The 72,089-nt window shown below is 33.5% G+C and overlaps 3 protein-coding genes and 2 long non-coding RNA genes across 19 annotated transcripts; 3 read left to right on the top strand and 2 right to left on the bottom strand.

The window, feature by feature from the left end:
• Nucleotides 1-33,622: 33,622 nt before the first annotated feature.
• LOC140182598 (uncharacterized) lies at nt 33,623-36,447 on the bottom strand. The gene is made up of 6 exons (XR_011878520.1): nt 35,786-36,447; nt 35,556-35,697; nt 34,546-35,333; nt 34,244-34,438; nt 34,011-34,113; nt 33,623-33,800 (listed from the first exon to the last, which is right to left on the bottom strand). It is a non-coding gene; the product is annotated as an uncharacterized lncRNA (long non-coding RNA).
• A 3,501-nt stretch (nt 36,448-39,948) lies between these two features.
• LOC112783603 (uncharacterized) lies at nt 39,949-42,345 on the top strand. Of its 10 annotated transcripts, none has more exons than XR_011879333.1 (6): nt 39,949-40,354; nt 40,609-40,683; nt 40,799-40,864; nt 41,097-41,129; nt 41,281-41,410; nt 42,108-42,338. XR_011879333.1 is itself a non-coding variant. In XM_025826627.2 (5 exons), exons 1-5 carry the CDS (start codon nt 40,094-40,096, stop codon nt 41,284-41,286), a joined length of 441 nt encoding a protein of 146 aa, XP_025682412.1. In that variant the 5' UTR covers nt 39,949-40,093; the 3' UTR covers nt 41,287-41,487. The 10 variants fall into 10 exon arrangements, 1 of the variants encoding a protein (XP_025682412.1); XR_011879338.1 differs by having other exon boundaries at nt 41,009-41,129; XR_011879336.1 differs by having other exon boundaries at nt 41,281-41,336; nt 42,108-42,301.
• On the top strand, nt 42,168-44,222 carry LOC140183330 (probable ureide permease A3). Of its 6 annotated transcripts, none has more exons than XM_072231671.1 (5): nt 42,168-42,393; nt 42,604-42,741; nt 42,919-43,093; nt 43,611-43,630; nt 43,815-44,222. In XM_072231671.1, the coding sequence occupies exons 2-5, from the start codon at nt 42,630-42,632 to the stop codon at nt 43,868-43,870; spliced, it is 363 nt and encodes a 120-aa protein (XP_072087772.1). In that variant the 5' UTR covers nt 42,168-42,393; nt 42,604-42,629; the 3' UTR covers nt 43,871-44,222. The 6 variants fall into 6 exon arrangements, with proteins under 6 accessions (XP_072087772.1, XP_072087771.1, XP_072087769.1 ...); XM_072231670.1 differs by having other exon boundaries at nt 43,812-44,222; XM_072231668.1 differs by having other exon boundaries at nt 43,809-44,222.
• Nucleotides 44,223-50,799: 6,577 nt separating this feature from the next.
• Nucleotides 50,800-56,994, bottom strand: LOC112783835 (uncharacterized). The gene is made up of 5 exons (XM_025826906.2): nt 56,237-56,994; nt 54,712-54,862; nt 54,406-54,511; nt 53,577-53,691; nt 50,800-51,282 (listed from the first exon to the last, which is right to left on the bottom strand). Exons 2-5 carry the CDS (start codon nt 54,822-54,824, stop codon nt 51,035-51,037), a joined length of 582 nt encoding a protein of 193 aa, XP_025682691.1. The 5' UTR covers nt 54,825-54,862; nt 56,237-56,994; the 3' UTR covers nt 50,800-51,034.
• Nucleotides 56,995-64,826: 7,832 nt separating this feature from the next.
• On the top strand, nt 64,827-67,959 carry LOC112786072 (uncharacterized). The gene is made up of 2 exons (XR_011879019.1): nt 64,827-65,110; nt 65,275-67,959. It is a non-coding gene; the product is annotated as an uncharacterized lncRNA (long non-coding RNA).
• The last annotated feature ends 4,130 nt before the right edge of the window (nt 67,960-72,089 follow it).

The raw sequence follows: 72,089 nt of genomic DNA, 5'->3' as shown, positions 1-72,089 counted from the left end.
ACATCCAGGTTCAATAAAAAAAATATAACATAAAATCTAACAGTACGAAATAAAAATTGAAAAAGAAACGACCATACCATGGTGGTTTGTCTCCCACCTAGCACTTTTAGTTAAAGTCCTTAAGTTGGACATTGGATGAGCTTCCTGTTATGGTGGCTTATGCTTAAATTCATCCAGAAATTTCCATCAATGTTTGGAATGCCAACAGCCTCCGGGGTCCCAAACTAGGCATGTAAAGCTTTTGAGCAACTTCAAACAGGTTCTCAGGCTCCCAGGGTGACGAATGTCAGAATAGATTCCAGGATCCCAAACTTTGCTGTTAAATCCGCCTTTGTCTTGACCTATATTTTTCCATCTGGGCGGTTTAGAAATAGTATTCTCACCAGGATGACCAAACGCTTTCCGAGACCCATTCAATTGAACTTGATACCAAGCCTTGCACTTTGAATCGAAGCGCGAAATCTTATCGAACCTTGTACACCAGCTCTGAGTACGAGCCATTTCCCTCTTACTCTTAAAGCCGCAGAGAGTTCTAAGCTGGCCATCTGTTTCAAGCAAACCATATTCGAGTGGAAAAGTAAAGATAAAGTTTAAGGATTGTACCCACTTGAAGCTTGTATTAGGTGGTAATGGCCTTGGGATAGGTGTTTCCAGTGGTTCTGTAAGTTTTACTCCCTTGTAATCTTCTGTGAATTCCTCCACTTCTTTGCAAAATTCTTCAGCTGCAACTGTGTCCTGATCAAAGTCTTCTATGTCTTCCTCATCACTTAAGTCATACGTTGGAGGTTGAGAGAAATCTACCTCGATGTCGTCATCGTATTCACTTGGGTAAGGTTCTTCAGGCTCAAGGAATTCAGTTGCGGATGTGAGTTCGTGACTAGGAGAGCTTGATTCAAGATCGTCACTGCCCATGGAATCAACTTCTTGGTCTGTTCCGTCCAATTTTTCACAAGGTATATGCATTCGAGGTTGTGCTCCGTCCTCTTTGGCACCAATTTTGGACTTCTCAGCAGAATCCGTTACAGTTCTTGATTCCCATGGAGGTTCAGTATCTCCTAAATCTTCAACCACTTCTTCCTCTACAACTATCATGGCTTCCTCTACTTGTTCCAATACAAAGCCATGCTCCTCATTGTCCACCGAAGTTTCTAGTATTTCCTTCATGCTACGCTCTTCTTTTGATTCTCCACATGCAGCCATGGGAGTACCTTGAGTTCTCAGATGTCGGGAAGCTATTAAATTTACTACCTCAGTTACGGCAGTAGTGAGTTCCAGTACACTCCTTTGTATCTTCGCTTGCCCTTGAAGAAGAGCACAAAGTCTGTTGTCCATAGGAGGTAGGGGTGGGTATGAGGGTTCATTGGTTGGGAAGGGGGTTCAGAACAAGAGTGTGGTGGTTCTCGGGAACAATTGGATTGGGATTGTGGTGGATAAGGGTCATACGGTGGTGAATAGTGAAAAGGAACTTGTGAGCGTGGTGGTTCAAATCTATGTTGAGAGGATGGTCTATAAGCACAGGGTGGGGCTTGTTGGTGATTACAAGGGGGTCCACCATATCTATCAGCTTGGTATGCATTGTAGAGCGGTCCTTGCCCATGATATCTTGGAGGGTGTTGTTGCCTAAAGGGTTGATCAGATCCTCTAGCCATCCAACTTCGATTGCTCTGACCTTGATGCATGTTCCTGCTATAACTTCCGTTCCCTTCAACAATATTATAACTAAACTCAAAGCGAGAGGGATGAGAATTCATAGTAGCTAATAAAAATAAAAAGGGAAAAACAAAAACAAATAAACAGATAAAAGAAAAATATTTACAATAACCAATAATAAGGCACACGTTTGCAGTTCCCCGGCAACGGCGCCATTTTGAAGAACTGAAGATTGACGGTTTAGAAATCAGAATAAATTCTCGTTGCAAGTATAGTTTCTAAACCAAGCAATCAACCTTTCTTACAAAAGTTTTGGTTGTCACAAGTAACAAACCCCTTTAAAATTGATAACCGAAGTATTTAAACCTCGGGTCGTCTTCTCAAGGAACTGCAGGGAGGTATGTTCTTATTATTGGTTATGAGTTTTGTAAATTGGGGGTTTTGAAAGTAAGGAACAAGTAATTTAGATGACAAATAAATTAAATAAATAACTGTAAAATAAACTCTTGGCAAGGTATGAAAATTCGGAAGTCCTATCCTAGTTATCCTTATCAATGGTGATGAGAATTATATTTTTGCTCTCCAATAAGTCAACCTCTAACTATGAAGGTAAGTCAAGGGGATAAATCAATTTAACACCTAAAGTCCTAGTCAACTCCTAAGGGGAGACTAGAGTTATAGGAATTTAAATCAATCAGCAAAGATAACAATTATCAATCACAATGAGTTTGACAACTCAAGAGTTACCAATTAATCAACCAAAGCGAAAAGGGAAAAATCTAAATTATTTATATAAATAAGGGAAAGCAATCATAATTCTGAAATACCTCAAATTATATTAAATAGAAAATCAATCTAAATATAAAGAGTTCATAAGCCAATCTGGCAACAGAAGTAATTGAATGAGAGCATTAAAGTATCTGAAAGTAAAAGAGAAATATAAAGTAAAAGAAATATTGAACCTAATGAAGAGTTGAAATTCTAAATTGAAATAATAAGAAATCCTAATCCTAAAACCTAAGAGAGAGGAGAGAACCTCTCTCTAAAAACTACATCTAATTCATCAAAAGTGAATAATTGAAGACATCATCATGAATAGATGCATTCCCCCACTTTATAACCTCTAATCTGTGCCTTCTGGACTTGGATCTGGGCCAAAAAGGGTTTCAGAAATCGCTGGGAGTGTTTTCTGTAATTTCTGGTGCGTGGCGTCTGTCACACGTCGCGTGGGTTACGCGGTCGCGTCATCTGGGAGTTTTCTTTATCACGCATTCGCATCAGTCACGCGTACGCGTCATGTGCATTCTGCTCAAGGCACGCATCTACGTCAGTCACGCGTTCGCGTCACTACCTTTTCGCGCTAGGCATGCGGCCGCGTCGTCCATGCGTTCACGTCGCTGCCAGTTTCTTCAAAAACTCCATTTTGTGCTTTCCTTCTATTTTTTGTATGTTTCCTTTCCATCCTTTAAGTCATTCCTGCCTTAGAAGATCTGAAACTTCTCAACACACAGATCACGGCATCGAATGGTAATAAAAGGTAATTAAAATAAATAATTTCAAAGCATAGGAAACATGTATTTCACATATATCACATAATAGGGAAGGGAAAGTGAAACCATGAAATTTACATGAATAAGTGGGTGAAGGGTTGAATAAATCTCTTGAATTGAGCACAATATATATCATAAAATATGAGTTTATCAAGGAGATATGGGAATCAACCTCAGAATGACTTGACATGTAGGAGGTATGGAAGCTATCACCTGAACACTCCCTGTAGAGCTAGATTGGGACTGTGTTACTATTGTGGAGGAGCTGGCCATATGGCTTGGAACTATCCCAAGAAGGCAAATGGAATGCTGGTAGAGCCCAACAACAGGGTCGTGTCTACGCTGTGACGGTGGGGGAGGCTGATGGATCAGAAACTTTGGTTAGAGGTAAATGATAGATTCATGATCAAAGTGTCAACCGCATTGTACAATTGTTAAGTTGTCAATTTAAGGATGAAGGTGCCGAAGTTAGTATTTGAAGTTGGACGTACTAGTAGAGTAATGGTGTCTTAGGATGCAGTTGGATAGATGGTGAGTTGTTAAGTGCTGAGAGAGGAAAAGTATGAATTAGACTCGAATTTGACTAGATTTGACGTTGATTGGCATTTGATTTTAGTTGTCATAAATGAGATTTAGTGAATATTGATAAACCCCAATTTTGTGGTTTATCTTGTGTAGAATTTGGGGGATTTTATCAATATTTTTCACACTTATTCATATAAATTGCATGGTTTTGTGTTTCCTTCCTTATTTTGCTTCATGGTTTAAAACATGCTTCTTTAACCCTAAAAAAGCCAAATTTTAATCATCTTCTATTACCATTCGATGGTGTGACGTGTTTATTAAGTGGATTCAAGATCTATAGGGCAAGAATGGCTTAGAAGATGGAAAGGAAGCATGCACAACTGGAAGGGACATGAAGAATGAAGCTTTGGAAAATTAGTGGAGACACGCACGCGTGGCTGACGCGTGGCCGTGTGTAGCTGAGACTGGCGCGCATAAGCTGACACACTCGCGTGGTGATGTGAAACCCCACCGATGCGTACGCATGACTGACACATACGCGTGGCCCGACGAGTTCATATGACGCGCACACGTGGCCGACGCACACGCGTGACGCCCAGCACATGACATCATTAATGAAATCGTGGCTGGCGATTTTTGAGAGGTTCTAGGCCCAAATCCAACTTGATTCTGCATGGAAAAGACCCAAGGAACTAAAGGGGAAAGGAGGACTCACTCATTCACACCATACATATAATTTTAGCTAGTTTTTTGTTCTTGTTTTCTAGAGAGAGAAACTCTTACTTCTCTCTAGATTTAGTTTGTTTTGATCTTCCTTTGTTGAATTTTTGAATTGGGTCTTGTTACTCTTAGTCTTAATTGCTTAATTTTAGTTCTCTAGTTATAATTTCGTTTAAATCTTGTGTTGGAATTGTGTTTTCTTGTTATTTCTCCTTTTCTTCTCATTTTATGAACTTTGTGGATTTTGAATTTCTATTAGTGCATTGATATTTTCTATGATTGATAGTATTATTTGAGTTGTTCTCTATTGATAATTGTTAGTGGGTACTTGTAATTTACAATTAATTTTGCAATTTAAATATGTCTTTAGTTAGTGCCTACCATGTGCTTGATGAAATGTTTCCTTTGATTATGGAGTAGTTTTTTATACTCTTGGCCTAGGCTAAGGGAATTAGGTGAACTTGAGTCATTGAGTCTAATTGAATTGGTGATTTGAGAATCCTTAGTGGTCAAATTGATACCCATTGACGCTAATCTACTACTAAGCAATTAGTAGATTGATTAGGACTTATGAGTTGAAATTGACCAAGCCATTTGACATACTTCACTTGTAGAAGTAGACTTAATGGGCTTGGTTCCTCATAATTGTCAAGATATGGTTATTAGACAAGGATGGTGATCCCAATTCCTATGCCTAGCCAAGAGTTTCCTTTTATTATTCATATTTGAAACCCAAAAATCCCAATTACTTGATTCTTGTTATAGTTAGTTTAGTTGTTTACTTAGTTCTAGAGTAGAAATAGATTTATATGTTCTCTTGCCAGATTAAAATTGCTTATACTTTGCTTTAATTGCTTTGATTTAGTTTCTTGCACTTTAAGATTTCTTGCATGTTAGATTTAGTTGTTTAAATTCTTGTTTATGACTCCCAACCCCAGAATTCTAACCAATATTGATGCACATGTTTGCCCATTCTCTTGAGGACGACCCGAGACCAATACTCTCGGTTACTTTTTATTGGGGTTGACTTTGTAACAACCATATCAAAATTTGATCAAGAGGGTTACACGTCGGTCTAGGATTATTGATAAACCACTATTTTATGGTTTATCTTGTGTTTAATTGAGTGGTTTCATCAAGTCTTCACCCACTTATTTATACTAATTGCATGATTTTACATTTTCCTTCCTAGTTTTATTCTATGGTTGAAAACTTGCTTCCTAGAGATATTTAGTTAGTATATTTTAATTCCTTTATACCATTCTATGCCGTGATCCGTGTGTTAAGTGTTTCAGGCTTTATAGGGCAGGAATGGCTTAGAGAATGGAGAGGAAGCTTGCAAAAATAGAAGGAACACAAGAAACTAAGGAGATGACCAGCGAACACCGACGCGCGCACATGGCTCACGCGAGCACGCAGAATGGAGAAAATTGTAGCGACGTGTGCGCATGCCTGACGCGTACACGTGGATTGGAGTCTGCACAAATGACGCGAACGCGTGAACGACGCGTACGCATGACAAGGAAAATCGCTGAATGACGCGCATGCAAGGACGACGCGTACGCGTGACCTGCGCGATCTGCAAAAATAACAGAAAATACTTGGGGAAATTTCGAGCCGCGTTTTGACCCATTTTTTTGGCCCAAAAACACAAAATAAAGCCAGGGAACATGCAGAGACTCAACAGACCTTTTTACCCAATTTTAGACACATTGATACATTCTCATTAGCATAGTTTTTAGGTTTTTAGATTTGAATCTAGAGTGAATTACTCTTCCTCTAGGTTCTCTTTACATTCATATTTTAATTAGTTTTATGCTTTTGGATATTGAAGAGTCATTACCTCCGTTGAAGATACTATTCTAGTTTATTTCCTTACTTACTCTTTTATTTATTCCATATTCTTAATTCTTGTTTAAAGTAGTAAGTGGATTATTTTCATGAATTGTTAATGCAAAGGATTACTTTTACTTTTAATTAATTTTGAATCCCTATTTTATTTAAATTATCATGTCTTCTTCTTATATTTTTATGAGCGTTATATTCATGTCAATGGAGTAGACTCCATACTTGACATGGGGGTTGATTAAAAGGAGACACTTGAGTTGGAAGGCTTAAGTGCTGATTAAACTGGAAGTTGTTGGCTAGTTCTGTATTTACTAACGCTAGACCTTCCCAAGGGAGAGGACTAGGATTTGCGAATAAGAGTTAGCTCAATCACTTGACTTTCCTTTATTTAGTAAGGGTTAACTAAGTGAAAACAACAACCTTTTTAATACTACACTTAAGAGACCCCAACAAGGATAGAACTTCCAATTAATCATTCCCCCAGTCAACGCTTTTTATCTAGAATATTAATAATCATTCTTAGTTTTTATTACTTTAATTTACAATTATTTAGTTACTCGTTATCCAAACTCAAACTCTCTTGGAAATTCCTAATTAATAAAATAGCATCCTTTCTCGCAACTCGTTGGGAGACGACCTGGGACTCATACTCCCAGTATTTTTCTATTCTAAATTTTTGTGACACCTTTCTAAATTGGTGAGGCAGATTTTAGCTGGTTAAGAGCTATACTCGCAACGTTGTTCTATTATATTATAATCTCTTAATTGGCCTAACTTCTGCCACGCACCAACTATACTATGACAATGCTTTTCTATTGATGAAATTCTAGACCGACAATAATTCTCTCCATCAAATTTTTAGCGCCGATGCCAGGAAATGGTTGCAATGTGTGCTTTGATATTGGTTATGTGAATATGTAAATATTGTAGATAGTTTACTTGCTTTCATTAGTTTGTTTTTAGTATAGATTTCCTTTTAATGCATGAGCTATGACTTCTAAGTTGAATGACTCAGTCTCAACTGAATCCTAGCTTATCAGAGTTTGATCCCGAAATTGAAAGAATCTTACTACATACTCGGCAAGTTAGACGGCGGTTGGATTACACGGCTAGTGCTTCGGCCTCTCTTGAGGAACCCTCCGAAACACTAGATGGAACCGAGAGTGATCTAGAGTCCACATTCAATGAAGGAACTTCCTATTTCTCTGTTGACACTACTGATACATCCTTGCATACTACAGGTGAAAACCGCATGGCAAAGCCACGTAGGATTACCTTGCACGAGCAAGGAGCACCGGAACTCATTCTTCAACCGTTGCAAGCTAGGTACCCGAATCTTGATCCTAATTTTTAGCTGAAGAATAGTCTGATTAACTTGCTTCCTAAGTATGATGGACTACCGGGCCAAGACCCCATTAGGCATTTGAGAGACTTTCAAGTAGCTTGTTCTACGGCTCTAAGTCATGGTGCTGATGAAATTGCTATCATGGTTTTTGCTTTTCCCTTCTCTCTTGAGGGACAAGCAAAAGAATGGTTCTACTCCCAACCTGATGAAGTGATGGCTGAATGGGACCTATTGAGAAGAGAGTTCTTAGATAAATTCTTTCCTCCGGAGAAGACCGACTACATCTTGACGGAAATTTTCGGTATAATACAAAGAGACCAAGAGACACTCTATGAATATTGGACTCGATTTAAGAGGTTGTTGAAATCTTGTCCACATCATGGGTTAGACACTCATTTGCTCATTAGTTATTTCACTGGAGGTCTTTATGCATCGGATAAGAGATTGCTCATCGCCTCTAGTGGTGGTTCCCTTTATAAGAACAAGACGGCAGCGGAAGCATGGAGTTTGATCAATGATATCGCCGAAGCTATCCAACATGTGAGAGTAAGGAACAATCCTCCCAAGAGTGTGGTGGAAGCACCTTCTTCCAACTTCGCTTTGACTAAAGTGCTTGGATAAATGAGCACTCTCCTCAAGGAGATTCACCAAGGACAAAAGGCATCTCAATCAATCCAAGCCATCTAAGCCCCACCTCAAATCCTCCAACTTGAAGGACCTCCTAGAGTGTGTGGTTTATGCTCTAGTACCACACATTACACCGACCAATGCCATTAAGTCCAAGAGGATTACACTCTTGCGGTAGCCAACAACTACAACAACCATCTACCCTATCAATCTCAAGGTCAAAACAATTACTCCCATGGTAATAGCTCTAATCAAGGGTGGAGGGTCAATGCTCAAGGAAACAACCACAATCAAAGATGGAACCAAGACAACTCATCTTCTCAATACCACAACAATACCTACCAAGCCAACCAAAATCACCATAACCAACAATACCAACACTCACAACAAAACCAAGCCAACAACCATAGATACCAAATGCCTCACCAAAGACAACAAATTAATCAACCTTTTTCTTCTCCTACAAACCAAGGTGATGACTCTCACCATGTATTCTACCAAGAACAAAAGAGGCTTAGGGCTATGATAGAGAAAAATAAAGAGAACACTAGGAATCTCAATGCACAAGTTGGCACTATGAGTGCTCAAATGTCCTCCATAGCCGATATTCTCTCAAGGTTGGCCCTACCTCCTACCAACAATACCAACACCAACCAATTCTCTAGCTCATCTAGCCTTCCTTCTCAGCCTATCCCAAACCCAAGGGATAGCATCAATGCAATTATCTTGAGGAGTGGTACAACGCTTGAGGAAGTTGAGCCTAAGACTATCAAGTTGGTGGAGGATGTTCCTAATGCAGAAGTTGGTGAAACAATAGAGATAGATGAAGATGAAAAGGAGGAAGAAGTTGCAAAGGAAGAAGAAGAACAATTGAGGTCCAAGGAACCAAAGAGGAAGAGCAACTTAGAGGAACAAATTCCTATACATTTTCCTATGATAGCCAAGAAGGCCAAGAAGCAAGCATGAGGAGCTTGATCCCAACATAGTGCAAATCTTCAAAAATGTGGAGATAACTATTCCACTCTTTGATGCTATACATCAAGTCCCGAAATATGCTAAGTTCCTTAAGGATGTGTGCACTCACAAAGAGAAGGTTGGAGGACTAGGGATGAATCTATTAGGTATTTCTGTTTCTTCTGTGATGGATGATTTTCCTAAAAAATATAGTGATCCCAGTCCTTGCTTGGTATCTTGTATGATTAGTGAGATTCAACTTAAGGATTGCATGTGCGACCTAGGGTTGTGTGTGAGCATTATGCCACTCTCGATTTATGAGAAGTTGAACTTGCACCATTGAGGCGATCCAGAGCTAGGTTTGTGCTTGCGGACAAGAGTATAATTTTAGTTGTGGGTATTGCTGAGAATGTATTGGTGAGAATTCAGGACTTAATCTTTCCGGTGAATTTCCATATCCTAGAGACACCTCCCATTGATTCGGATAGGCCATCCTCCATCTTACTTGGGAGGCCATTCTTAAAGACATCCCGGTTTAAATTAGATACATTTTCAGGGGATTACTCATTTGAAGCCAAAGGGGGGGTGGTAAAGTTCAAATTGGAGGAAACCATAAAGCAACCTCTAGAGGTTCACTCAATTTTTGGTTGTGACATTGTTGAAGATGATGTAGTTGAAGAACACTTTAGGAGTGATGATGAGATAAATGTCAATAGAAACTTGGGGATAAGAGGAGTTAGCAAGGAAAAGGGAAAGGATCCACAACTTCCGCATTCTCAAGGAAACAAGGCGCCCAATCATGGTTCAATTGACAAGTGGAAGCATCTCCCCTTGAAGAACACTCTTACCAAGGCTAACAAGAAGGACAAGATGGATGTCCTTGAGGATGTTTCAAAGAGGTGATCGCAAGCATATGACCGTCCAACTTAAGGAAGTTAAAGAAAAGTGCTAGGTGGGAGACACCCCACCATGGTATGATCCTCCTTGTATATAGTTTCATGCATGCAGTTTTAAAGTCTTTGTTTGATTTTGTGATTGCTTGATTCTGTGAGTTTGTCTAAGTGTGCTTGATTTTGTTTGATTTTGTTGAGCTTGTTAAATTCTTCATGAGGATTACATTGATCTTGGTTTGGTTAAATTGGCAATTTTGTAGAAAAATGCTTGATTTTGAATATTGCCTGAAATTCTAAGTGTTTTTGAAGTATCTAGCTTGAATGAATACCAAGATTGTGCTATACTTGTCTTCCCTCATGTTTTTGTTTTTAAAAAAAGGCGTTCCACGCGTAAGCGTGGACGACGCGTACGCGTCGATTTCATTGCCGAAATCCCTGGTACAAAAACCAGAGAGTTGCAATGGAATTGTGCGGGAGGAGTGCCAGAAGTACAATTTCATCCTCCCCCCTACGCCATTCTTGCATGTGTTAGTCATTGTTGTGATCGATGCTTAAGTTTATTCTTCTCATGCTTTGCATTTGCATGCTTCTTTCACTCTTGCATCTAATGCCAGTGAGGTACCTCCATGATCATTTTGTCGTCTTACATGCATGTAGTAGCTACCATGTTTTTAAGACGTTTCACTCATTTGTGGCATTAATCTTCACTTGCATTATAATTCCGGTTTTTGTCTCCCTGAGCTTAATATTTTTCTCTTTTCTTCCTTTTTAGGATGGCCACTGAAAAGGAAAGGAAAAGACCTCCAAAAAGCCATCTACAAGGAGAGCAAATCAAAGAGCGACCACTAAGGCACCAACTTCCTCAAGGGATAAACCACTTTCTAAGTAGTTGAAGAACTCTAGCCGCATTGATGAGGCAGAAAAGGAAGTTCCTGCAAGATTCACAACCCACCTACGACGGAAACCGACACTCTGAGGTCCACTTCGGATCATGGCAAAGAAGTAATCAAGAGGTGAACATGGAGACGTCCTTGTTTCACCATCCTATGGTCATTGCGAGTGACACTCCTGGACCCATTCTGTTCATCATTGACAGCATGGAGGACCGTGCAAATTTCTAAGTGTGGGGAGGTCGTTTACTGACTTCCCTATGTCACAACCCTTCTTTTCAACACCCAAATCTTAATTTTCTTTTGTCAATTAGGATAATTTACATTGCATGCATAGTTTTCACATTTAAACAGTTTTTGCATGGTAGTTGTCTGTAAATATATAGAGTATGCTTGTTAAGTGATTGGGTATGCATGAACTTGATGAATTACTTTTTCCATTCAATCACTTCTTATTAGGACTACTTGGTTAAAGTGATGATTTTCTCTCCAAGAGACTGTTTTAGGACACCCTACCAATTTGAAAAAAAATTTTGTGTTGAACTTGCTTGAAGGAATCAATTTTGGAAAAGGTCTTTGAGCTAAGAATACACAAGCATGTGAGTTTTGAGCTTAATTGTGTGGTTACATCATAATAACCACTTATTTCCATTGTTGTGTGCATTGTTCTCTTTCTATGATTGTAATCCTTGATTTGTTTGATTCTCTATGTCCATTATTTTGTGTATAAATGCATTTATATGATTGTGGCCGTTATTTTAATAGCTCACTTACCCAAATAGCCTTACCTTTTATCTACCATTGTTAGCCAATTTTGAGCCTACGCTAAACCCCCTTTTGTTCTTTAATTTAGCACATCACTACCCCTAAGTGAAAAATAATAAATGTCCTCTAATTTGGATCTTTGATTAGCTTAGGCTAGTGAGAGTATGTGTCATTTAAGTGGGAGGAAAGCTTGGGAATATTGGTAGAGGTAAAAGTGTATTTTTGTATTTTTATTGAAAATATTGGGAATTGGATACATACTCATGCATTGAATGTTTAAACCATATGCATTGGCATCGTTGTATATAATTCATCAAAAGAAAAAAGAGAAAAAAAATATATGTAGAAAAAAATAGAAAAATAAAAGAAAGAAAATATATAGAAAAAAGGAAGCAATAAAAAGGGGACAAAATGCCCCAAGGCGAAGCCAATAATAACAAATGCATATGGGTTGTGAATTGGAAAAGAATGCATGAGTGTGTGAAAAAGTGAATAAATGGGTAGTTAGGTTGTGTATTAGAATTGTATAGGTTGTTATATGTGTTTGGTGAGAGCTTAGGTTAATCAAAGATGCAAATTTCAAGCTCACTTGGCCATATATGCATCCTTACCCTTACCCTAGCCCCATTACAACCTAAAGATAAGCCCTCATAATAAATGTATGCATGCACCGAATAACTGTTGATTGTTAGATGAAAAACAAATCTTGGAAAGCATGATTAGAAGAGAATTGAGCGAATCAACCCCATACACTTGAGCGACTAGAGTGGATACACTTCCGGTGAGGGTTCGATGCTCAACTCATTGTTCCCGGCTTTCACAAGCTTTCTTTTTGCAAGTTGTTTACACGTCATTTTGATATTTGAATTGGTAGAGTTCATGAATCATCTTATCACCTTGGCCCTATGTGTTCATATATGTTCTTGGAAGTTGATTCACTTTTGATCAAGTAGATAGAAGCATTTGCATTAGTTGCATCCATGTAGGTAAATTGCATTTCATAAATCTCATTCTCCTATGTTCTTTGGTCTTTTATTTTTAGCATGAGGACATGCTTGGTTTAAGTGTGGGAAGGTTTGATAAACCTCAATTTTGTGGTTTATCTTGTGTAGAATTTGGGGGGTGTTATAGATATTTTTCACATTTATTCATATAAATTGCATGATTTTGTGTTTCCTTCCTTATTTTGCTTCATGGTTTAAAACATGCTTCTTTAACCCTAAAAAAGCCAAATTTTAATCCTCTTCTATTACCATTCGATGTCGTGATGTGTTTGTTAAGTGGATTCAAGATCTATAGGGAAAGAATGGCCTAGAGATGGAAAGGAAGCATGCACAAGTGGAAGGGACATGAAGAATCAAGCTTTGGAAAATTGGTAGAGACACGCATGCGTGGCTGACGCGTGGCCGTGTGTAGCTGAGACTGGCGCACATAAGCTGACACACTCGCATGGTGATGCAAAACCCCACTGACGCGTACGCATGACTGATGCGTACGCATGGCCTGAGGAGTTCATACGACTTGCACGCATGGCCGACGCGCACGCGTGACGCCCAGCACGTGACATCATTAATGAAATCGTGGCTAGCGATTTCTGAGAGGCTCCAAGCCCAAATCCAACTTGATTCTGCATGGAAAAGACCCAAGGAACTAAGGGGGAAAGGCGGACTCACTCATTCACACCATACACATAATTTTAGCTAGTTTTTTGTTCTTCTTTTCTAGAGAGAAAAACTCTTACTTCTCTCTAGATTTAGTTTGTTTTGATCTTCCTTTGTTGAATTTCTGAATTGGGTCTTGTTACTCTTAGTCTTAATTACTTAATTTTAGTTCTCTACTTATAATTTCGTTTAGATCTTGTGCTGGAATTGTGTTTTCTTGTTATTTCTCCTTTTTTTTTTCATTTTATGAACTTTGTAGACTTTGAACTTCTATTAGTGCATTGATGTTTTCTATGATTGATAGTGTTATTTAAGTTGTTCTCTATTGATAATTGTTAGTGGGTACTTGTAATATACAATTAATTTTGCAATTTAAATATGTCTTTAGTTAGTGCCTACCTCTTAACATAATAATCACTCCCATCATATCTTCATCAATTTCATTCATCCTCATCTCTCAATATTATAATCATTAACCATTCCTCATCACATTATCCCTTATCATTCATCACTTCACAATTTGCTCATCTCTTATCCATTCACTAACTCATCTCCTCAATTCTCATTTCTAACTCCTCTATCCTTAATTACACAGACTCTAGACTCTGATCAGGATTTATAAAGGTTTAAAAGGCAAAAAAATGGTTGAGAACAATAAAATTCAAGTTTTGGAAATTTGGGTGGCCATGCGTATGCATGCCTCATGCGTACGCATGAGTGCAAAATTAGGTAAACTCGCGTACGAAAAGTACCCTCGCATGAGCTTTTTTATGCCAAAGTCGCGTACGCAGCCGTGTCTACGCACGCGTGGGTGTTGGACATAGGCCATTCTCACGTACGCACAACAGTGCTTGCGTACGCATGACATATCAGAATGGCAAAGAGCTTATATGTTTTAAAAACCAGTTTTTCAGCCCAAATTTCAAACTTTCATATCTTTTTCCGTAAAATTTCTTTTTCAACCATTCTTGAACCGTTGAAAACATTGATAAATAAATTTTCATAAAATTCTAATTTTTGAAATATTTCAAACTTCTAGGACCAAGTTACGACCCGCCGAAGTTGGGCAAAAATTAGTTTTAACCATAAACACACATTTACCAACTTTTCTATTTGTTCACAAACCAAAACAATTTAAACACATCAAAAGTACCCTAAACCAACTCAATTTACATATTCAAAATGAACCAATTTCAACCTACTTTATTTACTTATTTCAACTCAAATTTCATCCATTTCACATCTAAATCCTCAATTCCTAATATCCTATCAATCATTCCAACTTTCCACACAATCATTATCAAAAGTCCATTCAATCTCAAGCATTATCACTCAATTCCACCATCACTTACCGTTCTTACCACTTTCCGGCCCCCGGCCCAAATTCACGGCCTCCGACCCAAATTCACCAATTTGATACATAATTCATAAACATATAATCATTATCCAAATAATCAATTTTTCATAACACACCAACTATGAAAAATCATACAATCCTTATCCAACATCAATATCATCCATAGCAATATCAATTTTTATTGATACGTCCACTACATATATAATTTCAATCAATCATACCATTCAAGCTTAATCCTTGGGGCACCTAACCTAGGAATTCACATCACACCACATGGTACTTAAATGAAACTTTAACCGTACCTTTTGTGACGACGGTTTACACCCAACTCTTGAATTTTCCATTCCATGGCTCATCCCAAAGTTTCACAAGCAAATTTAAGTCCTCAAAATATGCCAAATTCACCCAACAACACTAACATAACCAATTTCACATATACATTAATCTAAGGATTATAAAATCTCATAAATCACAAGGGTTTGAAGATTTTTTACATTAAACCATTTAAATGGTTGATAAAACTCACCAATAGCTCATGCTATAGCACTTCTAAACAACCAAAATCACAAAATTTTCTCAAAACCCAAACCTAAACATGAATTCAAAGGAAAAAGTGAAACTGGACAGAGAAGAATAAGATACTCACTACAATACCTAAATAGAATCGAAGAGGGTGAGAAGAATGATGCGTGGCCGCAAATGGCTCATCAATTAGAGCACCAAAGAGGATGTTATGATGGATTGAAGTATTGGAAGTTAGAGTTTCTATCTCACTCTCTCTTCTCCATTGCATCTGCACATGCACAAATGAAGGGGTTGTGTGTGATGATGGCTTAAGTGTAGAGTTGGCTTGACCCAAATTGGGTCCGATTCAATTGGTTTAGTCCGTTGGCCTAACTTTAGGCCAAAACCTTTAAGATTAGTGTTTTAATTTGTGTTTTAGAGATTTTTACTTTCTAAATCATAATATTTTAACTTTGTAACCTTCCTCACTCATAATTAATTTTCTCAACTGCACTACTGTCGGTCAAATTTCTACTGCGCAATTTTACGCAGAAACTATGTTTTTCGACTCAGAAAAATTCACTTTGTCAAAATATCCTATTTAAATTATCAAATTTCAATTGCTAAATTTTCTAATCATTTTCACCCATATTTAATAATTACTTAATTAATTACAGTTTGACAAAATTTTACATCCTACCCACCTTATTTGAAATTTTGTCCTCAAAATTTTGTCCACAAAAAGAAAACAAAACTTAGGCTAAATCACCATTAAAAGTTTCCTCAAATTTAACTAAACTCACACCATTCATTCTAATATTTAACATCAATTTAAACACTTAATCACCTCCCTTATTCTCTTGCATAACTCATAAAATTAACCGAATTTCAAGTTTATGCCGTACTCCCTTGTCTTACTTTTAACTTCCTCTAGATCTTTCTTCAATAGCTTCCATTTATAAAACCTTCCATAACTCTCAATCAAAATCATAACTTAAAATCTTTAAAAATCTTCAATACAACATCAACGTTTCAATTTAATGTTTTCCAAATCTATCTTCAAAACCAATAATCTATCCATTACAATCTAAGCAGAAATCTAATTACACCTATAATCCTCTCCACAATCTACTCAGAATCACTCTAATCTTATAGCTACAATAAAACTTAATTTCTTGAAAATCATTATTTACTTTAACCCACGCAACCCTTCGAGTATTCAAGCCTAAAATATTTCTAATCACCTTATACTATTCATATTCGCAACTACCTTGTGTCAATGCTTTCACAAACTTTCGCTGCCTGACTCTGATTATTAGCCAGTAAGAATCTAATCATTCATCCTTAAGTACTAAACTATAACTTAACATAATTAGATATTTCATGGAGAGAATTATTATCAGTCTAGAATCTCATTAATAGAAAAGCATTGTCATAGTATAGTCCTAGACCGATGTGTAACCCTCTTGATCATATTTTGATATAGTTGTCACAAAGTCAACCCCAATAAAAAGTAACCGAGAGTATTAGTCTCGGGTCCTCCTCAAGAGAATGGGCAAACATGTGCATCAATATTGGATAGAATTCCGGGGTTGGGAGTCATAAACAAGAATTTAAACTACTAAATCTAACATGCAAGAAATCTTAAAGTGCAAGAAACTAAATCAAAGCAATTAAAGCAAGGTATAAGAAATTTTAATCTAGCAAGAGAACATATAAATCAAAATAACTATAAAATTAAAACCAAAGTAACTGCAAAACCAAGGATACTAGTAGTTGGATTGCCTCCCAACAAGCGCTTCTTTAACGTCACCAGCTTGATGGTTGATTGTTGCTTTTTCTTCCTCTTCTTCCAGTTAGTTAAGAGAAATTACTTTAGTGGACATGAGGAGAGAAATGATACCCACTAAAAAGTAATTCTCATACAACTCTCTGATTCATTAGGACCAAGAAAAGCATATTCAAATGTTGGGGGAGAAGACTTCAATTCAAATTCGGGCAGTGCATTTAGATTTTTCTTCTCGGGAGCTTGCATGCATAGAATTGAAGGGACTTGTATGACTTCCTTCTGAATTATTAGAATGTGCAAGCATGGAGTGTTCATGGCTTCCTCCTTTGTTTGTGCATCTTCCTCCTTTATTTTTGCATCTTCCTCTTCTTTCATGTGTGAGGGTGAAGAGTTCTCTAATTCACTGAAGTATGAACTCTTTTGATTGATTTCCTCACTTTCTTCCATAGGATCTTGCATTGTATTTCTTGGGAAGGAATTTTCTTGTATCTTGTCCAGGTGCTTGATAATAAACTCCGCACATTTCTCTATATTTTTTACACTCATCCTCATATCATGTATGCATTCTTTCATAAGAAGCTCAAGAGCTGATGGTTCTTGATATGAATAAGGAGATGGTGGCTCTTAATATGAATAAAAAGAAGATGATTCTTTATATGAATAAGGAGATGGTGGCTCTTGATATGAATAAAAAGAGGAGGATGGTTCTTAGTATGTATATGGAGATGGTGATTCTTGATATGAATAGAGAGGTGGTGGTTCTTGGTATGAATATGGAGATGGTGGTTCTTGATAGATAGAACATGGAGCACTGAAGTTTCTTTGGTCTTGACTTTTCCAACCAAAATTCGGGTAGTTCCCCGATCCATAATAATATGAATCACTCCTTGGTTGTGAGTAGTAACCCATGTGATCTCTCTCTATTATTTTTCCTTAGCACAAAACACCAAACAGAATTAAACGCACCATGTGGTAAACAGGCAAGCAAAGAAGAAAGAACATAAAGAAAAATAAAAATAATAAAAAGAAAATAAAATATAAAAGAAAACAAAAATAAAAGAAAAATAAAATAAAGAAAATAAACTGAATAATTAAGAAAATAAAACAACTAATAAGCAAAAAGGAATATAAATTTCAAACTCAATAAGTAAAATAACTAGGAAGAATAAACAACTAAGGATACACTAAACTTAATTTCAGAAATTAAGAGGAAAAAAATTTAAATAAAATAAATCAAAATAATTTTTTTTAAAATTTAAAGAAAAAAGTTAAATGAAATTCAAGCAAAAATGCCTAATTTAAGAAATCAAACAACCAGTAGTTGTCAATCACAGTCAATCCTCGGCAATGGCGCCAAAACTTGGTGCGGAATTTATAACCCACAAACTAACTGGCAAGTACACCGGGTCGTACCAAGCAGTACCTCAAGTGAATGAAGGTCGATCCCACGAGGATTGATGGAGCAAGCAACAATGGTTGAGTGATTTACTTAGTTAGACAAGCAAAAAATAGTGTTTTGAGAATCAATTGCATTAAACAGTAAATTCAGAGAATTAAATAAACAAGCAGTAACAAGTTGTGAAATATATGGAGAAAACAGTTAAGGTTTCAAAGATATTTATTTTTCGAATTAACTTTTCTTACCAACTATTTTAATCATGCAAGATTCAACTCATGGCAAACTATAAGTGACTAAACCCTAATTCCTTAGACCTTTTTAGTCTCCTCTAACCTTCATCAATCGCCAATTCCTTGGTCACTTGATTCCAATTAAAGGGTTAAATTCAATTCTAGTTTATATGCCACAGAAATCTTAATTATCCAAATATAAGAGGATTATATGTCACGTATCCCGTTAAGTCCAGATAATTAGAAATTTAGGAGAAATTGTTTCAAGCTGTTGTTTAGGTAAAGAGCTTTTCCAAGTTTTACAAGAACTCAAATAGAATAAGGGTCATACTTCCGTTCCACCCAGATTCATAAGATAAAGAACAAAAACAATTCTTGAAATTGAAATCAATACATGAACTAAAATAGAAAAGTAATAGTATTAATCCATAGAATAAACAGAGCTCCTAACCTTAACAGCGGAGGTTTAGTTGCTCATGATTTAGAGAGAAAACAAGGATTCTGTAAAACTGTAAAGTGCGGAATGAGGTATTTGAGAAGAGAGGAGCCCGAAGGGCTGATTCTTTTCCCTTTTATATCTAATCCTAATTAATGAAAAGTATATTTTCTAAAACTAAATAATATCTTTTCCTATTTATAAATAGAATAAAAGTTTCAATCAAAATATAAAATAAATCTTTGAATGCTTCTTGCTACGTGGGGACCATGGCAATTACTAAGGTTGGCGCCTAACTTCACAATTGTGAAGTAGGCGTGAAGGGGGCAGCAAGCAATTGGGCGTGTTGATTGTGCCTTGGCACCTAACTTAGGAAAAGCCAAGTTAGGCGCCACTTATACAACATGCTTTTGGCGTGTGAAGTCTCCTTTGGCGCCTAACTTGGAAAATCCCAAGTTAGGCGCCACCAAGGCCAAATTGATAGAGAAGAAGTGTACACTATTATATATTGTTGGAAAGCTCTAAAAGTTAGCTTTCCAATGCCACTGAAATTATGTCAATTGGACCTCTGTAGCTCGAGTTATTTTTGTTGGAGTGCAGGGAGGTCAGGATTGACAACATCATTCACTTTCTTCTCTTTTTCTACAGAAACTCCATCAAATCCATCCAAATGCTACTTAAAATAAACAGAATTATACACAACTCAAAGTAGCATCCATAGTGGCTAAAATATATTTAAATCTTGATTGAACTCAATAATTTGAATGCAAATTCACTAGGAAAAGATAGAAAAGATGCTCACGCATCAATTATCCACAAGAATTCTTTATTGGAGATCCGTCACAAGGTGTTACCACTAGATCCTCAAATAGAAGAAAGATGGACAAAACAATCTTGCACTGACTTCTCAAATCGAACCATAAAATGTGGAGGAAGCTTTGAAAGATCCATTTTCGGTCAAGGCAATAGAAGAGGAGCTAATTCGATTTGAGAAAATGAGGTGTGGACATTAGTACCTCACTCCAATGGAAAGAAAGTGATGGGAACAAAGTAGATTTTTCGAAACAAATAAGGAGAAGATGGAAGCATAGCAAGAAACAAAGCAAAACTCGTGGCTCAAGGGTAAGATCAAGAAGAAGGAATCAACTTTGACGAGTTATTTCCACCGGTTGCAAGGATGGAGACCATAAGATTATTGCTTGCTTATGCCACACACCAAGGGTTTAAACTTTTTCAAATTGATGTTAAATGTGCGTTCTTAAATGGTATCATTGATAGAGAAGTATACGTGGCTCAACCTCTCAATTTTGAAAATAAAAATTTCCCAAACCATGTTTTTAAATTATCTAAAACACTTTATGATTTGAGATAAGCTCCTAGAGCTTGGTATGAAAGACTTAGTTCTTTCTTATTGAAAAATGGTTTTAAAAGAGGTATCATAGATACAACTCTATTTATCAAAGAGTCTAATGATCATTTTATTCTTGTTCAAGTCTATGTGGATGACATTATCTTTGGGTCAGCAAATGAATCCTTGTGTGCTGATTTTAGCAAATTAATTACTAGTGAGTTTGATATGAGTATGATGGGAGAAGTCACATTCTTCTTTGGACTCCAAATCAAACAAACTCCTAGTGGCACCTTTGTGCACCAAGAAAAGTATGTCAAAAAATTAGTTAAGAAATTTGGTTTGGAAAATGCTAAGCCAATTAGCACACCAATGCATCCAAATTCTAGACTTGAAAAGGATGAAAATGAAAAATATGTTGATGAAACTAAGAGGAAAGATCAGTTTACTCATGTACATAGTTCAAAGTGTTGGAGTTTGTTCTAAATTCCAAACCCATCCTAAAGAATCTCATCTTTTAGCTACTAAAAAGATTATTAGATATATTTATGGCACCTTTGATTTTGGTTTATGGTATCCTAAATCTGATGATTTTTGTGTCATAAGTTATTGTGATATAGATTTTGCCAAAGATCAAGTAGACCGAAAAAGCAAAATCGGAATCTGCTGTTTCTTCAGGAAAGTCACTCAATTTGTGGTCTAGGAAGAAACAAGCCACTGTAGCTTTTCTATAGCCGAGGCTAAATATATCGCCGCATCATCATGTTGTTCACAATTGTTATGGCTGAAAACCCAACTTGCTGATTATAAATTAAAAATCAATAACATTCCCTTACTGTGCGATAACATGGGTGCAATAAATATTTCAAAAAATCATATTCTGTACTCTAGAACTAAGCACATTGAAGTAAGATTTTACTCTATTAGGGAACATGTTCATAAGGGAAATATTGATATTCAATTTGTAAGGTTAGATGATCAACTTGCTAATATCTTTACTAAATCACTAGCTCATGACAGGTTTTGTAAAACCCACAAAATTTGTAAATAATTAGCTAATAAGTTAATTATTAATCAGGAAAATTAGAAAATGAGATTTTATAGTTTAATGTGATAGAGCTAATTAAAACGAGAATTTTGACACTAATGTTAAAGAATTTGGCCAAAGATTGGGCCAAACGGGCCAAACAAGGCTTATATTGGGCCCAAGGCCCAACCCAACTTAACGAAAGAAAAAAGCTTCAGCTCTCTCTTTCCCTCTCTCATTAGGAAACATGCTGGGAAAGCTAAGGAAGGGGGGATAAACACCAAACCCTCACTCATAATTCAATCCTCCATAACTTTTGATCTGGAGCACCGATCGCCGTACCGATTGTGGCCACGCGACCAGCGCGCCGAGCTCTACATAGTCCAGTCATTGATTAGGTATGAAAACCAATTTTCAGTTTCAATTTCCTCCTTCCTAAATTTCAAAATTTATGAACAAAGATGTTGAAAATTGCTTAATTTCGGTGTTTAGGTTCGAATTAGCTTGCGAGTTTTGTTGGGTTTAGCTCACTTGAACTGTGGACAAGGTAAGCTTTGTAAGAATTGAACTTAATTAACCTCCTAATTAGATAATTATATGGCCCAAAATAGAATCTGAAAATTTAGAGTGAGAATTTGAGGATGTAAATATAATTTTTGGACTCAGTAGGTTTTTCTGAGTTAGAAAATGTGTTTTCTGCGAAAAACTGCGAAAAATCGCAAACTGGTTCAAGTCTGCCCGGTGCTGCATGAGAAAAAGCTAAAACAGTCAAAAACCTTAGAAAAATATTAGAAGTCAAAAACCGGACGTTAATTGTAAAGGTTTAACCCAAAGTTGGGCCAAACGGGTTAAAAACTCTAATGGGTTGGACCGGGCCCAAGTTGGGCTCAAGCCCAACATATATAAGGGTTCATTTAATGAACCCATTTTAGCAACAACACTCAAAACACAACAACACCAGTTGAAAGAGAAAGGGAAAAAGAGGAAGAAGAAAATACTATTCATCACCCTCTTCACGAGCTCATATCTTGAGCTATAGAGCTCCGATCGCTGCATCATTTGCCGCTACGCGTTCCTTATGAAGAGCTCTACAAAACCGACCTAAGAAACTGGTAAGGAAAGCTTGAATCCCTCTCAGTTCTTCTCTTCAAAATTTTGAGTTTTAGGGCTTTTGATTAAGTGAGGTTTTGTGATTTTTGGGTGTTTAGGTACACTCTAATCCTTGCTTAGCATTGGATTTGACATCCTAAACTGTGAGTTAAGGTGATTTGCTCTTGAACCTTTGTGAAATTTCAATTATGTTGAGCCCTAGTTTGATTAGTGATGAATTGTGTATATATAGCTTGATTCTTGTAAGTTTGGAGCTTGTTGGTGTTTGTTGGAGTGGAATTGGAGGCTTGCTTGTGGTTAAAAGCGTGAGTTGAGCTCAATTTGGGGTTTTGGTTCATATAGGGAATCGGCCAAGGTATGGTTTCGATTTTCTCTATATAGTATATAATATTCATGGACACTTAGGCTAGTGACCCATACGAAAAGTTTGGATTTATGTTGTTGTTGATGATGGTTGATTGGTAATGTATGTTGAATTAATATTGCTATGTTGAGAAATAATGATGTTGAGGTATGATGCTTGATGACTTTGAATGATTGTATATTGTTGGATATTGATAAAAAGCATGAATGAGGTTGATGATCAGAATTGATAGTGGTAAAATGATTATTGGTGAATCTGTTGGTGGAGGATTGACTTTGGTATCATATATTTGAGGTTTGATGGTTGAGAATGGTATAATATGTTATATAGGGTAGATTTTGATGGAAAATAGAGTTTGGAAAGGTTTTATTTGGTTTTGGTTGGTTTGAGTTGTGAAAATGAGGAATTTGGTAAATTATGAACCTTTGGTAAAAGTTGGTTTTTGGTGAAATTTGTCTGATCATAACTTATGTATCAGTTTTCAAAATTGGTTTAAATTTATTTGAAATTAAAGCTTATTGAAAACTCTTCAAATTGATATAAAGTTTGTAAAATTTGGATTTTTGTAGAGGAAGTTATGAACATTTAAAGATTGGTGTCAAAATCTGAAATTCTGCAAAGTTGCAGAATTTTGTGATTTCTGGTATGTGCGCACGCACAGCCTTGTGCGCACGCACAACCCTGCAAAATTTTAAACCTGTGCGCACACACAGCCCTGTGCGTACGCACAGGCAAGGAAAGGCTTTCTGTTTACAACGCTAGCATAGCTTTTGCGCGCACATACCCAATGAGGATTTACAACCTGTGCGCACGCACAAGTTGGGAAGGGCAGTCTGTTGAGGGCACTAGCACACCTTGTGCGAGCGAACGGACCTTGAAAAATTTGGTACCTGTCCGTACGCACACCTCTATGCGTACGCACACTTTTAAAAATCTTCCTGGGCGTGCGCGCGCACACCCCTGCGCATACGCACATGCCCTGTGTGTACGCACACGCCCTGTTTCTCAAATTTAAATTTTGTTTTCAAATATTTCACCTTCCCAACAAGATTGTAAGCTTCTATGACACCATTTTAAGACTTTTGGACATAATTTTGGGTATGATAACATGGGAAAGAACTTTAGAGATTTAGTTGATATCATTTTGAAAAATTAGAGAACGGAGGCTTAGGTTTCTGGTGTACTGAGGATGGGCTTGATGGCGTGTGAAGGTAGATTAGTATATGAAATGAGAACTGATGAACTGTTGAGTTCGGAACGGAAATGAGAATTAACAGTAGTTGATATGAGTCGAGGACTCGGCATGGAAATGTTGATTTGACAGTGGTTGCGATGAGTTGATGACTCGAATGTGCAATGATGAATCAGTGATGAATTGAAAAGGTTTTCTGAAAAACCACTGAACTACTATTTTATATTGAGATTATGAGACACTATGCGCCCGGCATGGACGGTGGTTAATCCCGCCTGTCGAGGTAGTGGCAGCGGCGTAAGGACGGTGGTTAATCCCGCTTACGTTGAGATATGAGATCTGTGGCAAGAGTATTCCGCTCGCATCCCTTCGGATCAATAGAGTGTGCAGGCACAAAATTCTGGACGGTGATCCAAGCACCATATCTCGGGGGTTCCCAATGATGATTCCAAAGGGGGACATCTCCATGGAGGTGTGTCGGGTTGGCAGTTGAACCGACAATGTGATATCACAGCCAGTAGGACAGGCATTCATCATATGCATCTTCTATCTGTTTGTTTGCTTTGTCGACTTGTAGTTGTATGCCTATTTGTATAACATGCCTAATTGCTACTTGAATTACTTGCCTTACATGCCAATACTTGTGTTTTACTTGCATTGTATATACTTGTGCTTTCTACTGGGATTGAGGAGGTTCAGAAGGCGGTGGCGATGGGATCACATGGAGGATAGGTTGGTGAAGGCTGTGGGACAGCGGTATTTGGTTAAAATAGAAATTTCCTAATATAGAGTACCCTATTTATTTATGTTAAGATTTATATAAGTATGCTCTATTATTTTAGTATGCCTAAGACTGAATCTTGTAATGGATATGAAGTCTAGGATTGCCTTTGGCGTCTCGGGGTCTTATATCCTACATCACTGGACACTGTTACCATACTGAGAACCTCCGATTCTCATACCATATTTCTGTTGTGTTTTTCAGATGCAGGTCGCAACCCACCTCGGTGAGTTGCTGGGATGGTGACAGAAGCGGAGGATCCTGTTACTCTTGGAGTCTTTTTGATTTATTTTGTTTTACATCTCTTACTTTTGTATTTTGCTTTTGCCTAGAGGCTTGTGTTGAGAGAGAAAAACATATATAAGCCACTTTAAACTTCAGATTCTGTTTTTCTGTATATATGTCTAGCTGGCTTAAACTCCGCGAGCCGTGGCTAGATTCTCATGATATTATACTATTATCTTTTGTTATATTATATCTATATCTTGTTCCTTACATTAGAAGCTTCATTAGTACGTTTTGCAATTTTCAAATCCTGCTTTTGAGCTATATCCTTCATCAGGCTTCTAGATTATATTATTTCTTCTATATATTATATGTATGAGCTTAGAACTGTCGTAACCTTTTATTAACCTTTGCTTTACGACGCGAGGTAAGGCTTAGGCTAATTAGGGTGTTACAAGCTCCCTCAATCTCTTTGTGCAATGTTGAGTTAGTGAACTCTATGTTAATTACAGTGGTAATTATGTTGTTAGATTGAAAATTAGTTGTAAGTTGGAGTCAATTTGAGGTCTTGGAAGCTTGGAGTGGAATTTTATGCTGAGAAATCTGTTGGTGAAGTGTTGAAGCCTTGAAAGCTTGAGAAACAGTGAATTTGAGGTGTTTCGGGGTTATCAGGGAATCGATCAAAGTATGATTTTGGTTTCTCATAACTAAAATATAATGTGACATGAAAACTTAGGCTAGATAACCATAGGATAGGTTAGAATATATGATTATGTTAAATGTTTAGTATAATTAATGAAAAATGTTGAACTAGAATGAGAATGGATTGGTGGTTGATTTTTGTGGTTAATGATTGATGAAATGATTAGTTGAATGAATAATGATGACATCTGATGAGTGAATATGAGATTGAATTAATTGTGATGTGTATTAATGTATGTGAAGGTTGAACCATGTATTGATACGTATATTGTGTTGAATTGTTGTGAGATAGTTGGGTTGATGAATAATGGCATGAGAAAATTGATAGTGGTGGGTAAAGCAAGTTTGTGATGTTTGATGATGATGATGATGATGATGATGATAATGATGATGGTGTGTGTGTGTGTGTGTGTGTGTGTGTGTGTAGAAGTGGATGACTATGTATGATGTTGTTTGGACATGGAGTATTGTGTGAAGTGATTATCATTGTGAATTGGTGTGTTGTGGAATAAAGTGAGGAGTGTTGACGAATTTTGGGACTTGGTTTGATGTGGTTTTGTAAGTTTTAAAAGGGTTGGAATTGAATTGTTATGAAAATTGAGGTTTAGAAACCATTGTGAACTTTTGGGAAAAGTTTATTTTTGGCCAAACTTTGATGAGCCATAACTTGGCTTCCAGGTCCTCAATTTCCCTCAAACTTATTTTATATGAAAATTGGATTCGTGAGGTTTATGTTGTTTGAAGAATGGATGAAAAATGTTTTAAAACAAAAAAGTTATGCGCGACGGAAGTTCAGAGTGAAAAACTGAAATTCTGCAGTATTCAGCATTTTTTCTATTCTGCATGTCTAGTGTACGCGACCACTGCACGTGACACGACCAACCCTTTTGGGTTGGGCATCTCACATACGTGAGCAGGGTGCTTGCGTACAAGACCAACAAAAATTGCACGTCCATGCGTACGCGAGGCCCACGCGTATGCGTGACCCCCTTTTTTCAGCAAAATAAATTTTATGTTTTAAAACCTGATTTTGAACCTCTAAACCTCTATTTTTACTCTTTTAGCCCTTAAGCCTTAGTTGTATGCGTAGTGATGAGTTGAAGTTAGGAACGGGTGGTAGCTTGGAAGAGAAGAAAGCTTGAGAACATGATGAATCATGGTTGAGAAGTGTGAAAGTATTATGTAATTGATGAATATTTGGTCAGAATGATATGATGATTGATGACTGAAATGAGATGGAATAAATGAATGTATATTTGAGATACCTTGGCAGTAGCAAGGGGTTGTGGTTCGTCCCGCTTGCTCCAGGTCAATGCTTGAGATTTGATAATAATGATGATTGTTTTAGACTGAATGAATATATGTTTGAAATACCTGGGTAGTAGCAAGGATGGTGGTTCATCCCGCTTGCTCTAGGTCAGTGATTTGTGACACCTGGGTAGTAGCAGCAGTAGTAGAGTATTCCACTTGCTCCAGGTTGAGCTTTTAAACACCCGCCTGGGTAGTAGCGGTAGTAGTGGTTCTTCCACTCGCTCTGAGTTAAGCGGGTAGTAGTAAGAAGGTTATAGCTCAAACCCACTTGCTCCGCATGGGTGTTTCCATCCATGGTTAGCTACCAAGAAGTATCGGATTGGCTATATAACTAACAGATGATATCATCAGCCATAGGACAGGTATGCATCATATGCATTTGTGTGTCTTGTTTGATTTTTCATTAATTAGGTTTGCCTATGTGATTATTATGCCTAGTTGCTAAATATGCTACCTGCTGTAATTATATTCTACTTTCCATGGTTAGCTACCAAGAAGTATCGGATTGGCTATATAACTAACAGATGATATCATCAGCCATAGGACAGGTATGCATCATATGCATTTGTGTGTCTTGTTTGATTTTTCATTAATTAGGTTTGCCTATGTGATTATTATGCCTAGTTGCTAAATATGCTACCTGCTGTAATTATATTCTACTTGTGTTTGCTTTGTCTATGTTTTGCTTGTCTGTGTGGTTCTACCGGAGTTGGAGGTTTTCGAGGAAAGTAGACGACGGAGGGTTTTAGTTAGAGTTTAGTTAAGATTTAGAACCTTAGATGACCTACCCTACTTATAGTTTACAATTTATTATCTTTAAGTTTTATAATCTGAGTGTCAAAGTTCTAGGATCGCCTTTGGCTTTCCCAAGACATTATATGTTAGAGATGTGGGCACTGTTACCATGCTAAGAACCCACAGTTCTCATTCAATAAAATATTGTTATTTTCAGATGCAGGTCGAAAGCCACCTCGAGAAGCGTCTAGAGTTCTTCACAGCAAAATGGAATTTTGGGACTTGATATTTTGGTTTTATTTTGCTATATCTATATGTATAAACTCTCCTTATGTATTTATGTTTTACTTTTGTACCTCATAGAGTTGTATGGAGAACTAGGGTTCCTTTTTGTGTATCTTTGGGTTATGGGTTTTATATATATGTATGTAAATATTCTCCGGCCAACCTTAGCATCATAGGCTAAGTTAGGAGCTTGTTATTTTGTACCCTTGACTTTCTTTTCTCATTTTCTATATAAATATGTGTTTATGTACCTTAGCTTTCTTCGTACTTAAGTAAACATTATTTCTGAGCATTACGCTTTTAATTTTATGATTTTGCTTTAACTATCCTTCAAGGCTCCTTGTCTATTATATTTTTTTTCAATTATTATACATACATACATACACATATATATATACATACATACATATATATATATATATATATATATATTATTTTAGAGATCGTAATACCTTGCCACCTCTGCTTTACAACTCGAGCGTAAGGTTCTGTGTGGTAGGGTGTTAGAGGTTCTGCAAGTTGAGAACTGCCCTGGGCAATATCTTTGTTGACTCTTTTAACTAATTTGATGATGAAATTTTTTGAGTGTTTTTGTCTCTCAGGTCGACAAGAGACAAAATTGGACAAATGATGAACCCCTCCAGATTTTCTTGATCAATGCTGAGTGTTGCCTTTTGATCAAAATGGGTCAAGTTCAACTCTTTTTGGTGGTCTCTTGTGTTTCCTTAAAACCCACCTTTGGGCCCAAAAGAGAGTTCTATTCTATGAGTTAGCCTTGTAAAACCCGAAAAAATATTAATTAGATAATTAATTGACTGATTAACTAAGAGTGAGTTAAAAGCGTTTTAAACCAACGGGACTAGGTTAAAAATATAAAATTTATAATTTAGAAATTTACAGATAAAAATCGAACTTAGAAAATTAATTGGAACGCGAAAACATAAATAACTGCAAAAAAAATGCGTAACGGCGTTATAATTAATTGTACAGGCTTAAGTCAGTCTGACGTTATAATATAAGAGAGTCACGAAGAAGATAAGAGAGGAAGGGAACCAAGCCCTAACACTATTCACACTCAACCTTCAAATCCAACTTTCTCGCAAAACGGAGCTTTGATCGACGACTCGTTTTCATCCACGAGTTATCTCATTATCATCTTCGATTCTATATAACTTTTGCAGTGGTTAGTCCCGGTAACCTTACCCTATTTTTGTTTCTCATCTTATTTTTGTATTTTGATATATATGGGGTTAAAGTTTGTGATTTTCAAACTTTAGGGGAAGCTCAATCTCAACTTCTAGTAGGGTTTTGACCTAAGATTATGTGGTACAAGTTAGGAGAACTCTTTCTCCCTATTGCCCCCAATTTTGTGTGAAAACCTAGTGTAAACAATTGAGATTTTGATGTAAGATTGAATAAGAGTATTTGGCTTGGTGGATGTTGAAATGGAGCTTGGAATTCGAAGCTTGAATTTGGAACGGAATGTATTGCTTGGCTTGAATTGGTGCGGGTTGATTTCTTAGCTTGATTGGTGAGGATTTGGTAGAAGCTTGGATTGACTGGAAGGAAAGGATCAAGAGGTTGGGAACCACCATCAATTAAGATACGGGTTTTAGTTTTGGGTAAATATTATATAACGTTATGTGAAAACCTAGGCTAGATGACATCGAGTTCTTAGTTGTCAAAGAGAAAGTTCAAGAAAAACATTTTCATAGAACATATAAGAACAGAGTATATGCTAGCAGACCCATTAACCAAAGAATTGATCCATAAAGTCTTTCATGAGCACACTGCTCGGGTGGGTGTTAATACATGTGATGCCTTGGTTTAGTGGGAGTTTATTTTATGTTATATGTCCTATGACAGATATTGAATTATCTTTCTGCAGAATTAAGTTGATGGTTTATTTCATGTTATGTGAAATATTTATTTTACAATATTTGTTTTGTGTTTGATCTTAATAAAGTTTTAAAGTTAGACCAGCTGGAAATAGACATGCATGAGATCACTTGGCATGTAATTTGCATATTTCTCATCCAAATTTGATCTATGTCGTTAAGTATATTAGGATGGTGATTATCGTGGTTCAGTCACGATATTAATGTGATAAAAACTGCGATAATTTCATATCTAACATATGAGACGACCAGATTGTTAAAGTAATAAGGGAAATAGCATTAAAATGTGCACATAAAGTTCATAAGATATGATTATCTCAAGAAAGAATATATGTATAGCCCAAGTGGGAGATTGTTAAAAAATTATTTAATTTTCTAATTTGTTTGTGGGCAATACATATATTCATTATAATCACAAATTATGCTATTTCAAATCAAATGACATATATAACGGTGATCTTATTTATTAATATAAATGCTAAATTGAATAAGTCATAATTACTTTTGATTTGGAATTAAATGAGAATAAAACCAGGTATTATCTTTATGGGCTTTAGATACTACTTTTATTTGGGTTTTAGGATTTAATGGGTGCCATGCTCAAATATAAATAGTGACTTCAGAGTTTCGATCCCTGATGAGCGGATATTTTATACCCTTTTTGGCATCATTTTCATATAGTTTTTAGCATGTTTTGTTCAATTTTTATTAAGTTTTCATAGGTTTTAGTGTTAAAAATTCACATTTTTGGATTCTACTTTAAGTTTTTGTATTTTTATACAATTTCAGGTATTTTCTGGCTGAAATTGAGGAGCTGGAGCAAAAGTCTGATTCAGAGACAGAGAAAACACTGCAGATGTTGTCCGGATCTGACCTCTTTGCACTCGAAAGAGCTTTTCTGGAGCTACCGAAGTCCAAATGGAGAATTCTTAACGGCTATGAAAAGCTGACTTCTAGAGCTTTCTAGCAATGTATAATAGTTCATACTTTGCTTAAGAATAGAAGGCCCAAAACTGGCGTCTAACGCCAGCCTCCTACCCATTCCAGGCGTCCAGCGCCCAAAGAAGGAGACCAGCGCCCAAACGCCCAAAGAGGACCCCCTAGCCAGCGTTCAACACCCTAGAGGCCTCATAGCACGTGGATCTCATCAAAGCTTAGCCCAACCACTCACCAAGTGGGCCCCAGAAGTGGATTTCAGCACTAAAAGACTGTTTTACCCTTTCTTATGTAATCCTTAGTCATTAGTTTAGTATTTAAGGGATATTTTACATAATCATACAAACTTATACACCATATTTTTCGTGTATTATTATGTTTTATATCAATTTGAGTTTCTAAACCTCCTAGGTTGAGGGGAGGAGCCCTGCTGAGTTTTATGAATTAATAAAAGTATTACTGTTTCTCTTTAATCCGTGTTTGATTCAATTCTAAAATGTATATTCATTTTTTAACTTGATGAATGGGATGATCCGTGACAATCAGCTCCGTTCTTCATACTAAGACTGCGTTCCTGACAACCACATGTGTTCTTCTTGGTTTCGTGTGAATACGTGACTGGAAAGCATCGAACCGCCAGCTTGATTATACATCTCTTAGACGGTTAATCCACGAATTCATTGGGGACTTCTCGAGACACTAGTTCAGCCAAAGTATGGGGAGATTAGGGTCTTTGTGGTAGAGACTAGAACCCAAAGGCGCAGCATTCTCTGATCTGGAAGATCCGACTTTGTCTGTGGCGTTTTGAGTAGGATCATTAAAGAGAATGAACTGCAAGAGCTTCACCCTCAATCAGAATGGATCCGCATTAACCCTGGGGTTCAGATCTGGAGGAGATTGGTGACCACGACCGTACGGCGTTGATCACATACAGCCTGCCATAGAAGAAATCATTCACAGTTAAAGAAGACAGTAATACCAGAGTTAATCCAAAAGGACAAAGCATCTCCAAGCCTTAACCACCTTCTTATCATAGTTTACACGACTTCTGAGTTCTGATTACCCTTTCATTTCTTTTATGCTTTTAACCAAATTCAAACCAATAACCATAGTTGTCAGAACCGAACCGGTGATCGAACCGGTGAGGTTACTGGGTCACTGAGTCACTGGTTCAACCGGTGGGTCACTGGTCGAACCGGTTAACTCGGTATAATTAAATAATTATATAAAATTTAATTATTTTTTATCATTTGTATTTTTATTTTTATTTTTATAAAAATAATTATCATTTTTAAATTTTAATGCTTTATTAATTAGTTTATATTCATTTTTTATTATATTATTATAGGTGAAAAGTCACGTAAAATTATTTTTTTGTGAAGTTGATATTTAAAAATCGTTAAATGATTTGACTAGTTTAACTAAATATCATCTAACGATTTTTAACTATCAACTTCATATGAAGACAAAAAATAAAATAATATATCAAAACAATAATATTAATAGATATCATATAATCATGAAAAGAAAAAATAAATTGTGATTAATTAAATTTTTTTGTTTATCTTTTTAATTTGTATATATTTAATAAAATTTATAGTTAAATAAAATGTAATTGATTTAAAAATGAGAGACTTTGAAATTAAAATAAATTGAATATAAGTGAAAAGTAAAAATGCTATATGTATTATAATTTGTATACAAATTAATGAGAATCACTTCAAAAATCATCACAAGCTGACACTTGGCAGTGCTGGAGGGTATAGAGCATGGTGGAGTTGCAGATTGCTGGTCTATTGTACATTCACCTTTAATATTGACCGATTGGCTCGAACCGATCCGGTTTTTACCGGTTCATGCCGGGTTAGACCGGTTCGTACCGGTTCTCTGCCTAAAACGGTCGCAAGCTTTGACCGGACCGGTATTAGGTCCGGTTTACCAGATTTTCGGTCGAACGCCGGTTCTGACAACTATGCCAATAACTCCTCTATCTGCCTGACTAAGATCTGCAAGATAACCATAGCTTGCTTCAAACCACAATCCTCGTGGGATCGACCTTGACTCGCTCAGGTATTAATTGGACGACCACTACAAGAAAAAGTAATATTTGTAACAAAAAAAATTGTTACAAAAAATCGAAATTTTGAAACAAAAAGATTTTGTAACAAAAAAAAGGGCCATTGCAATATGTCCCGTTACAAAAAGTTTTTGTAACAAAAAAGAAACTGTTACAATTCAAAGTGATATTTTGTAACAAATTTTTCTGATACAAAAAATCAGAAGTCGTTACAAAAGTGGTAACAAATTTTGATCTTCAAAGTATTTTTGGTGACAATCTATTTTTTCCTATCATAAAATTTTGTTACAAAATGTAACTTGATTTTGTAACATTTTTTTTCTTTAGTTACAAAAGCAAAATAATTATTTTGTAACAATTTTTTTAATACAAATTGTATGCATAATTTACTAAATTATTTTTTTAATTAACTAATATATTAACTATTTTACTAAGCAAGTCTACATTTATATAATATGTAAAAACATACATAATTCAAACATGTCTCATTTAGCTAAAATTGCTTGAAAACAAAATAATATTAGTGAGTACATTGATTAGTTCTACAAGTTATATGTCTTGCACTAGTTCAACCAAAAGTTAAAAGTTCTAACATAAATTAGTGTCTCTATAAATCAAAATATTCTTGAATCCTTTAGGTAGCATGTTGTCACTATTTTTGCACTCCTGTAAATGAGAAAAATCAAAACAAAAATTAGAAACAAGATATAACACTAATTACAATTTTTTCTATTCACTTTTATTCAAAAATAATAATAAGCCTAATTTGGCAAAACAGACGTTCACCAATTTGAATCAACCAAGAATATTATGACAACAAGCTACAAAGTAATTACTTAACCAATTATGTCTTTAAAATGTCTCCTCATAACATACCTCCAATACTTCATCAAATTCAACTAGGCTCTTTCTTATGCTGAAGAAGAACTTTTTCTGCATTGATTTGCAACCCAATAGTTGTACATATGTGATGATTCCACTGTGTATCATGAAAGAAGAATTGTCATTATATGAGAAGATGAGTAAAAAAGCACAGGTTCAGACATCTTCCCTCTTTCCAAAATCAAATATATCCTAATGAATGATAATGTTAATAAATAGATTATAACCTGCTTCACAATGGCATCACCCTTAATTGGGATATCCTCATCATTTGTAATCTTTGATATAAGTCTGACAGCCCATTTCGTATCAAAATTGAACTTTTGAAATATCTCGTCGTGTAAGTTGTAACAAGGATAATGTGAGAATTGTTGACAGCTCTTAATTAGTAAAATAGACTCATCCAGTCCACCACTAGAAACCTAGATGTAAAAAAACAAAATAAGCAGTAGAAAACATTTAAAAATTTAGACATAAGATTCAGTCCTTATCTTTTGCAGACAAAGGGGATACAAATTCAAACCTATACCTCATTGAAACATTCTATTCATAAAAGCAATAGTTGTATTTGTTTCCATAAAGAGATCAGGCACCCAAAGTGCGTAAAATAGATCTCTCGCACGATGCTCTTCCTACAAACGTAACATTATTAACACAGTTAGAAATGGAAGTTATATAACATGGATAAACTATTACCTTTCCTCTTGCCTCCCCTTTGGTTAATACCATTGGATGTCCCATTTGTTCCACGTATGTAGCTGCCAGTGGCACAGATATTGTGAACAAAAACACCAATTCCCCCTGCTGATTTGCTAATGACAGCACACTCTTTCAAAGTATCATATATTCCCTCTATATTATCATCTTTCATATATATGAGGAAGCAAATACTCAACTATCAAGCATATAAAGATAGCCAATTAAATCATCTCTCCAATGATCAGTTCGCCAACAGTGGGAAAAAATAAAACACAGTCTCACAAAAAGACAGGGAAAACCTTACTTGGCGTTGGCTCCTTTTTGCATGGGTAAGTGAGGCGCAGATTTTTCTTAAGCTGGGTGCACTTCCACCAATTCTTTGTTTGCTTCCAACAATGGATGCTATGCTCTAACTATTTCTAACACTATAAAAAAGCTGCTATAGGAAAAACATAAGACGAATTAAAATAAGAAAAAAGAACAGCTGTAGAGGAAGAACAGCCGAGATGAACCAAAAACCAGCAACCAAGCGACACACAGCAACTAGGGAACGACAACGCCAAGAACTACCGGGGAGGAAGAACAGCCGAAATGAACTAGACCAGTAGAGGCAGAGGACTAGGGACCAGGGACCAGAGGAGCAGAGGAGCAGCACAAGCAGAAGCAGTTTCAGTAATTCAACAGAACAAAAGCAAACCAAACAAAACAGAAGCAGTTTCAGTACTTCAACTGAACAACCAGCAAGGCAGCAACAATGAAATAAAAAAGTCAACAACCAGCAGCAATCCATCAAATAGCTTACCATACTAAAGTTCAAAACTGAATCAAGGAATAGCTTACCATACTAAAGAGGTGCGACTAAATCGAGTAGCCACAATAACAACACTTGCTGTAGCAATGGAACGGCTCAGAGCAAGGGGGCAACAGCGGAATGATGGCTCCGACGGTGGCGTACGATGGAGCAACTCACGATAAATAATCCCTGGCACAAACAATCTCAGCAACAACTCTTATAGTAACCAGGATTTTGACCGACAATGAGAAAAAACCAGAACAGGGCTAAAGCTTACCAAGGAGATGGCGGCTTCAACGGTGGCAAAACGGCGACGGAGCACAGCTCCTTGAATGGCAGGAGAAGAGGCTCACAGCGGTGGTGACAAGTCGCGATGAGGGTGACGATGGCAGGCTCGCAGCAGACGCGACGCCTCTTCCTCTCTCCAGTTGGTTCTCCCTCAGCGTGGCGCTCTTCCTCTCGATAGCGATGCACACCTACGACTCCATGGATGGCGACGGAGCTTCGGCGGCACAACCCCCAACTCGCGACAGTGGCGGCGACGGTTGGACAGAACTCCCCTTCCTCGCGCAGCTCTCTCTCTCGACGTCACCTCCCTCTCGCGCGAACTCTCCTCTCGATGGAACTGACGGCGATGACGACCCAATAGTGACAGTGACGGCTCGGTGGCCCCAGTGACGACGACGAGGCTCGGTGGCCCCAGTGGCGACGGCGACAAGGCTCGGCGGCGGTGACGCGTGATGGCGGTGCGGACAGCTCCTCCCCCGACGCTTTCTTCCTCTCTCTCGGATCCCCCTCTGCTCTCATCCCTTTCCTTATTTCCATTTCTTATTTCTTTCTGTTTCAGAGTGTGTGTGTGTGTGTTGTGCTGCTGAAGGAGAAAGGTGAGGGTAGTGTTGAGGTTTGGGGGGAGGTTGCAAGGCGGTTAGGGTTAGGTTAAATGGGTTAGGATTTGTTTGTTTAAAAATGATTTAGGAATTTAGGGTAAAATTAAATTGGGAATTAGGGTTAGATTTTTTGATTTGGGGATAGAATATTTATTTAAAACCTAAATAAATTTTAAAAATTGCTTTTAAGAATACTATTACTTATCAATTTACTAGTTGGCTTTTAATTAAGTATTTTAATTTAAAATATACAATAATATGATTAATTAATTTTTATTAATAAAATTTAAAATATTAAATTCTAAAATCTCTATTACTTAAATCAAATCTATAAAATTCTTATTATTTTATAATTACTAAATTTTATAATTTAAATATAGAAAATAATTTGATAATTATAAAATTAAATAAAATTTATATTTTAATTATTAAAACTGGAATTTAATTATTTTTTATAAAATAATTTCTAAAAATAAAGTTCTTAATAAATAAATAAACTTGAGATTAGCTCATAATAAGATTTTTTAAAAATTTTGGGTTTACACTGGTGGCTGTGAAAGGGTTAACTGGTTAGGTCATTTTAAATATAAAAAATTGTTCAATAATTTTAAACTTAAATAAAATTTTTAGTTTAATTATCAAAATTTAGTTTAGTTACTTTTAATAAAATAGTTTATAAAAATAAAATTTTTAATGAATAAATAAATTAAAATTAATTCATAATAATATCTTTAATAATAATTATGTAAAAATATTATTTAATTATAAATTTTGAAATTACTTTTTAATAAATGTTCTGATTTTAAGAATTAGAGATAATTAAATTAATTATTTTCAAAATATCATTTTATTATTAATTTATAAATTATTTTTAAATAAACACTAATTAAAATAAAATTGGAGATACTTAAATTAATTTTTTTTCATAAAATTTAAAGTATAGAATTTAAAAATCTCAAATATTTAAATCAAATCATATAAATTTTTTATATTTTTTTAGCTACTAAAACTTTAAATTATAACTAAAAAAATTCTGTTTAAATGATTTATTATTTAATTTTTAAAAGAATTTTAAACTTAAAATATCATTAATTTGACTTAAATATTTTTAGTAAAATAATTTTTTAATATAAAATCTTAAATAAATATAATAAATCATAAATAACTCATTATGTTAATTTTCAAAAATTCAAAGTCTTACATTTAATATGTTAAAAAAAATTTATTAGTTACAAAAAAATCTTTGAATTTTGTGACAAATAAATAACTTGTTACAAAAATATTGTATTTTGTGACAAATTAATTTTTTGTTACAAAATATTTAGACCTTTTGAAACAAATAGATATTTTGTTGTAAAATATTTTAATTTTTGCAACAATATAATCTTTTGTTACAAAACATTATAATATTTTGCAACAAAACATTATAATATTTTGCAACAAAACAACAATTCGATACGAAAGCCAACATAATTTGTAACAAAAAAAAATCATGTTGTTACAAAATATTGAAATGTTTTGTAACAAATTTTTTGTTGTTACAAAATATTCTTATTTTGTAACAATAACTAATTATTGTTACCAAAAAACCATAATTTGTAACAATTTTAAATTTGATACAAATTTTTTTTTACAAATACTCCATTTTCTTGTAGTGGACCCAGTTCACTTGCTGGTACAGTTGTATGAAGTGTGGGGACTCGCTCAGGTATTACTAAAGCCGCCTCAGTAATTCTTTTTCCATCAGAGGAGTTACAATTCAGCCGCCCTATTAGGGATACAGAAGGTTTTGGTTAAGGAAGACTGAGATAACTCTTTCGTTAATTTCTAATTTCTAATTTCTATGAGTAAATGTACGCTTCCGCACTATGATATATATTTTTTGGTAATTCAATATGGATGATCTAGATTATAAAATAATTTATTCTAACAGGGTTCTGGCAATTTAACTGAGTGAACTCATGGCCAGTAAGACAGGCATTCATCATACTGCATTTATTTACCATTGTTTGGGTGTGCTTAATTGTCTTTGGTTTGCCTATGTGAATATTTTTGTTTACCTGCTAATTGCCATGTTTGCTATAATTGCTCTTGATTGCGTTTGAACTTCATTACTTGTGATTGTGACTGCTTGGTTCATATTATCGTGATTTAATTATATATTGGACCGGAGGTCGTGATTTGATTATATGTTGGGTCGGAGGCCGTGATTTAATTATGTTTGAGCCGGAGGCCGTAATTAGGTAGGTTATATGTCTTGGTAAGTTTTGGTGAGAATGGTTCTTTGGTATGTAGTGAAACCTTTTGGATATTATGTTTGATTGGCTTTTATAAATTTAAAATATAAATTTGGATTTTTGATAAGTAATTGTTGATTTTTGAAATTGTTCATAAGATGAGCGATGATCACTGCGGTTGAAGATGACTTTCTTTTATATATCTTCTTATGACAATTCTGAAACTCTTCTGGTGAGACTGTGTGGTTAGGTTCTCACCCCTACAGATTTCTCTTTTCAGGACGGACGAGGTAGCTTATGAAGTTTTTTTCTGCACACCTAGTTGTATATATAGTTATAGTTTTTCCCTCGCCTTTATTCTTATATTTTTGTAAGAGGGATAAGAGTCGTGATTGTAATGATATGTACGTATGTAATATTTATAGTTACTTGTATAAAAAGTCTTGTATATATATATCCATATCTAAAGTGTTGTGATTTGTATCTATGTATATTTTTTAAAAGAAAAAATATTTTCGATTTTTCAAAGAAAATAACGATATAGTTTCGAGTTAAAGGCTCTTATTTTATTATAGTATATAGAATTCGTCGTAATATCCTCGCTATCAGAGTGGCGCAGCAAGAGGCGTGACATTCTGGTAATAAGGGTGTTAAATTATTATTGTATTTTTTTATAATATGAATTATTCATCTTATTTTATTAGAAATGACAAATTAAATAAAAAATTAACCATAACTAATGAAATTATAACTAATGAAAAGTTAGGGTCTAAAATAACATTAAGAATAACATTATCAAGAGTACTAGGATAAGAGTACAATATAGAAAGAATACTAAATTAATACTTAAAATTAATATATATATATATATATATATATATATATATATATTTGATGAATTATTCTTATGTATATATCTAAAATTTATATTTTTTATAATAAAATAATGAGTAACAATGAATCTCAGAAGGCAAAAGCAACATGGAACATGCACTACTAGAAAATTAATTATTATAGACGGATATTTTCGACAGATTTTAAGCCACAGAAATACAGACGAAATTTTAGAGGGATTTTTTGTCGGAAAACCAAAAAAATGAATTAGCATAAATTACAAACGGAAAAGAGAATCCATCTATAATTCTCTCGAAAAAATTAATTTTTTTCGTGGAAAATAGTTACAGACGGAAAATCCATCTGTCATTAAATAGACAAAACGTTGCGTTTTATTAAATTATTACAGACGAAAAATCTGTCTGTAATTTAAAATTTTCCATCGAAAAATATTAGATTAAACCTAATTCTACCCCACTCTTTCGAGCTATCACACTCCACTCAACTAAAACGAGCTCCTTCCTCTCTCCTTCCACGAGCTTCTTCTTCCGCCGCTGGCGCCGCCGCTTGCGTCGCGTCTCCTCATCGCACGAGTTTCAGTCACATCTAATTCGAATCAATTCAACAATGGCCGTTGTGGCTTCACCTTCCTCCAGAAACCAGACGCCACCCTCCTCGTGCTCCTTTTCCTACCCCTTCGCTTCATACACCTCCGCCAATTTCGCTCCCGGAGCCTCCCCCTCGTCCCCACGTGCTTCTCCTTCTCTTTGGCCACCATCGGCATTTTTCTTCCACCTCTTCGCCACCGTGTCCAACATCGTCATCCGTGAGATTCTCCTCGGAGCAACCACCAGGCTCCCCCGGACAACACTCCACGGCTATAAAGAGGTATACTCTGATTTTATGATTCTGTTGCTTAGGGCTCAATTTTTCTGTGCCAATTTTAGGTTTATCAATTTTTCTTTGCAGATTCTATCTTCTCAAAATAATTTAGGGTTTTATTTTGCAGCTGGATATTAATCATATTATATGTGGCAGAAATATAAACTGAGGAAATCACATCCCTTCATGGAATACTCAATTATATTGAGAGACAGAATTTTGTGGAATACTCAATTTTTTTTATTTATTTATTGTCACAGGCTGCTCTCAAGGCTGGCAAACAAACACAGGATGGGAGAGATGAGGAAATCACAGCCCTTCGTGTGGAAATTCAGGTAATTTTTGAAGAAAGCATGCATTTCTTTCCATAGTTAGATTAATATCTATATATATATATACATGGTGTACTCTGTTATTCGAAAGTTATAGCTATCTTCTTTTCTTTGTCAGAATCTAAAAGATGATGCAGCAGTAGCTTTTGAACAACAGCAAGAAGCTTTCGATTGCATCTCATGTGTATGGTTCTTTTTGTTCTTGATTATTTTCATGCCTTTAAGAAGTGTTTGATGTTGTGGTTGTAGTTCGGAGTAAAAAATTTCATTTATTGCATGGTGGATATGGTATCATCAAAATTGAACCTTTTCTTGTTGCATGTCACAGTAAACGACTAAGTTGTGGTTTGGTCAATGGCAGTTTCAAATTTTGGTTGGTTTTGACTTTGAAGTTTCAATCTTTTCCCTGTTTCTAGATTTTGATCTCTGCCTCCAAAGAAGAAGAGAAGGTGAGTTTCTCTTCCATTTTTTCATTTTGCTTCTGAGTTTCTAACTCAATTTTGTTTCAGTAGAATTTAATTTCCTGAATCATATGACAATAAAATTTGCTTTTTGAGCATATATATTACTTATTTGAAAATTCATAAACTGATTTTGTAGAATTGAATTTATGTGTGGAACTCAGCAATCAGAATCTTGGTCTATCTATTCCACAAGTATGCTTCATGGAAGAACTACGGGGTTAAAACTCAGAATTTAAGTTCAGATGCGGCTTCTTGTTTCCTTTACGGTTTGGATATATAGCAAGTTGAGCTTTTCGTAGCTGGAGCGCTTCAAAAGTTGTTTTTACAAATAGTTATAGCCAAATGACAAAAGCTTTTTACAAAATTTTCTCTAATGCTACTTTTTCATGCTTTTTTAACGGCGTTGCTTCCACTATCTGTGGTGTTTTAATGGATTATTTTTTGGTTTAATCCCTTAATTAGGATCTAAATTGTGTGACTGTCCACTTCAATTCAATTCTCTTCTTTGGAAAGGTGTTCCTTTTGGGCTAATAAGAACAATTTCTAATTGACATTAGTTGCATAGAACGAATCTTAATTAATATTTTATCTATATATTTTGAAGATAATTCTATTTTCTACCTTGTGTGTCTTATTCATATAACTTATACTATACTTCATTAATTGCTATTAGTATTATTTGTACATCTGAATTGAATTAGGAATTATATATTGCTACAACATATTTCACTTACAAAACATACAATTCATGCATTAAGTTGATTCATATGCATGACACTTCTCTATGCTAATTAACATCAGTATATATGCAGATGCACATGCAATATATGTATCTATAGCAAGTATACATACATATATGTATATATATGTATATATATCTTTAATACTAGAAAAATTATATTATTTTATCATTTTGTTATTCTTTTGAAGTATAATTGAATTTCGCTGCCTTTTTTTTTTCAGGATTTCGATTACCTTAAATTCTGAAAGCAATTTGTGTACGGATTTGGAAATGTACTTGTTGGAGAGCAAGGCGGGTGCCATAGTTTGCATGCTTTTAGCCCTTTTCTTCTTGGGGACATGGCTTGCTATCTTGACTTTGTTAGAGAGGCGAGGGCGTCTTCCTTAGCATACTTATCTTAATTACTCGCTCACCAATTTCTTTGCTGCTCTTTTCATTGCATTCATAGTTGGTGAGATAGGCAAGAGCACACCAAGTGAGCCAAATTTTTTAGCTCAACTTGCTCAGGTGAGTCTTAAAAAATGGCTTTGTAAAATCTACGTCCTTGAATGTTCCAGATTTTCCAAAAGCTCTATGTTTTGGATCCCTGATAGTTACACACTAACAAAGCTCATATTCTAATTCTTCATATTTTAGTAATACATACACATTAACCGCATGCTTAGCTTCATTATGTGTTATTGCCTACAATTGGTTCAATAATTTGCTTATGTGCAGGATAATTGCCCTCTGTTCTGTTTGCAATGGGGGGTGGTGTGGTCCTAAGCCTTGGAAATCTGGCCTCGCAATATGCTTTTGCTTTTGTTGGGTTGTCAGTTACTGAAGTTATCACTGCAAGCATAACTGTTGTTATAGGTATAAATTAACTGATCACACAAAAATTATAACATATTCAGAATAATGCAGTTGAACATACTGTGTCAGGATGAGTGTGCTTATGCTACGATCTTATGTTACTTGCAATAATTGTTACTTTGTTAGCTTGCTTTCTCACTGAAATTTTGCTGCACTATATTGTTCCATTTTTGACAGGCACAAGATTGAATTACTTTTTGGATGGAAAAATTAATAGAGCTGAGATTCTTTTTCCTGGAGTTGGTTGCTTTCTGATTGCAGTTTGTCTAGGTTCTGCTGTTCATTCTTCAAATACTGCTGATAATAAAGTCAAACTCAGCAATTTATCAAGTGATTATAACGCTGGATCAGTGTATGTGTTGTTAGTTACAATTAATTTGATACGTGAACATGACTATTGATTATAGACGTTAGATAGTTGCTCCTTTAATGACTGAGTATAATTGCATCTTGATTTTGACCTTGTACTTCATTTCATCCTTGTGCACCATTGCCTTAAGGAAATTATTATCAAAGCCTCTATTTTAGCTTCTCTTTGGAAACAAAATTACCAAATGCCTATGCTTTGGGAACTTAGTAGTGATTATGTACAATAATCTAAATTTGTGAAAGCAATTGTTACAGTGTATTAAAAACCTAGTCAACTAAATCAATTAATGTTCATTGTTTGTACTCTTCAACGTATTTTGGTTTCTAAATGACTACTATTTGACAAATTCCATGTTCATTGTTTGTACTCTTCAACATATTTTCTTTGCTAGTATTAGCATCCATCAGTTCTAGTTCTATTGTTTCAGTTCAGCATTTCTTTTTCCATGTAATGATTAGCATAATGCGAATCTAATGAGCAAATTCTCTTCTTTTCCCAGGGACTCTTTCACAGAGGGAGGTAAGAAGCTCAGATAAGGTGTAATTTGCTATCTTCTTGGGGATTATTAAATTTTTGATAAGATCCTAAACTTCTACCTATCCTACTGCTATTCTTACAGTAAAACCAATATTTTAGTAAAACCCATATGAAATATTTTGTTGCCTCATTGGTCTTAATTAATTTTTTACTGAATTAGAAGCAGAGATAGACTGCCTCAATCGGATATACATTCGGCAGCGGCATGTTCAAGATGAATGAAGTGAAGGGTGGCAGTCCATACGGTGTCCAAACTTATACTGGTGGTGATGGATCAAGACAACCAACTAAACTTGAATTGGAGCAAGCATTCCACCAAGGCAAGTATATTGCCACCATCACTAAGAGGCTCAAGAAAGAATGAAGCTATCAATAAATTAGGATATTGAATCCTGATGAGTCCACTAGTAGTTACTTGTCATCTAATGTATTCAGATTGTATTATTGCATGGAAATAATTGCTTCTTATTATAAAGAAAGCGCTTTTAGTAGTTACTTGTCATCTAATGTATTCAGATTGTATTATTGCATGGAAATAATTGCTTCTTATTATAAAGAAAGTGCTTTGTACTCACTGGTGTGTTTTTCTATTTCATCAATAAAAATTTTTATTTATTAAATTTATATTTATTTTATATGAAAATAAGTTTATTTTGCAATGGAAAAATCTAAAAAAAATTCTATTTTACCTTACTGACGGATTTACAGACAGATTTTCTGTCTGTAATTAGAGTGTGGGATGATTTTCCAAGGTTCAAATTACAGACGGAAAATCCGCCGGAAAATCCGTCTGTAATTACCGACGAAAAATCCGTCAGAAAGGTTGTCGTCTCAAGGAAATGGATGGAAAATTTACAGAGTAAAAATCCATCGGTAAATAATTTCCAACGAGTAGGCTTTTACAGAGGAATAAAATTCGTCGGTAACTAAAAATCCGTCTATAATAAAAGACTAAATCTGTCTGTATTAATCCATTTTCTAGTTGTGATAGACACCACTAAAAATTTATCCAATCATGCTTGGATTAAGTTGCTAAACAGCAAAGCAATAAAATCACCCTTACAAAGGAAGGTTGAAAAGATACTTTAACTTAATTTAATGTAAAAACTAGAAGACAATATGATAATAGTCGATTAAAAAATAAATGGAACAATTTTAAGAAGAAATGGTCACAATGGTACAAGTTTTTTTACAAAGAAATGAATTTAGGATAGAATTATACTAAACACACTGTTGATGTACCAAATAAATGGTGGAAAAGCAAACAATTAGTATGTAGTACCTTGTTGTTAAAACAAAAATTTTAAGTGTAATGAGTGTTGTTTTGTTTTATTTTTTTGTAATGAGTTATGTTTTATGTTTTTGAAATGAGTATTGTGTTGATTAGTTGTATACATGCAGAAAAATCCTTTATATGAAAAATTCAGAAATAAAAGACTTCTTTTTAAGGATGAGTTAACTATATTATTCAAAGATGTTATGACCAATGACAAATTTACTTGGGCTCTCTCATCTGAGATGTTACCCGATAGCATAAAAGAAGATGGTGATAGATATAGGCCATACTTTGTGGAAAGTCATCTTGATATAGAGGAAGGTTTTAGAGATAGTGAAAAAGGTATAGGTGCTAGTGTGGGAGTTAATACTAAATTTCAACATATAAATCATAGTTCTTCTCAAAAAAATAATAGTCAAAAGTGTAGTGAAAAAAGAAAAATAGACGTGATTTGTGAAACAACAACAAAAATTCTAAAGCTCCTGCCTCAAAGTAATTTACAAATGCAATAAGTAAATTGTTTTGGTATTTGAATCACGCTCAACTATTATGTCCATATTTGTAGTACCTTATGCATCTATTGGGAAAGTAATGGTTGAGATTCAAAAGATAGAAGCTATTATTAGTCATTTCAATTTTCATACATGTTGTCAACTAATGATGTTTAAGCCTGTTGAAAATATTTATGTCCTTAAAAGGTATGAGAAAAGATTATTGGATTGGTTCAAACATGTAGCTTATAATTCACTACTATTCATGCAAAACTAATTAAGTTATTATTGTACTCCATTTTAATTTGGCCATAAATTTTTGTCATGCAACAATAAAATAATAGAAAAAAATGTGTGTTGTTTATCTATTATTGTCTTCTAATATGTTGCTTATCGTACTTAATTATTATTCTTATTGTATACTATTTATTGCTTACTTTAATATTGTTATGTTTATAAGAATTTATTTATGTTTTCATGTAAGACTTAATAAGAGTTAATTAATTTAAAATGAATAAGGAGCATTTGTTTGAAAATACTGAAAAAGAACAAAATGAGGAATGAAAATTACTTTCTACTATAGAAGAAGATACAGATGAAATTGAAAATATTAGTGCATTGATTGGTCAATATGCAGTCAATTATTTATAGAAATAACCATGTAGGACTAGTGAACAAACAGGTCATTCATGGGCATAAGAAATTCTATGTGCCCATAGCATTCGTTGTTATGAAATATTTCGGATGAAAAAATATGTTTTTGTTCAATTTTTTGATGAATTAGTTAAACATGGCCTAAAATGCACAAAGCATATGGAAGTTCAAGTGATGGTTGCAATGTTCTTAAACACAGTTGGTCATGGAATAGGTAATAAAATGATACAAGAAAGATTTTAACACTTTGGAGAGACACTAAGTAAAAATTTTCATGAGGTATTGGTTACTTGCTTTGGTTACTTGCTTGAGGTTGTCTATTAAATATATTAAGCCATCTGATCCAAGGTTTTTGAATGTTCATAGAAAAAAATAAGAAATGACCAATGATATTGGCCAATTTTAAAAAATGCTATATGAGTAATTGATGATTCTCATATTCCATGTGTAGTTAGCTAAGTAAACAATCCAAATTTATTGGAAGAAAAGGATATCCAACACAAAATATAATGGTCGTATGTGGTTGGAACATGTGTTTTAGTTTTGCATTACCTAGATGAGAAGGCACTGCACATGATGCACGTATAGTCAACAATACTATTACAACTCCAAATATGAATTTTTTACATCCTTCTCCAAGTTAGTTTTTATCATATTCTTACAAGTGAGCTATATTTACTTGGTTATCACATGATATATAATTAATTTTATTGTTTATTAGGTAAATATTATTTGGTAGATACAGATTATCCAACACCAAAAGAATATATTGATCCATATAAATGTGAGCGCTATCATCTTATAGATTTTAAGCATTTCTCTGGATTTACAAATCATAACGAAGTGTTCAATTATCATCACTTAAGCTTAAGATGAAAAATAGAGAGAACTTTTGGAGTGTGAAAAAATAGATTTGCTATCTTGCGACATATGTCAAGTTCAAAATTGAAACTCAAGTTCAGATATTGTGTGCAATCAAGGCTACGTATAATTTTATTAGAAGACATTCTAAAACAATACTGAATTCAATCAATATAAATATGCAAATATTTTTTATGAAGATGATAGTCATGTCGGTGAAAGTTCTTATCAAACTTTAACTATTAGCTCTTCTATAAAAATGGACCGTGTTTGAGACTTGATTAGGGATTAAATTATTAATTACATATAGTAAAAATAATGGCGTTCTTATGTATTTAATTTGTATAACATATTATATTATCTTTTATGTACTTTATTGGTATTTTATCCTTTAATTTAATATTTATTTACACTAACATGTTAAACTATACGTTTATTCATATATTATTTTAATTTTTGATATAAAGTATCAATTTTTATGTTATTTTTTATTTAATAAGTAAATATTAATTTTTACTATAAAATTGATTAACAAGATTTATTTAAATATCTAAAATAAAATGATAAGATAATATAAAAATATTATTTGAATTCATGTCTATTTTAGTTATTTTTCATGTAAAAGTGACTTTGAGTAGTGTAATCCAAATAACATTTATTTTACTATAATTCATTTTGATATAAAAATTACTAAACATAAGTAAATTATGTTACACAAACTTACATTTCATCAAAATCAAATTTGAAAAATCAAAACTCCCGTTTGCAAACTTGAATCCAAACACACACTTATAGCTTCACGTGAACGTCAGGACGTAAAATTACTTCTGCGTTCAGAACAGAAAAAGTATCCAAACATAAACAGAAAATGTTCAATGCACTTAAACGTGATTTTATTCTTCCTAATGCTACACCAAACAAGCCTAATTAGCACTTGAAGAAAAAAAAAATCATCCATGATAACCAACAGCCAACACGTTATGTCCTTTTATCAATTCATCGTGTAAAATTTAACCGTGTTGCTTATTAAGTATAATGACTTATCATGGAAATAATAATTTTTGAAGAAAAACTTCACCTGTTTTATTAGGATTTGTGGTAAATAGAGAACAATTGACGAGAATTACATGAAAACTTAGAAAATAACAAATGCTTCACACTGTTCAAAATGATATCATTGTCATGCTCATGGACAATAACGAGATACGTCATTGTAGATAATAAAACAAAAAAAATTCTGTTTCATTTTGCAATATTTACAAACGAAAAGACATAACGTGTCTACCGTTTATTATCGTTGAGGATCTAATTAGTATTTTTTTTTAAGACTAATTAGTTTGAGGCTAAAATCCTCGTGCATTTACTTTGTTAGAGTATAATTAGAATCAATTAGATCAATTAGCATTATTTAGCATGTTTGAATATTTATTATAGGATATTACGTCTTTATTATTTCAATTCTCTTAGTACCTATAAATATCTTTCTATATTGTATCATTCCATATGACTTGAATACACGCACAATTTTTTTTCTACTACTCTCTCTTATCCTTTTCTAACATGGTATCAGAACAATGGTATCCTCCTTAAGGAGGATAGGTTGATTTTCTTCTAGTGAAATCACCGTACTTTTCATATTTTTCTTCCGTGCCATTTTTTTTCTTCTCTTTTGTCAATGCTTTGATGCTTTCTCACCTCAACGATTAGCTCATTCACTACTTACTTATTCTCATGGAGCAATCGTATGTTTTCCATCACCTTCCAATAGCTTGTCATCTCTTCACACTTTGTCATTTTTGAGTAGTTTTCCGTCAATTTGCCATCTTTTTAGCAGTTTTTCAGTAATTGGCCACTCTTGCGGTAGTTCCATATGCGTTCCCGTCCAGCAGTTTCATCTGCGTTCCCTTCTGGCAGTTCCATCTGCGTTTCTTTCTGACAGTTCCGTCTGCGCTTTCTTCTGACAGTTCCGTCTACATCCATTCTATCGGTTTTAAATAAGTTTTAAACTCAAGTTGTCACTTGAGTTTGAGGGGGGATGTTAGAGCATAATTAGGATCAATTAGATCAATTAACATTATTTAGCATTTCTGAATATTTATTATAGGATATTATGTCTTTATTATTTCGATTCTCTTAGCACCTATAAATACCCTTCTATATTGTATCATTCCACACAATTTGAATACATACAAATCTTTTTTTCTACTGCTCTTTCTTACCTTTCTAACATACTTGTTACTTTAATCTTTATAAAAATATTTAAATAATTATTTAAAAAGTGTGTAATAAAAATTCAAACAAAATTCGATTGTCTAAACTCTTTGTAAACTTTTTAAATATTTGTCATTTACGTAAAAGATTGCCAAATAAGTCTATTTATTGTGAAAATATAAAATGTTGAACATAGACATATTTTATTCTTGTAAACAAGTTTATAAAAATTTTTGCCAAAATCTTGTTTTTAAACTCATCCTAGAGTATGTAAATCTTATATTGTGATATGAATTTATTTCGGAGGAATGCTACACGACTAACTAAATTAATTATATTTTACCGAGACTTAGTCAACTCTGAATACTAAATAAAAGACTAAATTCTAAATTTTAATAATATAAAATAAAATGTTGACTAAAATATTAGCTAATATTAATAAAAAAAAATTGATCCTTAACATTTCTTTTTTTTTGTCCATGAGATAATTTTTGAGAATTTCAAATATCAATTTTGTTAGCATTTTTTTCATTAAAAATTGAAATTATTATACTCATCTTTTTATTTTAGTTATTTTATTTTTACAGGGTCTAAATGTAGAAGACACTAAAACAGTACAGTTAAAACTTAAAACTATCAAGCGATTATGGCAAGTTTTTCTCATAGATGTGATTCTTCTTTAAAAGAATTTAAAAAATCTTGTAAGTTTAAGGAGCAATAATTTATCTTATTCTGAAGTGATAAGTGTCCTACATTTCCACAATCTCGAATCAAGGTATATAGGTAGCATGCTTTTATATTTTAAAGATGGACGTCACCAAAGTACATGAATATTTAGTTGAGCTTTAATTTTTGTGTTAATCCATATTCACAATCCAGCGTTTGCATCAAGGAAATATATATCGTGATCATAAAATTTATTAGGTACTAACTACTAATTGAGTACATTATATTCGTAAAAATATGCATTTTTCATATGGAATGAACTGTATATCCACAGTTTCGAGTATTATAATGCATGGCTAAATATATGAGGCTGATGTTGGGGTTGATTCAAAGAAATAAGTTAATAATTTGATGATTGTTATGGTATCTAAAAGTGTTGTTTAATTTTTTAAAAAAAAATTAAAAATTAATATTTAATTTTAAAAATATAAAAAAATAATTTTTAAATATTTAAAAATTTGCTATAAAAGTAAATTAGGCAAAAAAAAAAAATTTGGTTGCTGGGCTTGTCGCTAGCTAATGGGTTACTACATACAAAAAGTAAGATTTGAACCCTAACACTTGGTTTAAGCGGATGAGTAAATTAACCACTCAACCAATCCAAATTGGTTAAATTTGAAAAAAATTAAACGCCAAATTATAGTCACTAGAATGATAATCTAGCCCATTTAAGAATTATGAGCGGACCTGAATAGGTTAGAATTAGAGCAGAAGCAAGATTTTTGTTGTAGTGGTGAAATTGCTTGCCTAACCATAAGTGCAGCTTGTTGGGCTTAGCGCGTTTGTGTGATGAACAATTTTGGACCAAGAAAGAAAGGGCAAAGAAATGATTGTCCAAGTCAGCCTACAATGCCAGCCCAAAATAAAAAGTCAATCAATTGAATTGAGAGATTTACACCACTTTCGATAAGAATTGTTTTAGGAATGCAAGGTTGTAAAATGCAAACTATATAAATCAACAAAATACATAATTTCAAATTGCTAAGTTTCACAGTGATAAGCACAACATATTGGAGAAATTTTCATTGTGAGTAACATAAAAAAGTAAAAATTAGATATTCTCATTGATATTTTTCTCCTGAAAAGTACATCAAAGCCATGGATCACTCGAAAAATATCCCACTTCTAAGTGGCTAAGCTACTAACTGCAATAATCCTCAGCAGACTTTACTTCTTGCCTTGTTTCTTTCCTTTGTTTTTATTCCTCTTGCTTTTTGGCTTTGAACGTGGCCTGTGCTTTGCAACTTTCTTAAATGCTTTCTTATTATTTATGGGTAGCTTGTGTTTTCCTTCAGAAAAAATAGGATGGGACCCCGCTGCCTCCTTCCTCTCACTAAGGTAACTTTCTTCTTTTGGGTTGATCTCACTTGTTACAACTGTGACTGTCAAATCACCACTTTCGTATGTCTTCATTTCTTCAAACAGAAGATAATTTCGATTAAGGAGAGAAATTGCAAATCATAGATAGATTTTGTTTTACCTTAGTCTACTTCAGACCTAATAAAAGAACTGGATCCAAGAGAGAGATTGTTTTACAAATACATATAAGTAACGTTTAGTAGAGAGACAGAGACAGAAAGACTGAGATTGAGAGACAGAGACTAAGAGACGGAGATTGAAATAAATCTCAGTATTCTGTTTGGTACAAAATGGGAGACAGAAATTGAAACAAGAATGAAACTCTAATTTAATTTGCACAAAGGATAAAATTGAAATTAATTAATTGAAATAAAGGTATTTTAGGTATAAAATGTTATTAAAGTTTCAGTCTCCATCTTTAAAAATTTTAGTCCCCTATGTCTCTACTTTTTGGAGGTACTGAAATACTGAAATTTTGGAGATAGAAACAGAAATTTTAATACCAGTCTCTGAACTAACAAACATAATACTGAGTCTCAGTCTCTCGGTCTCTGTCTCTGTCTTAGTACCTCAAAACAAACGCTACCATAAAGATCGTAAACAACTGACATCTAACTTTATCACTAATATTATATCAACAAGTTAAATTATGAAAATTGAACAAAGCAATGTCGACCAAACTAGATGTAGAAGCTATCCTGGATATAAGACAGAGTGAAGGGAGTTGCACATGACATTATGACTTATTAGGGATGGCCTGTAAGTGAGTGAATGAATGGAAGAGTCTGAAAAGGAGCTGAAATTAAAAACATTCTCATGCATTATCACCCCCCCCCCCCCAAAATATAGTTGTCAAAACCGAACCGATAATCGAACCGGTCAAATTATTAGTTCACTAGTTTATTGGTTTAACCGATAAATTATTAGTTGAACCGATAAAACCGGTCTCACGTAAATAAAAAATATAAAATAATAAAAAATATAAAATTAAAATTTAAAATACATATATTTACTAACATTTTAATATGTAAATATTTAAAATGTTTAATATTTATGTTAATAATTGTATAAATTCTAATAAAATAAATATGTAAAGTTATAATAAAACAAAAATATTAATAATAAAAATAAAAAATATAATATTATTATTGAAAAATAAAATTAATATTTGATATAATTTAAATTTGACTTAATTAAATTATATATAAATTATAATATGAGTTTTTATATAATATATATTATATGAACAAATATATATAACAAAAAAAAATTCCTTAAGTTGCACTAGGTACTGAATTCTGAATATATAAAATTATAAACAAAGTACATAATAAGAAGACAGTTGACCTAGTGGTGGAGTCATGTCCATTTTAGGGGTGGCAAATGGGGAAGCCCACCCCATTCTGCCTCGTGCTGCCAAAAGCCCACCATCTGGTAGGCTGGCCACCCCACACTGCCTAGTGAGGCAGTCCTAAATTCCTCTCCCACCCCGCCTAACGGTGGAATGATGGGTTAGCGGGTCAAGCCCGCCAAATTTTTTTTTTATAAACTATTAAATATTAAACAATATATATAATTTCACAATCATTTCAATAAATTTATAATTTCTAAAGACATAAAAAATTCTAATTTCTAAATTCACAAACATTAAAATCTTTATAATTATAAATATGTGATAAACATAATCATAAACCAAGTTTTTTGAAACAAAATAATAAAACTAACATTGTCCAAAACAACACAAACATTGTCCAAAATATATAATTAAACATCTTCAAGTATATAATCAATCAAAATAAAACATAATCCAAAATATATAACTTAGAACATCTTCAAGTATCATCTTCATCCTTTTGCAGATCAATAACATTATAGAAATTTATAAAAAAAGGCCCTAACCCAAAAATGCCAGGCTCGCCTTTTTTGGCGACTTACTCGGCCGGCCCGGCGGGTTTTGGCCTGTTTACCACCCCTAATGTCCATGCATTGCTGAGGTCCAAGGTTCGACACCTTGCTGCAGCATTTTTGCAAAATAGCTGCGGTTGACCGGTCCAGAGCAAGTTTGACCGGTTTAGCTGCGGTTCGCACCAGTTTTGACTGGTTCAAACAAGTTTGACCGGTTTTCTATCTTAAACAGTCAGGATATCAAACCAAACCAGATAAGGGTCCGGTTCTCCGGTTGAACCGTCCAGTCCGGTTCGATTTTTATAACTATGCCACCAAATATGATTTGACACAATCCTAACTCAATATGCCAAAAATAAATGACACTAACGATTCACTTAGTGCAACTAAGTAAAATTTTATGGAAGTGTTGTCTGCTTAATTCAATTGCAAATCTGAAACATACCAGCAATAGGTTCAACTTGGTCGATATCTTCTTGGTGCTCATCGGTTTCATCGGGTTCTGCATCAGCATTTGTTGGAGCGCAGCCATAAAGAACAAATTCCCTTTCCAACTTCCTCTGCATAATTATTCCAATAAAATAGATAAGAAAACATAACCTAATAGTGTCTAAACAAATATGCAAAACAACAATAGAAATGCAATTTTATGCCTGTAGTCTCAAATGTCACAAAAGGGGAATGATGAAGTGCTCACCCAAACCCTCTTATAGCAACGAAACAAACAAAATCCAAAGCAAATAATTTCTTCCCTAATCTTCCATACAAATAATGTCATTTCCAAATTATTCCAACCCTAGAGCACATATCCACACTTGGTCAAAGAGCCCATAGCTACTTTTTATACACATTAAGAAATTGAATATTTTAAAAATAATGCTCAAGAAACAAAATACTCATTTAAAAAAAAAATAAATAAATAAAGATTATCAATTACATTAGGAAATGAACTTCAGGTATACAGTTTTATGTGGCCAAGTACTTCATGTTAGACAATGACGACTTTGGAGCTTATTATATTCCAAACAGTATAAGTTTCAGCCCTTCTATTCCTTTCTTATTTCCTCTGCTTATTTTTTGGTTTCTCTACATTCAGGATTTCCATTCCCGTAACTCTCTCTCTCTCTCTCTCTCTCTCTCTATCTCTAATAATACAGATATACCTATCTCATGAAATGCCAAAAGAATTCTTAAAAAAAAATAATGTACAAACTTGCATCAGAATGTAACATAAAATTGCATGAAATAAGAAGGGAGTATATCATATGTGTGACCTTTTTGCGCTCCTCGCTGCGTTTCCTCCTTAGAACCTCCTCTTGCTGCTTCTGTGCCTCCTTTCTCCTCTTCTTCTTGCGCTTGTGAAACCCAGTCACATAGTCCCTTCACCAAAATCCTCAACATCATTAGTATCTTTATGCACTTGTACTTTAAATCACAATCACAAAAAGTTGCAAACTTTTTGAAGACCACACAAAAATTCCAGGAAAACACAACAATGGGGAGTCAGCTAAATCTTTTTGGGCATAAGAGAAAAAGTTGAAGGAAGCATGCATTGAGAGGGTAGGAAGGGAAGGGGGTACTTGAGATCTTTCTCGTTGAAAGAAACGGACAAAGATTTGTTCTTCAGAGCTCTCTTCTTAAGGTGACGAACTTTGGATGCTGGTTGCGGCACCGGTTCCTCTCCCACAACCATGGTTGCTCCTTGCTGTTGTTGCAAAATCCAATGCTAGGCTGCAAGGAGAAGGAGGAAGAAGAGTAGCAGTGTTAGCTTCTGAGGGATTTCTTTTTGGGTTACAACCAAACAGGCCTCAATGTCACCCGGTCCAATTAAGCGAACCTAACTCGCCAGGAAAAATTATAGCAAAAGGTTGGTATGTTGCAAGGTTGTGAAAACCGGATCGGTTATCAAACCGCTCTAGTTACTGGTTTATCGATTCATTGGTTTAACCAATTCAACTGCGATGCAACTAGAATAACCGTTTTATAATAAAATAATAATTAAAACATAAATAAACACACTAAAACATAATTATAGCCTAATATAAACTTTAAAATATCATTCAAATTAAAAGTACTACATTAACCACATTGTTATAATCTTATCCAAATACAAACTCAAAAGTCAAATAACAAAAAAAACAACCAAACATGAAACGACAACATTAAAGTTTGTCATCAATCCTCAAAATTCACAAAAACTTACTGCAGATTTGCTTCGTTGAGATCATCTTTACCCTCATTTCCAAACATAGACACAAGTATGCAAGTATTTAACTTAATTCATGCATTTATCAGAAACATAACATTGCCACAACTAAAACAAATACAAATCAATTGGTAAACATTCATCCCTAGTAACCAATTTTTTCCATTACTACTATTTTCTTCTACATACTTATGATACCTATTTATCCATCAGAACCTAGAAATTAAAAAAAAAGTACAAATACTAAAGTCAAATAATTCATTACATTCAATGAGGTTTTTCTAATTTCTTTTAGGCATCTGATCAACACCATGTGCATGAGTGTCCACAATGGCAGAATCTTATTTTAAGCTAAACAGAACTTTCACTACTACCAATAATATCTTATAAATGAGCTACAAAACCCTAACTACTCCCACGTTAAACTTTAGATAGAAACAATTTCAGAGGTGGAAAGGCTCAAAGCTAAATAATCAAAATTTGAGGAGAAAGTTGAAACTCACCAAGTTACCAGTCTTAGACTCTTAGTTATATAAACGGGGAGAGTAGAAAATAACGAATTAACTTTCAGGAAATTTTCAGTTGAACTTTCATCATTTTCAGTGTTGAAATAAAAAACATATTCAAATTTTGCAGGTAAAAAGAATTAATAAGACAGCATCAGCAACAAGAGATTCCACAGCATCAGTAACAACAATGACAGTATCAAAAACAGCAGCAAGAAAAACTAGCAGTACTAGGTAAGAAATAGAAGCAAAATAACAACGTAATAAACTAGGGTTTAAAATGTAAGACACGAAACAAAAACAACAATGTTAAATTAAACTTTAAATAGCAGCAAGAAAAACAATGTAATAAAGAAGAAACCAGTACCAGCAAGAACAATGAATAGAAATTACCTTTCACAGCTGAGGGAGATGGTGTACAAACTCGAACAGATGAGGGAGAGAGAGCACAAACGAGGGCTGGAACTCACACACGCGAGGGAGAACGAGCACAGATGAGGAACACGAACCGGAAGACGAGGGCTGGGGCGAGGCGGAACAGAGGATGAACATCGACGAAAGCGCGATGGAACAGAGGCTGAACAGACGTGGTGGTACGACGCTGGAGCAGTGCGGATGGCGGCGGAGCAGACGTGACGGCGACGGTGGCTGGACAGCTTGAAGAAGGGCGAGGAGATGGAGGCTTAGGGCTGCCTCTTTTCTGCGTTCGAAGATTGAAGATGAGAAGAGTAGTGTGAGCTGAGGGAAAATTTAGGGGGGTTTTGTGGCAAAACGACGTCGTATTAAGCAATTTGCAAAAACCGGGACGGTTCTGCATATCAACCGAGCCGCTAAGTCATCGGTTCCCGGTTTGACCGGTTCGAACCATACATAAATTAAATTAAATTATCTTGATTGAGAAATGGCAAGCCAAAATAAATGTTTATGCAGTCACCAAAAAAAAAAAAAATGTTTATGCGTGGAAAATTCTGTGGTGTTGTGGTGTTGAGGAAAAGATTCCTCCGCAGCTGTTGATGAAACGTGTCCCGCTTTGGTGCGAATTGATGTGCCGTTCATGCGTGAGGAGCTTTCCGACCGTTGCAGCTTGTACCAGGAGAGTTCAGCATTGGGACCTGCAGCTCAGAGGACCCGTGCATCATAAATTTCAGTTTTCGATTGCATTAATGCTCGGTTTTTTTAGTAAAGTTTTTTTGAAAAAGTATTTGTATTTTTTTAAAGTATAAAATTTTTATTTTATGTTTGTTAAATTAAAATGACTATGTTTTTGTGTTTTTAAAATATTGGGATATTTTTAAAAATAATTAAGGTGGAGTTTTTTAAAATTAGTTTGTACTTTTTAAAATTTAAAAGTCTAATATAATTTTATATATTAACTAATTTTTAAAATTAATATTTAAATTTTTGTCTTTTATAGTATTTTTAAATTTTAAAAGTTATTTCACCAAACGTAATTGTTACTACTTGTGTTTATCAAAAATTATTTTTAATTTGATTTACCAAACATAAATGTTACATTTTTTAAAAGCTAACTTTTATAAGCTACTTTTAAAAAATAAAAGTTTTATCAAACTAAGCCTAAGTAATGGTAATGACCAAGGTTTCGAAAATCGAACCGGTCAATGAAGCAATAAAATAACTGGTTCAATAATTCAATAGTTCAACCAAAGTTCAATTAGAATTTCACCGGTTTAATTAAATATAAAATAAAATTATTAAAAATTTTATTTTCAAAAATAAAAATTTATAATCAGCAACCATCACAAACACAAACTTGCCCAAATTAAATAAAGTCAACAACTAAATATGAATTATTAACAAAGATTTATATAATTTCTAATCACATCAACAAACCAACAACACATGAAACATCAAAACACAATTAACAATTACATCCAGAAGTTCATAAGACAAACTCAGAAGTTAAAATCCATTATAATTAGACAATAAAATTAGAAATCAACAAAAAATTAACAAAATACCATCAATAATCAACAAACTTATTTCAGAAAAATTAACTCAAAGTCAGAAGAGTAGTGAACTTGAACAACTGTCGGAGGATGAAGGTGAAAGCAAGGGGTTGCTACTATGAGTAAGCAACCGTGGGAGAGAGACAGAGAGCTTGAAGAGAGAGACGCGATGGTGAGGAGAAGAGCTTCGAGCGCGACAGCAAGAAAAGGGCCGATCTATAGAGATCACTTCTGGCGGCGATGGCACGATAACAGAGACACGAGTTCAAAGCGGCCGACACAGACGAGGATAGAGGCAGGCTTGATGACGAGGGCAGAAACAGCAATGCCAACAATAGCTCCGAGCAGATCTAGCGAGGGAGGAACCAAGCTGACAGCGAGGGAGGAATGTTGCCAGAGACGAGGATCGAGCAATCACGAGCAGACGGTGAGAATAGGGCTAGGAGAAGAGGAGCGTTGAGCGACGACAGCACCCTCCCACCGAGGAAAAGTGTTTGGTGATGAAGAGTGGATGGTGGCTGGGTGCTGCTGTGGAAAAAGAGTTAGGGTTGGGTTCACCTTTGAGTCAAAGAAGAAGGAAAGATGGTGGTTGTAGCTTTCAAGGAGGTTTGGGGCTAGGGGTTCTTCTCCAGTCTTCAAACTTCTTTCATTCTTTCGAGCTCTATTGAATTAAATTCTTTGCCTTTTGGGCACCCTCACAAGTTCAGGCTTTCATTGTAGCATTTTCTAGCTAATTTTTTATCTCCCCTTATAGTAGTTATCCCCTCCTGAGTGAAAAATTTTATACAAAAATGGAGAGTTGACACCACTGCAGCAAGTCGATTTAGGGTTATCCGACCTATCAAGGAATGGTAAGCTGATGCCATATCTACCACAATGTAGTCGATGCTTATAGTTCGTGGTTTTAAACCCTTGCCAAAGGTAGTATAAAGGGTAATGTACCCTAAAAGTCGGATGGGTGAGTCTCCCAACCCATAAAAAGTGTCTAGATACACCTTCAAATCTTTTTCCTCTAAACTAAGCTTATCAAAGGCCAGCTTAAATAGGATGTTTGCTGAACTTCCATGATCTACTAGTGTTCTATAAAGATTGACGTTGGCCAAAATCATCATTATTACCGCTGGATCATCATGACTAGGAATGACACCTTTTGCATCCTCCTTAGTGAAGGTTATCGTAGGCAGATCAAGCATCTCTTTATTTATCTTGACTTGATAGACCTCCTTTATATGTCTTTTGCAAGAGGACTTGATTATCTCCCCCTCTTGCGAACCCACCTACGATCACTTGAATGTGTCCCTGAGGTGTTCTTGTTGGTCACTCTTGTCTTTTTCTATCTCCTTTGTCATCTCTTTTTCTTTTGTTAGTGTCACCAACTTTTTGACAAGGTATTTATCTAATCAGCCCTCTTTGGCTAGTTTTTTTGTATCACATTTTTCAAATCGTAGCAATCGGTGGAGTAGAGTGGCCATATATTTTATGGTATTCGTAATACTCCGACCGATTTCCATCTTTCTTACTTCGAATTGGCTTTAGAGGTGGTGTCTTTTCAGTGTAGCATATTTTTCTTTGGACATTTGACCAAAGAGACTCTTAGTGGAGTGTAGAAGGAACACCTCTGAGGTCTTTTCGAACTGCCTTTTTCTCTCTTCTTTTGCTACATCTCCTTGTCTCGGGGCATATATTGATTCCGTGGTCTAGCTATAGGTTTTCTCAATTGAGTAGTTTTCTCTATATTAATATACTTCTCAGCTTATTTCAGGACTTCTTACAAAGAGGTCGGATACCTTTTTTATATTGACTTGAGAAGGGAATTCCCTAAGACCATTAACAAGTTCCACAATAACTACTTTAGTAAGTAAATTTTGAATTTTCAAACATGCTTTGTTAAATCTCTCCACGTAGGCCCTAAGAGATTTTTGGACCTTTTGTTTAACACCCAAAATTAAAGGCTTGGAGTATGCTTGGCCTTGTCTTTCTGAATTGAAAATCTTGTGAGGAAGCTTTTGGCCAAGTCGTCAAAATAAGTGACCGATTTAGGAGGTAAGTAATATCAAACCACTTCATTACTGCCTTGGTCAATTTAGTCAGGAATGCTTTGCACCTTGTTATGTCGGACGCATCTGGCAATTACATACAACTTTTGGAATTGCTCCAGTGATGTTGAGGATCTGTTGTTCCATCATAGAGATCTATGTCCGGGATCTTAAAGTTTCTAAGAACTTTAGCTCGCATGATTTTCCGAGAATGGGTCCTCACTTCCCAAAGGGGTAGTCTCCCGATTAGTCCGAGGCCTTCTGTCCTTAAGATCGGACTCCAACCGCTTCAACTTTTCTTCAAGTTTCCTACATCTTTGTACTTCTCTCTGTAGGGAGTGCTTAGATTTGTGTTGTCGTTCTAACTTGATCTCGAGCTTTTCTAGCTGACCTTAGCACTTGTGTACCAAGCCTATGAGTTATGTTGTGTCTCTATCTCTTGATCTTCTAGGAATATGGACTTGGAAACATGTCCTTCATCCTTTTGGATTACTTCTATCTCTATCCGCAATAGTACCCCTTCCTCTTTTTTAGTGTTGGGACATGACAATTTCTCGATCAACGCTAGGTTATTTCTCCTCATGGGTTTTTGAATCAGATGCTGTATGTCCATCTTTTAGGTAGTCCTCTACCATGATTGGGTGTTAATCTTCAAATCCCCAGCAACGGTGTTAATTTTCCAAGGATTATCTGAAACTGAAGAGGATTGAGCCTGAACGTGAGGTCCAAACTTCTTCTGATAAGAGTTCTAATGTCTTTTTCCTAGGAGGCAAAGTCGTCCGAGATCATTGATGGTGAACGAGAGGTGATACATGCAAATGACTCTGATGCTTAAATTAGCAAGAATTTTTGGTAGATTTTTGTGAATTAGGGTTGAGAAATACTTGTGTGTGATCAAGTGTTTATACAGTAGGAGTGATAGCCTTATTATCACTTTGTAACTTATCCACCTATAATGATGGGTGGTTACTTCCCTTTTTGTTTAGGGGGCTGTTATGATCCCATATTTAAAGTGGGCGTAATTGTAGATATGTATATTTGTGCAGTTGAGATTCTTTTGCCAATCAAGTTAGGTCGGCCCAAGTTCATAGGATATGGACTATGACTAAGTCAGGTAGCTATATGAAATGGATCTTTTTAGACTTTTTAGATTTTGTAGACTGGAGTCTCATTTTGGGTCTGACTCTAATATTGAATTAAGGTATGAACACTTATATATTATAAAATTTATCGATATTAAATTCTTATAAAAAAAATTATAAGATAAAAATAAAAAACTTAAAAACAGTTATGAAAATGATTGTATTTAAATAACTCATAAAAAAATAGAAAAAAATTAGTGAAATTTAAAAAATATTGAGGAATTTAAATTTATAAAGCAAAAATTGAGGGGAGAAACTCATCTAGGGACTAATTTAGTTCAACATTCAATTTTGAAAATTAAAATGAGCCATTTAGTCCAAAGTCAATAACCAATTTTGATTTACATGCAATCGTAATATAATAGATAACACATAGACGAATATTATTATAACATATAGCAATGTGTTTATATCAATATGTTACATGTCACTTGTTAACACATAATTATTCTATTACACATGGATGACCAAACGATGGTGTGATAAGTGACATTAACTATTGTTATATCTTATTAGCCCGGTTCAACTTGTGGTTAACAGAAAATCGCTTAAAGACTAACTTGGGTCATGTTAGTTGGCAAAGGATTCGATAGTCGTAGAACGTTTGGACTATTAAATGGTCCCATAACAAAACATGTTTTTTTTAATTTTTTAATAACTGTTAAGTAGTCCTTATTTAATTTTAATTATAAATTAATCATTTATATATTATTTAATTATAAAATTTATTTTTTATTTTATAAATTATTATTTTATTATTTATCTATATGTTTATTAATAATAAAAAATTAAAACAATAACAAATTATATCTTCTATTAATCGTAATAAATATTTTACAATCTTAATCGATCATAATTTTATCATTGATCCGTTACATACGTATTGAATTGGAAAAATTGTGTTTGTTAGAAATTCAATCGATTGGATGCACAAATCAATCGATTGAAATTCAGGTTTTCCAAACTTCAATCGATTGGAATTGATACACAATCGATTGAATTTTGCAAGGCATATGAGATTTTTCTTATTCAATCGATTGGTCATATTACCCAATCGATTTAAGTCTTCAAAGCAATATAGATTTTCACAATTCAATCGATTGATTGTATTACCCAATCGATTGAATTGTGCAATACGTTATATGTTAAGCTTTTCTAAATTTTTCTGCTCGTGATTATAAATTATTATTTTATTATTCATATATCTTATCTTTAAAATTCTATCTTCAATTTTTAAGTTTTTATTTTAATTTAGATACTCTAATCTTATCTTTTCTTTAATATTAAGATTATAAATTGGTGAATAATCTATCAACAATTACTCAATTCTACCATTAGAATCGTTTATCAATTTATCAATCTGATTGATTATCAATTTTTTTTATTGTTTTTGTTCATTGTTTATCCATCTACTTAATATCCAAATTTTTTTTATTATTTATTCATCTTTTTCATATCCAATATTTGTTCATCATTAATTAATAATCACGGTTGGCGATAGAGATCCAATCGATTTTTTCACTGTAGTGTTTAGAAAACAATGAATCGAGATTAGTCTCTAATTTTGTAATTATTTGTTTCGATTCTTTATTCATGCAATTGATTATGTAATGAAAAAATATTTTTTTTATCTTTTAGTAATGGATTTTTTTTGAAATAAAATAAAAAAATTATTATTTTCCAAAACTCAAATTTTCAACTTTAATTTTCCAAATACGAATTTTTTTATGCAGAGCAAGGCGCGAACTCCACTTCAAATCCTAAAAAAAATGGTTAACTCAAATTATTAATCTTCACAATAAACAATGGCAACCATTATAGGAGTATACAAGAGTACACATGAATAAGTCTTATTTTTATTGAAAAAATAATAATTTTTTTAATTTATAATGAAAAAAATTCTTGTTAAATACGGTTTATTCCCGTGTATCTACGTATTTCTCAAATTGCTTTGATGATTTCAATAGATTGAATAAAGAAACCCCACATGCCGTGGAAAATTCAATTGATTGTGTATCAATTCCAATCGATTGAAGTTTAGAAAACTTGAATTTCAATCTATTGGTTTGTGCATCCAATCGATTGAATTTCTAACAAACACGATTTTCCAAATCCAATATGTATGTAACGGATCGATGGTAAAATTACGATCAATTAAGATTGCAAAATATTTATTAAAATTAATAGAAGATCTAATTCGTTATTATTTTAGTTTTTTATTATTAATAAACATGATAGATGAATGATAAAATAATAATTTATAAAATAAAAAATAGATTTTATAATTAAATAATATATAAAAGATTAATTTGTAATTAAAATTAAATAAGGACTATTTAACAATTATTAAAAAATTTTAAAAATATGTTTTATTATGAAACCATTTAATAGTCTAAACGTTCTGGGACTATCGAATTCAGTACTATGTTAGTGGATGTTAAGAACTATTTTAACGTTTTACCTAACTTGAGAAGGCCAATTCATCATTTTTTTTAAATAACTATAATTTTTTTAAATATATATTAATTCAATATTAGAAATTTGCTAATAAGGATTTTAACAATATTTTTCAAAAGCTTAGTAACGTATTAGCAACTTTAGTTTTTTTTTTTTCATTAAAAGATTTTACTTCAGAAACGTGTATCTTTAACCATATTTATCAAAACTAAATTGGTAATCGAACCGACTAAATTATTAGTCACTAGATTATTAATTCAACCGATGAATTATATGTTGAATTGATTGATTCAATCATAATTAAATAATTATATAATATTTAATTTAGTTTTCTCATTTTTATAATAAATGTCTTTTTTAGTTTTTTTTTATGTATTAAATTAATATTTTTACATTTTAATAACTCATAAATTAATTTATATTTATTACACTCTTCAATTATTTATAAAAAATAAAATAAAAATCATAATCATAGAAATAGAAGATATATTGTAATTAATAAAAAGAGTTATTTCTTCTTTTTAAATGTGTAAATATAATTTAATTTTATTTATGTAATCTATAACAATATATAATGCCAATACATGAGTTTGGTGTCCAATTTTTTTTTTAATTTTGCCCTTCCTTCTATCCTACTATATGTCAGTTATTCCATATTAAAAAATTCTCACTACCTCATCTTCTCTCTTATCACATACATTCAAGTTCTCTCTTATCTCATTAATTCATAATCACAGAACTTTTATAATTATCTCTTTTCTCTCCTACTATCTATCATCTTATATTGCTGTTACTGCATAATAGAAAAAAATTTTCTTTTCTTATTCATCATCTCTTGCATCCTTCTCACTTTACTTAGATATAACATAAAACCTAATATAAGAATAATTGGTATCTAAATTTAAGTTCTAATATTGTTCCTAAAGAAAAGTTTATCACTACAAGAAAAAAGGCCTATGGCCACGCTTTTATGAGGGTGGCGATAGATTAGAGATTTGGCCACTTTTTTTTTTGCCACGCTTCAAAAGCGTGGCGAAAAAGATCAATGGCCACGCTTTTGTAAGGGTGGCAATTGATTAGAGAAACGGCCACGTTTTTTTTCTGCCACGCTTCAAAAGCGTGGCCATAAAGAGAAACGAGGACGTTTTAAAAGCGTGGCGACAGGGTTTCCTTACGGCCACGCTTACAAAACGTGGCCATATCCTGGTACTCTTTTGGCACGCTTTAAAAGCGTGGCCAAAAGTTTTTTTTCTGCCACGCTTCGAAAGCGTGGCCGTAGAGTGAAACAGCGACATTTTATAAGCGTGGCCAGAGGGTCCCAACCCATTGACTATAACCCGGCCCCAAACCCGGTCCCCAACCTATTGACACTAACCCTAATCTTCGAAAACCACTCTTTCACCTTCGAAACCACTCGCCTGGAAGAGTTCCTCCCAACCTTCGCCCTTCGCCCTTCGCCCTTCGCCCTTCGCCATCGTCACTCGAAACCACTTCTTCTTCATCTTCTTAATCTTCATCTTCGTCTTCATACTCTTCTTCTCTTTCTTGTTCTTCTACCGATCTTTCTGGATCTCTCTGTTCACCTTCGAGCTCCACCAAACATGGGCGACGGCAAGGTCAAGCTCGCCGACGATCTCTTCTCCTCCAAGCCCTCCGATTCCAAAGGTCTGATCTATTTTCCCTTCCAACGCTTCTTTTTTTTATTTTCTCGATTTTTTCTGTTGTTTTTACTTTTAGGGCTTTCCCTTTCCATTTTCATTTTCCCCTGATTCGTTCTCTCTGTCAATCGCATGCTCAACACGCATGTTCCTTCTTGGTCACAATATTAGCGTTGTTTGCGATGCTGTGGACGTACATGGTTTTTTTCTGGAATGAAAAAGCCACAAAGGTGCACTCTGTTTTGGTTATGACTTGAGCATTGTTTCAGTTTGGGCTAAAATCGGAAAAAAATAGTGAGCACTCTGTTTTTGTTGTTGCTTCCATAGTTCAACTAGTTGATTTGTTCTCTTTGTTTGGTTCTTATCTGTTTTGATTTTAATTACATATAATGTTGATTTGTTATCCACCTCATGACTTGTTAGTTTCTTGTTGTTGGCCTATTATTTCTAAGTATCTAAGTTCTGTTCATCCAAAAAACACCAACCCCATTCATAATAACTCTCTAACCTACCATCCATTCCTACAACAGAAATTTAAGAGCACAACCTGTTTGAGAAAAGGTTTCACAGAAAATGAAACACGAGCCTCTTCATTTGTAACATAACACCATCTCTACTGTTATAGAGACTCTATATTATTGTGGCTGAGAAAAAAAAAACACTTATACATATCAATATTTTTGGCAATGGAAGATTCAAGCAAGATACTAAGAAGATCTATTAATTGTTTTCTTCAAAACTATCACTATTTTACCTCAACAGTAAATGCGGTAAATCATTTTATTGTGAAGCAACTTCTCATTTTAGTTTTCGTGATTTTTCATGCCTAAACCTAACAGGGCTAAAGCTCAGGATTCTTGATTATATAGATGTTTAAACTCTGGAGTATCTTTCTCTAACAATAGCTATATCACCTAATATTTGACTTAAATGTGAAATGAAACCATGATAAGCATATGCATATAGGCATCGCTCGAGTTATTGTCATTCTAGTCGCTCAATTCAGCTTAGTCAAGCTATTGGTTCTATCCAAGCAATTGCCAAGGCATCAAAAGATCAAATTCTGGAGAACACAAACCTTTCTGCTGAGAAGGCAGAGATGATTTCAAGGTTTCTGAGGGACTCCAAGTTTTACTCTTCTCCCAAGTTTTACAACAATAAATAATAATGGAAAGTGAGTATCTCCTTCTAATTCCTTTATCTGGTTAGCTTCAATGAGTCAACACACAAGGTATTAACTGATTATCAAGCTGCTGCAGTGACTCTTTTAGTGCTATTATCAGCTGCACCTGGTGATGTGAGTATTACTTATCATGCTTGCTTGCTTGTTGCATTTTGTTCATCTATTGGCTAAGCTTGATTTTAGAATAATAATGTTCATCTCTTGGTTGCTATTCTTGATTCTTGAGACTCAAACTCTTTTTCCCTTTCCCTTCCTCTCATTCCCTTCTTCTTCTTCCTACCCTAGACCCTAAACATTTACCTTACAGAAAAGTATAGGTTTTTAAAGGTAGTGTAACATTGAAAAATGAATTTCCAGGATGCATGAGCAGCAGAAAAGCATTATTATCAACAGAGCATTAATAAAGAGGGTAAAACAAGATATAAAAGCTGTGAGTAAATGTAATTTAGAATAAATTGAGAGATAAAGCAGGCACAGGAAGTTTGGTTTTGGTGTGAACTTTGTTTCAGTTGTGCCATGTGTGTGTTCCGAGTTTTGGTTAACTTTTTCTTTCTTTGATAGGCGAGGGTTTTGGAATTGTTCAATGTATATTGTGTGTTTAGTCAAATTGAATTGCTGATATATGCAGAGAGTGTGCTATCCTGCAATACCAATGGAAGCCCTGTCATCAGTGGGATCTGCAATAGAAAACTGTTTAATTTAATTTTAAGCTGCGCAGGTTTAGCTTTTGAATGCATTATTTTAGCTATCAAATTTAATTTTGTTAAGAAAATTGCTTACCCTGTCTCTGTTTCTATTGCTGTTCTCATTTACTTCAGATTATAATTAAAATTGCTGCCGAGAATGGTGTTCGAAAAATTTTGATTGGACAGTAAGTATCTTAATCATTTGAATTTTTCAATGAATCTTTCTAAAACAAATATGAAGAACTTTGTAACACAAGATGGCAGTAAATGACATCATCATAAGGATAAAAAAATCTTTGATGGACTAGTGCATCATCTTATTGTTCACAATCCTCTAGTGTGTATTATTATTAGCATGACTCTCTTAATAGAAATTTAGGACAACTTATCTTTCTAATATGGGAAGGTATATTGTCAACACCAGCTATTCCTGCTGTGATAAGGAAGCAGAAGGCAAGCCAATCTAATTAACCCCTTTTTATCTTAGTCCTGGTGCGTTGGGTTATTTTTTGCTGTAAAATATGTAATGATTCCAATTTATTGATTGATTTATTATGTTTGCAGACTGATTTGAGGTTCCAGAACCTTGCTGTCCTTGCTTTCCACAAAGCTGCTGAAGCCTACTTGGTTGGTTTGTTTGAGGACACCAACTTGTGTGCCATCCATGCCAAAAGGTCACCGTAATGCCCAAAGACATTCAACTTGTTCGCCGCATCCGTGGTGAACATGCTTAGGCTGATTGATTTCATGCTTCTTGATCGCCTCGGAATACACCTTGTGTTACTAGTTTAGTATTGTTCAAGTTTCCTATGCCATTGTATAGTTCTTGACAACCTTTTAGGTTTCAATTGATGTCTTTAGAATGATTATTTTGGTTATGGTACAGTAGATCATAGAAAGATACTACAAATGGAATGATTTGATTACTGGTGTAAGACAGTTTATTTTGGATTTAGCTCTTAATAATTAATATTAACTTTGATACAATTCTGAATGTGTTGGGTATTTGATATGTGAACTTCAGTAGAATTTCTTTCTCAACATGACAGCAATGATAGAGCTTTGTGATTTAACGGCCGTATCTCTTGTTATTGCCACGCTTTAAAAGCGTGGCCGTATCTATCCCTATTGCCACGCTTTAAAAGCGTGGCCATATCTCCCTCTATTGCCACGCTTCCAAAGCGTGGCTGTATCTCCTTCTATTGCCACGCTTTAAAAACGTGGCCGTATCTTCCACCTATGGCCACGCTTTAAAAGTGTGGCCATATCTTCCACCTATGGCCACGCTTTTAAACGTGACAATCTATAAAAAGCGTGGCGATAAGTTTGAAAAAGCGTGGCGATAGCTGAAAAAGCGTGGCGAAAAGCTATCGCCACGCTTTTTTCAACTTTTCGCCACGCTTTAAAAGCGTGGCAATAGACATATTTTCTTGTAGTGTATTATTAAAAAATTCTTTCATTAGTTACGTTAAATAAAAAATTTTCTATCTATTTTTTTTATTCAAGCTTTATTTTTATGTTTTATTTTAGTTCTGTTAATAAAAAAGTATTAACATTAGTTTTAATGTTTAACTTTTAGGATAAATAAAAAGACCAGATCTTTTTTATAAATTTGATGATTAAAAAGCTATTTATTATAGAATAAGTTAAATCTATTTCTTAACTATAGGAATATATATAATTCACTTTTGAATATAATCAAAATAAATATATCTATAACAATATATAATGCCAATACACGAGTTTGGTGTCCAAAATTTTTTTCTAATTTTGCCCTTCCTTCTATCCCGCTATATGTCAGTTATTCCATATTAAAAAATTTTCACTACATCATCTTCTCTCTTATCACATATATTCAAGTTCTCTCTTATCTCATTGATTCACAATCACGGAACTTCTATAATTATCTCTTTTCTCTCCTACTATCTATCATCTCATATTACTGTTACTGCATAATAGAAAAATTTTTTTCTTTTCTTATTCATCTTCTCTTGCATCCTTCTCAATTTATTTAGATATAACATAAAATCTAATATAAGAATAATTGGTATCTAAATTTAAGTTCTAATATTATTCCTAAAGAAAAGTTTATTATTAAAAAATTATTTCATTAGTTACGTTAAATAAAAAAATTTTATCCATTTTTTTATTCAAGTTTTATTTTTATGTTTTATTTTAGTTATGTTAATAAAAAAGTATTAACATTAATTTTAATGTTTAACTTTTAAGATAAATAAAAAGACGAGATCTTTTTTATAAATTTGATGATTAAAAAGCTATTTATTATAGAATAAGTTAAACCTATGTCTTGACTATAGGAATATATATAATTCACTTTTGAATATAATCAAAATAAACATATATTATTTAATTTTTTAAATTTTACATTTATTATTAAAATCATGATATAATGGATATACTCCTATAAAAAAATAAAAATGACTTCATAACTATTTTTTTGTTGGAAGAAAACACCACTTAATGACTATGGAGTATAATTTAAACAACTATAGATAAGTAACATAAGTAATAAAAAAGCGGACATAAAATTTAATTTTTTTGTTATTTGGTACTAAAATAAATATAATAAAATAAATCACTGTTTTCATACATAATGTCATAAAATTTAACATTATCCTTTTCTAGAGTCATCTATTTTTTTAGTTTTTATCCTTATTTTTGTACTTTATTTTAAATTTATTAAATCAAAAAGTACTAATGTCATTTAACTTTAATTTTTAACTTTTATCATAAATGAATATGTGACTTTGAATGTATTAGATAATTAAAAAAAAACTCATAATAAAAAAGGTTAAATTTACTCATTCGTTATATTTAAAAGAGTGTAGATGATTCACATAAGAATTACGTGATTTTTTTTTTTGAACTTTTATTTTTAAAATAGTATTCACTTGTGAGTGTAATAATTATGAATTAATATATGTTTGCGATTGAAGAGAAGATAGAAAGAGAATAAAAACTGAGGAAGAAAGAGAGAACAAGCTAATATAAGAGTGGTGGTGAAGCATATGTAGATAGATGATGATAAGAAAAAAGAATAATAAAAACAAAAATTAAAAATTCTAAAAGAATAATAAGAATAAAGATAATTTAAAATGTTGAATATAAAATTATAAGAAATAAAAAATTTTTAGCTATTAAAATTATACGAGAGAAAGAGTTATTTAAATATAAATTTTTATATTTGCTTCAAATTAAATATAATTGAGAAATAAATAAACTTACAAATATTTATAAATTTTTATCTTTATTGTTACACATAGTAACATAATAATTTTAGTATTATACCTAAATTAATTTAAATTCAATTATTTTATATATTAAAGAAATTAAACAACTAATAAATTTTTTTATTTTTTATTTAATTATTCTATACAAAATTTTTGAATCCTTGATATCTTAATTTTTTTTAAATGATAAAATATGACTTAACAAGTAAATATGAAAAATAAGTATCTTTATAATAGTTATACATCTAGATATCTAAATCAAACAAAAAAAATAATTCTTTTAACAAATCTTTAACAACTCAAACGTTAACACAATGGATATGTATGACTTAAAGTGATAAACAAAAATGAGAGTTGCGATAATGGTAATACGATATGGTGGTAATTGATTGCGATCGGGGTTAATAGAAGAAAAAAACAAAAAAGAAGAATAAAACAAGGCAACATAATAGTGACGCGAGACAATAATAGTTATACATGTAAAAAAATAATAAGAGAAAATAATAGTGTATAATATGATGAGATGATATATTCAAAATAAAAAATAATAATTTTAAAATAATAATAAAATTAAAGATAGTTAAAGATGTTCAATATAAGATTAAAGAAATAATTTTTTATCTATTAAAATTATGTATAAAAAAAAGAATGGTTCGAATAGGAATATAAATTTTTAAATTTATTTCAAATTAAATAGAAATGAGAAAATAAATAAATTTAATATATAAATAACTAATTTATAAATAATGTTAATAAATTTTTATTTTGACTTTGTTACACATAATAATAATAATTTTTTTTAGTTTTTTAACTTAAATTTATTTATTTTATCTTTTTAATTTATTTTTTAATTATTGATATTAAATTTATAATTTTAAAAATAAAAATATAAAAATATTTTTTTTGATTCAATAGAAAAGCGGCTGAAAAGGCACGACAATGCTTGTTGAGCCGTTAGTATATTTAATACAAAAATATCATGTATAGAAAATAACAACTTAATTTAAATTGACTGGTTTTACCAGGCTTGAGTGGATTGATTCTCTAGTTTTAACTGTTTTTGATGAATTTTTATGGAATTTGATCATATCTAACCGAGTTAATTATTTAATCAGCAATTGACCTGGACAAACTATTAGGTCATTGGTCACTGGTTTAACTATTAAATTATTGATTCAATTGGTTGATTTAGTTATAATTAAATAATTATATAAAATTTTATTTTTTTATAATAAATATTAACTATTATTTTCATATTTCAGTAGTTTATTAATTAAGTTTTATATATTTCATGTATTTATTAAAAAATAATATTAATAGATATTATAAAATCATGGGAAGAAAAAAGATGTGATTAATAAAAATATTTTTGTCTATTTTTTTATATATAATTCGTAATATTTAATAAAACTTAATATTTATATTAAGGGTAAAGTATACTTTTTATTCTTAAAGTTTGGCAAAAACTTTGAAAATATCTCTAAGTTTTATTTTGTTTCAATTTTGTTCTAAAAGTTTTCGATTTGCATCAAATATATCCCTGACGGCTAATTTTTCAAAAAATTTAAGACCAATTCAACAACAATTTCATAAGAACAACCCTCAACACAAGCAAATTAAGCATACTTTTCATGCATGATTGTTAGATTGCTTTTAAATTTTGTGAAAATTTAGTCGTTAAGGGTATATTTGATGCAAATTAAAAATTTTTGGGACAAAATTAAAACAAAATAAAACTTAGAGATATTTTTAAAATTTATGCCAAATTTCAAGGACAAAAAGTATACTTTACCCTAATATTTATATTAATAATTGTGTTTAATTAAAAATATAATTAATTTAAAAAATATAAAATTAAAATTAAAA

Source organism: Arachis hypogaea, chromosome 20 (genome assembly GCF_003086295.3).
Source record: "Arachis hypogaea cultivar Tifrunner chromosome 20, arahy.Tifrunner.gnm2.J5K5, whole genome shotgun sequence".
Classification (NCBI taxonomy): domain Eukaryota; kingdom Viridiplantae; phylum Streptophyta; class Magnoliopsida; order Fabales; family Fabaceae; genus Arachis; species Arachis hypogaea.
Note: the sequence above shows the minus strand (reverse complement) of the source record. Positions and strands in the feature narration are given on the sequence as shown.

Coding starts and splice junctions, on each gene's coding strand:
- LOC112783603 (XM_025826627.2), top strand. CDS start 40,094: ATGGCCGTTGTGGCTTCACCTTCCTCCAGAAACCAGACGCCACCCTCC. Junction 40,355..40,608: donor CACTCCACGGCTATAAAGAG/GTATACTCTGAT, acceptor TTATTGTCACAG/GCTGCTCTCAAGGCTGGCAA. Junction 40,865..41,096: donor CTTTCGATTGCATCTCATGT/GTATGGTTCTTT, acceptor CCCTGTTTCTAG/ATTTTGATCTCTGCCTCCAA.
- LOC140183330 (XM_072231668.1), top strand. CDS start 42,630: ATGGGGGGTGGTGTGGTCCTAAGCCTTGGAAATCTGGCCTCGCAATAT. Junction 42,742..42,918: donor AAGCATAACTGTTGTTATAG/GTATAAATTAAC, acceptor CATTTTTGACAG/GCACAAGATTGAATTACTTT. Junction 43,094..43,610: donor GATTATAACGCTGGATCAGT/GTATGTGTTGTT, acceptor TTCTTTTCCCAG/GGACTCTTTCACAGAGGGAG.
- LOC112783835 (XM_025826906.2), bottom strand. CDS start 54,824: ATGGTTGTGGGAGAGGAACCGGTGCCGCAACCAGCATCCAAAGTTCGT. Junction 54,512..54,711: donor TTCAACGAGAAAGATCTCAA/GTACCCCCTTCC, acceptor ATTTTGGTGAAG/GGACTATGTGACTGGGTTTC. Junction 51,283..53,576: donor CCAAGTTGAACCTATTGCTG/GTATGTTTCAGA, acceptor TTCTGTTTGAAG/AAATGAAGACATACGAAAGT.